Source organism: Lissotriton helveticus, chromosome 1_1, assembly GCF_964261635.1.
Source record: "Lissotriton helveticus chromosome 1_1, aLisHel1.1, whole genome shotgun sequence".
Lineage (NCBI taxonomy): Eukaryota > Metazoa > Chordata > Amphibia > Caudata > Salamandridae > Lissotriton > Lissotriton helveticus.
Genome location: NC_136057.1, coordinates 2,102,685,402 through 2,102,757,490, shown reverse-complemented (window position 1 = coordinate 2,102,757,490; position 72,089 = coordinate 2,102,685,402).

Sequence of the window (72,089 nt, the reverse complement as noted above, 5' to 3'; positions counted from 1 at the left end):
GTTGCTGAAAAAGTGCTGTTATTTTGTCCTTAAACGCTTTGTTTGCTGGCATTGTTTCGGGCTCACTGGGATCGTCAGAAAATGTATCAAAGTTGATGAAATAGCCAGAGGCAGTTCTGTCAATTGTTGGTATTGCATCCAGATTACTTGAAATCGCTGGAGCTACTGGATCTCTTGCCATATTAGTATAGTCTGAGGCTACATCATTGTAAACAGGAGTGTCTTGATGAACTGTTGTTTGGGTTTCAAGAGGCACAAGTTTCATTGCTTTGTTGCATAGTCCTTCTTTTCTTACTACTGATTCTTCAAAGGTGATAAGTCTCTCAGTTTGAACCTCTTGGATAGTAGCCAGATTTGGTCTTCTGCTACATATTTGGAGTACACTGGGCCTACTAGTTATTATCGGCCACATGGTGTGGTTTTACCAGGCCAATTGATATGAAACGGTTCTCCTTTCTTCCAGCAAGGGGCAGCAGTAACACTGTTCTTGATTCGTGGATTGCTAGCTCAGGTACTGGTTTTCTATATAAAGGCCCAAATTCCTTCTTATCCGCGATTTTTTCAATGACTAGATCCCCAATCTTTGGAATCCAGACAGGCCTTGCTGGGACAGGTGTTTTTTCTTCAGTGATCGCTGGCTTCTGTAATGTATTGCTTAGGCTTCTTCTTGTTTCATTTAAGTCTTGCAAAACAGCCAAACGGTCTTTTATATCAAAGGGTTTTTGTTCTACCTCTGAAGTATGACGATTGAGGTCTTCGACAATCATTCTAGTACCAAAAATTATTTCATATGGAGTGATTCCACCAAGAGAATTTTTTGGCAGATTGTTAAGACTACGTTGGACACTTATTAGATGTTTGACCCACCCTTCACCCGAGCCTAGTACCTTAGCTGTTATAGATTGTTTTATGTCATGGTTTTTTCTTTCCACAACCTAATTGCCCTCAGGATGGAATGGACTTGAGTACCGCAATGCAACGCCCAGATTGGCCATGGCCTCTTTGTAAGCTCGAGAGCTAAACGCAGGACCCTGGTCAGAATGTAGCGTGTCGATTGCGTATGTGCGGATAAAGACTCGCAAATCTTTTATAACAGTTCGGGTGTCAGCCGAGCGCTGAGGCCACATCTAAATTAATCTTGAGCATCAATCCACCGCGACCATGATATATTTATAGTTGCCATCCCTCTGTAAGGGACCACAGTGGTCCAGATAAAAACATGCTAATGGTTTATCTGAAATTAGAAGGGGTGTCGAAAACTTCATTTTTTGGCAGATTTCACATTCCAAAACATAGTTTCTGGTCTGTTTCCTCATGAGCGGCCACCAGTATCTTTGTTTTAATAAGGACATTGTGGCAGAAACACCTGCGAGTGCAGAGGCAAGCCCTTCATGTGCTGCTAAAATTAGTCCTAATCTGTGTTCCATATTTGGAATTACACTATCCCCCCTGCAGGGATTAGAGCAAAAGGAACATTATTTGCATCAGTTACATAGGAGTACTTGAGTGGAAATCCTTTTGGTAATGTTTTACCGCTGTCTTTATTGGAAGCGGCGACAACCTGCATTATTTCGCTGGCTATTTTTGTTTTTGAACGAGTGATTGCAGCTACGGAAGCCGTTTGCACAGCTGCCTTTGCAGCTTCATCAGCCAATGAATTCCCTTCAACATGAACGCCATCATGCTTATGACTCAGTTTATGGACCACGTGAGTCTTTTGTAGTTCTTTCTGGAATTGAACTGCTTGTTCCCAAAGCAACTTATGCTTGATTGTGCCACGTTTTGCATCTTTGAAACCGTTTTGAACCCAGTTCTGCAAGTATTCATTGTAAGATTGGACGCAGTAATACAAATCGCACACTATGGGTGTGGGGAATTTGTGATCGGTATTTTCCAGCGCCATCTTGAAAGTCTGTAGATTAGCTCGCTGAGCTGTACAGTCTCCGAGAGATTGAGTTTTTGTGACCATAGGTCGGAATTTACCATCGCGCCAGCGACCTTCAACAATCGCGCACGTAGCACTATAAGCTTGTTTGCCCCCAATTGTGGGCTGTGCTGGTCCGTCTGTATAAATTATACATTCATACTGTTTTAGAGGGATAATTTCAGTCGGCAGAGGACATTCTTGTTCATATTTTTTTAAATTCTTGAATTTTCAAGTAGGGGTCAGAAACGTATTCAACGTCTCTTGCAGTATGAAAGTTAACCAATTGTATCTATCTTCGATGTATAGCCTTTGTATTCAAAATGCTTGCTTTTGTCACTGCCTCTAAGGCAGGTATAGGAGTAACAACTTTTATGCGTTTCCCTGTGCGAGAGCTCTCTCTTTTGCTACAGCAGTTTGAACCGCTGTCAGAATTTTTTCTGTTGAAGTGAATTTCATTTCAGCTTGTGTGTACAAGTGTGACTTGTAAGCAATTGGTACTTTTCAACCTTCATTAAAGGTTAAGTACGTGAATCCGCATCTTCCTGGGATGATTCGGATTACAAGGTTGCGTACGTTTACAGGTGTCTGTAAATGTGTTGTTGCTAACATGTCTGTTTGCACTGAATGCAACATTTCTGTGTGTTTTTTAGTCCAATTAGTTGGTTTGAAATCTGGTTTGATTAATTCGTAGAGAGATTTAACCCTTTCTGCATAATTTAGAATGTAAGTTCTTCCGAAATTTAGGAAACCTAGAATTGACTGTAAGTTTTTCAGTATTTTTGGAGATTGGAGCAGCACACATTTCTCTAAAAATTTGCTGCCAGGCTTTTGCCTTCACTTGAAAGTTTGTATCCTAAGAATAGGACGTTGAGGCGGTCAATTCTTGATTTTTTAAAGTTGAATTTGTACCCTTCAGATGCGAAACCAAGTATTGTGGAGTTCCCCCTGTTCAAGTGCCTCTCCAAGTCATCATCGGTAAGATAGATGTCATCGACATAAGATAATGCCTCATCATCATACGTTTATAGTAACTCTGTTACTCTGGCTGAAAATAACCTTGGACTATTCTTGAATCCCTGGGGGAGACGACAGAAGTGATGCTGTGTCCCCATATTTGAGAAAGCGGTCAAGTACCTGCTTTCAGGTGTAATATTTTGACAGAAGAAACCGTTTGAATTATCTAATGTAGTTTTATACTTTTTGCGCACAATGTTATTCATCAGTGCTGCACTGTGTGCATTTTGTACTGCAAATGTTTTGCAACAAGAGTTTAAATGTCTATAATCCAAAACTAGACGATATATATTGGCTGGTTTTGAGACAGGAAACAAAGGATTGTTCATGCATGTTTCAATCACCCCTTGGTATTCAAGTTGATCTAAGATCTCCCTGACCTGCTTTTTAGCTTCTTACTTAACTGGATACTGCCTCTGAGCAGTTGGTTGATTTTTTAACTAGATTTTATGTTGAGGAGAATCCTCATCCCATCCCACATGATTGTTATAAAATGCTGGAGACTGGGCTACAGCCCATTTTCTGGCATAGCTGTATTTTAAATTAATTGGAATATGATTCGAGAAGGCTGGCATAATGATGTCTTTGCCGTGTGGGCACTCCCTGACAAATGTTGGTGGCCAGTCTATTTTAGCTAGAAGAATGTCATAACCCTTAGAGAGCTTCTCCCAAAAGAGTGCTCTTATTTTCTTAGTTATGTCCCCCTCCATCCGGAGTGTTACTTCATATAACTTATGGGGTACACTAACCCTGGTATCGGCAGTTTCAACTTGAATAAACTCATTCAATTCCACTGTCTCCAGATGATCCTTCAAGATCTTGCGAGCTATGGTGACTTCTGCTGCGCTGTCCAGCATTGTCTCTGCCCACTCCCCGTTCTTGAGTTGTGTCCTCAAGACCCTCTGCATGTCTGATTTTGAGACCTGCTACCTTCTTTTTGGTGAATTGGTGTGAGAAAGTGCCATCTTTCTTGAATTGGTATGCCCCCACTTTTTTCTGAACTGCTGATGTGCTTTGACTGAGTGTGCCCTGGGTTCCTGCCAACCAGGTACCCAGGGCCTGTGTTCTTTCCCTAAAACTATGCTGATACAAAAGACCCAATTGGCATCTCTGGCCACCTGTCAGCTCCTAGTAAATGGTACCCTAGGTACCCAGGGCATGGTGACCAGGGAAGACCCCTGAGGGCTGCAGCACTTATTGTGCCACCCTTAGGGGCCCTGTACCCTGGCACCCACACACTGCCTTTGCAGGCTGAGTGCTTAAGTACAGAACTAAAACAAGAGTCGACATGGCACACATCCCTGTGTGCCATGACCCCAAAACCCACTTCCCTGGCATACTTCAGTCACCCCTCTAGCTGGGTGCCCTATGCCAGGGGTGAGGACACAGGTACATGAGCCCTGTGCCCCTACAGTACCCAGGGCCATTCCTGGGCACTGTAAGTGCAGTGATGCCATTAGGAGTATATGGTGCTGGGAGGTTGTCATTACGAACTCCACAGCACCATATTGGCTACACTGAAGACTGAGAAGTTTGGTACCACACTTCTCAGCACATTAAACCCGCACTGATGCCAGTGTGGGATTTAATGTAAAATGCACCAGAGGGCATCTTAGAGATGCCCTCCAAAACCAGAACCTACAATCCACGTCTGGGCTGAGTGGCTGCAGAAGCTGCCACACAGCAGACATGTTGCTAGACCCCTGGGTGGAGAGCCCCCGCTCTCCTGGGCCTGCAACAATGCACATCCTGGGCGAGGTGCTATGTCACCTCCCCCAGGATGGACAGGGGGAAGCTTCAAAGGCATGCCGCCTCTGAGAGCTTCTCCAGACCATTTGCTGTACCCAGCAACTGCCCCCCACCAGTTCTGCCCCCACACTGGTGGGAAAAACTACATCCGGAAGGGGGGTGTGCCAACCTTTGCCAACTCCACCCCTCAGGTGGAGGAGACGAGGTGAAGCACGACAGCGGGCTCTGGCCATCTTGTAGATGGGGAGCCCTGCCCAATCCCAGCTAGGCTCCTGCCCCCTCCCACAGGAGAGGAGCAGGCTAGGGGGTGTATTCACCCCAGAACAGGGACCCATTGGTCCCTGCCCTTGCCCTACCTGTAACACCCCTACATTTAGTATTTAGGGGCTCCCTGAACCTTCCTTCCTCAGATCCCGATGCCAAAAAAAGAAAAAAGAAGATCAAGAAGAAGACCCCCGTTCAGCTGCTAATAATAGGACAACAACAACTGACTTGGCCCCAGCCCTAACGGCCTGTTGATCCTGGAACCTGCTCCTGCCTAAACCCTGCCACCCGCGTGGACAGCAACCTTGGGAGCCCCAGAGGACCTGCCTGCCTTGACCCTCTTGAAGATTGGGACTCCCATCAGCAGAGGCTATGCTACAACAACCCACCTGGTGCCCACCAGGAAGCTCCGGACCAGCCCACTCTTGCACTAGTCGAGCCCGGGCTGGGTCAACCCGAACCACAACCATGAGGACATCCCCCCGGTGACTGGGACCCGAAGTTCAGTGCCCAAAGACCCTCCTCAACGAACCAGCCGACGCCTGCAGACTCATAACCAGGGGCCACTCCTACCGCGACCAGCCGAGGGCAAGCTTTTCGGACACCCAAAGACACCCCTGCACCCGGCACCCTACAGCCCCCTGTGCCTCCCTTTGGGGTACCTACCTGTGCTCCAAGATCCCAACTTACCTCTCGAAGTGCTGGTCACCCCTGGAGAGTCTCCGTCCCCGAGCCTGCAGCCTTTGTTCCCTCTTCAAGATCCTTATTGGATAACATTGAGCGCCCGATGGCTCAAAAGCACCCTGCACCCAGCCGCCCGAGTGCCGCTGGCTGTGACCCCTTTGTCCTATACTACTTCCCCCCTTGCCCTGAGCAAGTGACCAGGAGCCCAGCTCCCAGAGCCGTGTGGCCTGCTAGCCAGCAGCCACCAACCGAAGGCCCCCTTTCCCTCATTGGATATCATTGGGCCTACCTACCTCTGCACCCGGCCACTCCTGTGCCGCTGGGACTGAACTAACTGTACTCACCTGACACTGGGGGACCCCTGAGTCTATACCCAGAACCTTAACTTCACCAACCAAGTACTCACCTGGAAACCGGTAACTCACTTACCTGCCATTGGATATCATTGACCCATTTTTGACTCGAAAATTTGTGTGAAGTTTTGAAAACTGAAAATATTCCTATAAAATCAGCCAAAGTTCAAATTCCAAAGTACTCACCTGCGATCAGGGGAGAAGCCAATACTGTACCTTTCAGCCCAGTACTGAACCGCAAAAGTAATCCCTAGCGGGTTTACTAGTAATCTGTATTTTCTCCATAGGAACCCATTCTCTGCTTTTCTATGAAATTTCTTCTGTCTACTTTTGAAAACTGCAAATATTCTTTAAAAATCGTACGAAATACTGAAGCGCAATTACCTACCTGTTTTGAGTTAAGCCCCCAGTGCTGGCCCTAGGAGACCAGCGCTGGGTTACAAAAGTAACGCGATCATACTTTACCTGCAACCTGAATTTCTTCCCATTGAATAACATTGTCAGATTTACATTGAAAAGTTTCTAAGTGTGAACTTTTAAAACAGCTTTATATTCATGGGAATTCATCACAGTAACTAAAACATTTTTGCTAATCTGGTTTCAGCTTAGACCCCAGGACTGAATCTACGGTCTGGTCCTGGAACTACCAAAGTAATCCATAAAGTAATCAACTGTCCTTATCTGTGAAAAACCCATTGAGCTCAATGCTAGAGTGTGTTTCAGAACTGTGCTGCTCACTATCTATCCTGTAATTATTGTGTGCACAAACTTAATTGCTCCTTTGCAAAGTATTTACATGAGAGTACTCATAACTTGAAAAGTACATTTTTATAACTGTTGGTTCTAAAAATAAAACAACTAGATCTGAGGATATAACAACAATTGTCGTGGAGTTCAGTTATTGAGTGTGTGAAACCTTTTTCGGACTGAGTGTGTACAACAAATGCTTTACACTGTCCTCTGGTACTGCCTTACTGCTCGACCAAGCTACCACTTTGGAGAGTAAGGTCAGTTCTGACTTTAACCTCTGTTATACCTCTGGGGTTGGTGGACTCTAAACTAAGGGTGGGCGTAGTGGGCGTAGTGGGGCTTCGTGAAGCTACGCAAAGTGGGCAAAACACTACGCCCACCCACGCACTTCGCGTAGCCCCACTACGCGCCACTGGCCTCCCTCCCGCCCTCCCTAAATGCTTACAATAATTTATGAAATAATTATAAAACCACTTACCTTGTCCTGCCGCGTCCCCAGGGCTCCCGCTCGTCATTGCGCCGCAGGCGCGCGCATCCTGGATGCTAATGCGCATGCGCGGGCGGCCGCGCATGTGCATTTCTCACGAGAAATGCCCATGCGCGGGCGGCCGCGCATGCGCATTAGCATCCAGGACGCGCGCGCCGGCGGCGCAATGACGAGCGGGAGCCCCGGGGACGCGGCAGGACAAGGTAAGTGGTTTTATAGTTATTTCATAAATTATTGTAAGCATTTAGGTAGGGCGGAGGGAGGCGGGTGGCGGGCAACTTCGCTACGCCCACAAAGTGGGCGTAGTGTTGCCTGCTTCACCTACTTTGCAAAGGGCGAAGTAGGCAACACTACGCCCACTTCGTGGGCGTAGCAAAGTTGCCCGCCCACCCTTACTCTAAACACACTGTACTTCATTCTAGTCCAGTATATATAGAGCCACTTTCTCACATTTGTGGATCAGTGGTGGGATACGAACTTGCATTTGTTGGACTACTTGGTTACCATCTGATCACATGACAGAACTCATAAATTGCCTTTAGAATTCTGAAATTGGTCTTTTCCAAAAATACTAAAAGTCTGATAGGGCCTTGCTTAGTCCCATTAGAATTTGTGAAAAATAGAAATCACTGCAAGCTAGGGTAGAGGGTTAGAACTATCAGGTTAAAATGTCTCAAAAGAACCCAGCTAGTAGTGAAGATAATATAAACATGGTGGAGGAACTCGACCTCACACCTTACTTGCACTTGGACTTCAATGAATTGAGGGCCCTATGCAAAGTTAAGAAAATAACTGTAGGTCTGCATCAAACCAAAAAGGGCTCCAGGAGCTCCTGGCTGAGTATGCAAAAGACCACCCCTCTGAGCAGGGTGACACCCTGCCAGAGGGAGAAGGAGTGGATGAGGAGGATAATACTGATGACCCCCCCCCCCATCATTCCTAGGGAAGAAAGGGTCTCTGTACCCTTGACTTCAAGAGTCAGCCTTTGGGAGTCTGGGAATCACACAGGTAGACTGGGCCCCAGGGAATACATTGGGGAGAACCCCAATGAAGAGGACAACTTGGCTGACAGCTGGTGAGACAGGCCGCTGAGGCTCTGTGCATGTATTATTTTTAATTTTAAAATATCGCTCTGTGTTTTACACTGTGTGCTGCTTCTTAGCGCATCGCGCATGTATCTGAACGCCGCTCCTCGGCGCAACGTTCTTTCCTTTCGCTCCAGGCACCGATCCGCCACGGCTTGTGCCGTTTGCAGCGGCGGGGCCACACGAGCGCTATTTCCTCCATCCGGCCTCACATCCTCACTTCCGCCCTGCCAGTCAATTGGCAGGTTAGCGGGCTAGTGAGTAGAATAGGTGTGGCTACTTAAAGACCAGCGTAGCCTTCAGTCGGGGCTGACAGCTGGTGAGACAGGCCGCTGAGGCTCTGTGCATGTATTATTTTTAATTTTAAAATATCGCTCTGTGTTTTACACTGTGTGCTGCTTCTTAGCGCATCGCGCAGTTTTGTATAAATTGTTGATTTTAAAAACAAATACACCTGTATCTGAACGCCGCTCCTCGGCGCAACGTTCTTTCCTTTCGCTCCAGGCACCGATCCGCCACGGCTTGTGCCGTTTGCAGCGGCGGGGCCACACGAGCGCTATTTCCTCCATCCGGCCTCACATCCTCACTTCCGCCCTGCCAGTCAATTGGCAGGTTAGCGGGCTAGTGAGTTTCTCTCCTCTGGGTATTTAATGACGCAATGTCGGAAGCGCAGCGGACGAGCGCAGCGGGAGCGCCGACTTTGCGCCGAAGTCATGCCAAAGTCCTGCCCGTCTACGCCCGTCCGCGCCAGGACGGGACCAGGGGCCATTCCCTCTGCCCCTGGTCGCATAACATACTCCCGCTCTACTTTATTGAGTTTACAGCCGCCTCCCTGTACTTTTTCCCCTACCTTCAGTTGTCATGATGCGCCGGTGAAATGTTTTAAATGTGCTCTCACGCTAGACTCTGTCACCCCGGTTATATGTACCACCTCATCCACTTTCTGGGATACCCCCTCTGTTATTCATTATTCTCCCTCTATTTCGCCCAAAGCATGTCCTGATTGGGGCTTTATTAGCATAAATTGCCGATCTCTCTCTAAACATAAGAGAGACATCTTCGATCTTCTTGAGTCATCTAGACCAGCAGCCATGTTCGTAACGGAAACATGGCTAAATGAGAGTTCCGGGCCAGACATTGCCATGGCTCTCCCCAGCGATTACACCTTTGTGGGGAGAAACCGTGTACTCAAGGACGGCGGAGGTATCGCTGTAATCTTTAAAAGAGAATTCTCTTGCAAATGGGAAGATCTGACTTTCCCAGTTGCGAAGCTGGTCTCTTCAAACTCCTACTCTCTCCCAACTTTACTCTGACTGGAACCCTTATCTACCGTCCCCCTGGCTCGGCCTGTGCATGGGCTTCCTCTTTCCCAGAGCACATTGCCCCTCTGATATTACAATCCACTAATTTTTTAATAGTGGGAGACTTAAATATTCACTTTAATCATGCATCTTGCCCCGTTTGTACGCGCCTACTACAGGATTTAGCCGCCTTAGATCTTCACCTGCATAACTCTGACCCAACCCATAAAGCTGGTAATCTACTAGATCCCATTATCTCCAATCTTAATTGCATCACCTGCCACTCGTCTTCACCTGTTATTTGGTCCGATCACTTTATCATTGATTTTTCAATCAATATTTCTGATCACCACAACTCCTCTACTAGCTTACATCCTCATAAAGTCAGCAGGAACTGGAAACGATTAGATAATGGCAAACTGAATTTTTGCCTTGAGAATTCTAAACCTATGCTTTCCACCATCACTACTAAGGAGGTGTCTGCTGTCAACTCTTGGCTGATATCAGCCTTAGATTCTTGTCTCCCAACCCAGAGAAATAAGCCCCATATTCATCATCCACCGGCTCCCTGGTTTAATGACTCACTTCGCCAGGAAAAATCTCGTTGCAAGAAACTGGAAGGCCTCTGGCGCTCCAACTACTGCATGGATAAGAAAAAAAGGTATAAGGCTGCCCTTCTTGCATACCATTCTGCCTGTGATACTGCCAGAGCTAATCATGCTAATAGTACCATACTTAATGCCCAAAATCGACCTAAGGCCTTGTTCAAAGTTGTAAAAGATCTTGCAGGCATGTCTTCTGTACCTAAAGACCCCTGCTTGGACACAAAACAATGTAACGCTCTGGCAAACTTCTTCCTGGAGAAAATAGATAAATTCTATGCTAATTGTAGCGCTCCTTCTGTTTACTCCCCCATCCCTGATTCTCAATTGCCCAGTCCCTGCTCTGTCGATACATTTAGTCTGACTCCCACGGCTCCCCAACTCCACTCCTGGGAGTCAATTTCGCCTTTTCTTTTTCAAAAATACCGTCACGAAATAAAATCTGGTTCCCCCCTTGATCCCATGCCTCCACAAATACCGTGCAACCTTGATCCATCTATTCTTCAGATTATCCTTGATCTCCTGAATGCTTCATTGGTTGAAGCCACGGTTCCCAAAGAATGGAAACATGCGATGGTGGTCCCATTGATAAAGAAGGCTAATGCGGACCCAAATAATCCCTCCAACTTTCGTCCCATCTCTTTGCTTTCATGCTACTCTAAAATTCTTGAAAAGCACGTTAATTCTCTTCTTACCTCTTATGTTGAATCTTTTAATTTTCTTCACTGCTCTCAATCGGGGTTCAGAGCTGGCTTATCCACTGAGACCACGCTTCTTGGTGTGACTGAGACCATCAGAAGACAAGTGGACAACGGGGAGACAGTGGCACTCATTCTGTTAGACTTGAGTGCCGCATTTGACACCGTCTCCCATTCCATCCTGTTGTCCACTCTGAAATCTGTGGGTATAGACGGCCCTGCCCTGGCCTGGATTGCTAGTTTTCTTTCTAACCGCACTTTTCAAGTCTTTTCTTCTACCTCTGTCTCCTCTATCTTCACTTCCCCTCATGGTGTTCCCGAAGGTTCCATTCTTAGTCCTTTTTTCTTTAATCTTTATGTGAGTCCTCTAGCTTTTTTGGCGGAGCAAGCGGGTCTCACGATCTATTCTTACGCTGACGATACACAAATCGTCTACTCTTTGTCCACAAATAAACACCTCCCCACGTCTTCTCTGCAGTCTGGTCTGGAACAAATTTCCAACTGGATGCATAGTCATAAATTACAACTCAATGGTGACAAAACGGAGTTGCTTCTGTTTGGACCAAATTCATCGCTCTGGGGCCCCCAACATTGGCCTCATCAGATGGGCCCTATCCCCACCCCCTCAGTCACAGCCCGTAACCTCGGGGTCCTTCTTGACAACCAGCTGTCAATGAAGCAACATGTTGTAAAAGTCTCAGCCACCTGCATTACCATCGTAAGGTGGCTGAGAAAAATTACGTGGATGCTTCCAGCTGACACCCTGAGGACTGTAGTTCAGGCCCTTGTCACCTCACGGATGGACTACGGGAACATTCTGCTTCTGGGTGCCTGTAAGGAGGTTATAAAGAAATTGCAGGTGGTTCAGAACATGGCAGTCCGCCTTATCTGTAACTTGCCTGCCAGGTCATCGGCCGCTGTCCATCTGCGTAAGCTGCACTGGTTGCGCATTGAGAGCCGAGTGAAGTTTAAAGCTCTCTGCATTATGCACCATATTAAAACTGGTAAAGCCCCGAAATACGTGTCCTCTTTAGTGCAGCACTATGTTCCCTCGCGCACTCTGAGATCCTCCACGCAAAACAAGTTTCAGACCCCTCGTTTCAACAAAGCTAGAATGGGCGGTCGCTCGTTTGCACTACTTGCACCTTCCCTATGGAACTCCATGCCCCAATCCCTGCGATCTGAAACGTGCTATCTGAAATTCCGCAAAGGAATTAAGACCTGGCTTTTTAATTTTTAAATATACATGCTCATTCCTTTTATACTTAGCTCACTTTTGTTTGCCTTTAGCCCCGGGAAACCTTCGGGTAGCTGTGCGCTCAATAAATGCAATTATAATAATAATATAATAATAACTTCTTAGCAAAGTTGGCCAAGAGATTAGACCTAGAGACCAGACTCCTGGCTCTAGAAAAAGAAAGAAAAGAGATGGGCTTAGCCCCAATCTCTGGTGGCAGCAATACCAATAACAAGGACAGAGAGCAATCTTATAATCCTAAAATCCCCAAAGGGATTGTCCCTAAATTTGAGAAAGGTGATGATATCACCAAGTGGTTCACAGCCTTTGAGAGGGCTTGTGATATCAGACAACTAAAGAGACCTCCCTGGGGGGACCTTCTCTGGGAACTGTTCTCTGGTAATTGCAGAGACAGACTTCTGACCCTCTCTGGGCCAGATGCAGGGTCCTATGACTTCATGAAGAAAGCTCTGATTGACGATTTGGACTCACTACTGAGGAGTATAGAATTAGGTTCAGGGGGCTCCCAGAACCCAGACCCAATCCTGGATAGATTTTGTAGACTACTCAATAAAGACTCTGGATGGTTGGTTAACTGGACACAATGTGCATGATTTTACTGGACTGTATAATTTGTTTATGAAGAAACACATTTTGAGTAATTGCACAAATGAAAAGTTGCATCAGCATTTGGTAGATCTAGGTCTAATTTCTCCCCAAGAATTGGGAAAGAAGGCAGACCACTGGGTCAAGACCAGGATGACAAGGACAGCCACTGGGGGTGACCAAAAGAAGGTGGTCACAAAACCTCCTCAGGGGAAAAGTGGTGAGAATCCCCAAGATAAAAAGTCTGAGTCTTCCAAAGGCCCCCAAAAACCTGTGCAGGTGGGTGGGCATTATCACCCAACGCCCTATGGCTATGGTGACATTGAATTGGGGGGAGATTACTGGCCTGAAACTAGTAGTGGTCTCTCCACAACTTCCAGCTGACTGTCTGCTTGGAAATGATCTGGAAACCTCAGCCTGGGCTGAGGTTGAGCAAGCAACCCATGCAGCCATGCTGGGTATCCCTAGACTGGTGGGTGTGCAAACCAGAGCACAGAGCAAAAAGCAGGGTGAACAAGTAGGTTTGGAGCCTGAAAATATGGCCCAACCAACCAAGAGAAAAAGCAAGAAGACTGGGGAAGCAGCTTCTTCACAGCAAACCTCCCAGGACCCCTCTCCTCAGGGAGAAGACTTGGGAACCCTAGAGGGACCAGAGCCCATGGAGCTTGAGTCTTACCAGGTTGGACTCCTGGGCACAGGGGGGCCCACTAGGGAAGAGCTGTGCCAGGACCAGCGAGAATGCCCTACTCTTGAGAGCCTGAGGCAGCAAGCTGTTTTAGAAGCCAAGGGAGATGTCAGTGGTACCCACAGAGCCTATTGGGAAGATGGATTACTGTATGCTGAGGCAAGAGACCCCAAACCTGGAGCTACCAGGAGGGTGGTAGTGCCACAGAAGTACAGGGAGTTCCTCCTAACTTTAGCTCATGACATCCCCCTAGCTGGACCTCTGGGGCAGACCAAGACTTGGGAAAGGTTAGTTAGTCATTTCTACTGGCCCAGGATGAACCAAAAAGTAAAGGAGTTTGTGAGCTCCTGTGTTACCTGTCAGGCCAGTGGCAAGACAGGTGGCAAGCCAAAGGCCCCCCTGATACCACAACCAGTGGTGGGGGTACCCTTTGAGAGGGTAGGTGTGGACATTGTGGGTCCACTGGAACCTCCCACAGCCTCAGGGAACAAATTAATTCTAGTAGTAGTGGAGCATGCTACTGGGTACCCTGAAGCAATTCCCCTTAGGGTTACTACAGCCCCTGCAGTAGCCAAGGTCCTCCTAGGTGTCTTCACCAGGGTAGGGATTCCTAAGGAGGTGGTTTCAGACAGAGGTACCAACTTCATGTCTGCTTACCTGAAACACATGTGGAAGGAGTGTGGGGTGCAGTACAAGTTCACTACCCCATACCACCCACAAACCAATGTTCTTGTGGAAAGGTTCAACAAGACATTAAAAGGTATGATCTTGGGGCTCCCTGAAAAACTCAAAAGGAGATGGGATGTCCTGTTGCCATGCCTGCTTTTCGCTTATAGGGAAGTGCCACAGAAGGGAGTGGGGTTTTCACCCTTTGAACTTCTGTTTGGTCATCCTGTAAGGGGACCACTTTGTCTTGTAAAGGAGGATTGGGAGAGGCCTCTCCAAGAACCCAAACAGGACATTGTGGACTATGTGCTTGGCCTAAGGTCCAGAATGACTGAGTACATGGATAAGGCATCCAAGAATCTTGAGGCCAGCCAGGAGCTGCAGAAACACTGGTATGACCAAAAAGCTGCCATGGTTGTATTCCAACCTGGGCAACAGGTGTGGGTTTTGGAGCCAGTGGCACCAAGGGCTCTCCTAGACAGATGGAGTGGCCCTTACCCTATCCTGGAGAAAAAGAGTGAGGTCACTTACTGAGTGGACCTGGGCACCAGCAGGACACCCATGAGGTTTATCCATTTGAACCGCCTGAAACTCTACAATGACAGGGCTGACCTCACCATGCTGATGGTGACTGATGAGGAACAGGAAGCAGAGAGTGAACCTCTCCCTGATCTCCTCTCTTCCAGCCCAACAGAAGGGTCAGTAGATGGAGTTGTCTTTTCAGACACCCTCTCTCCCCAACAGCAGACTGACTGCAAGCAAGTCTTGCAACAGTTTGCTAGCATCTTTTCCTTGACCCCTGGTCTCACCAGCTGTATGGGCGGATCTAGCGGATCTCGCGTACGCGAACTTGCGGATTTACGGATTCGCAATCCGCGAAGATCCGCGAACTCTAGCAGATTTGCGGATTTTTCCGTTTTTTGTGATAGCGCGTGTTCGCACCGATTTTGGGACAAGTTCGCAATTGCGAACTTACTTTTCGGCTCGCAACGGCCGCGACTATGTTGTTTCTACGTCTGGTTTATCCACAGCACCCTCTGTTTCACCACTGCCACCCTCTGGGACACCCATGCCACCCTCTGGTACATCCTCACTGGCACCTATTAGGTTTATTTATCACTGTAGATTATGGTGGTTGAAAAAAGCAAGCACACCTGCCCTTCTTCAACTGCCATCAATTAATTTGTGTTTCATTAATGTGTCAGTAATTTTGAAAGTTCCAGTCTGGCTGGCACCTGCTTCCTTCCTTATCTGTAATTTGCTTTTTGTTGCAGTGAAATTTTTTTTTCACAGGACCTTTATGGTCTACTTGTAGCTATTCTATGAGCCTGCTGTTTGGGTCATAGCAGGGTCATAGAATAGTTGCAAACTCTGGAGGGGCCCATCAGGAAGCACTACCTTGAATGTTACTAATGTTAAGTTTGAACTTTTGCACCTGCTCATTGCTTTCAGTTTAGCTAAAATCGTTTTTTCTGCAATTTCGCGCGTTTTTTGGGGCGCGAATCCGTGCGAGATCGATTTTGGAAGCCGCGAATACGTGCGAATACAAAATTGTTTTTTTTGCGACGTGTATGTTCGCGTGATCTTGCGCGTGTTCGCGAGGCGCTTCTAGCTATACGTTTGCCAAGTTACCCTATCGGTCGTACACGGGCGCGGCCATCTTGTTGGCGTGACGTAATTCCGTTTCCGCCCGCTATGTGTAATCTCGCAAAGTGTGCTGCTCGCTAGTACAATTTCGCGCGTACTCGCAAGGAAAATCTCGCGCGAACTTACCCACGCGGTCGTGAACGGGCGCGGCCATCTTGTTTCTCATTCATTGCTATGGTTCTGGGCATGCTTTCTCTATCCTCTCTCAATCTCTGCCATCCTTTGCTTGTTTGAAGTTTTTTTGATCTAATTTTACTTATTATCTATCCCTCTATTTTTCTACCTCTATATTTTTGGGTTTTCTGCAGCTTTTAGTTACTTTTAAACTACTTTTTTAAACTCTTTTCTTTTCTTCTTCACTATTCTATTTCTTCTTTATCATTTAAGTTTATTTCTGCCCAGACCATGGTAAAGGGAGCCGGGAAGCACCCTGAGAAGGGGAAGGGTCCCGCACCCCGTGCCCGGCTCCCGTGCGGGCGTTTAAGGGGGGAGCAAGTGGTCCCGAGGGAGATCTTCAGCGTGGAGGAAGTGGCGGCACTGATCTTCCACGTCCAGCGCCGCCTCCCCAAGACGATCCTGGGAGGCGGCAAGATCGCGACCGGCTATGGCATCCGGGAGCGTCGCAAGCGGTGGGAGAAGGTGTGCCGGGCCATGTACAAGATCTCTGGGGTCCGGCGCACATATAACCAGGCCACCCACCGCTGGACCGATGTCATGGACCGGGAGCGGGACTTGCTGGACGCGCTCGGCGTAGAGGTCCCCGGGCTTGGTGAGTAGTAGTAGTAGTACATTTACTACTCTGTTTTATCCTGCTCTGTTATTTGCAAATCTTTGTTCTTTACCAAGAGCAATAATGCTGCCGATTACATTGAGGTAAATTATATTTCAAAATCTTCTATGCATTTCAGGTGCACTGCTCTCCTTCTCAGTAGCCTTGCTTGCTACTATGCTTCTTTGTTTTGTATGTTGTGTTCAGAAGCATTTCATTGGCCTGAGAAATTATGTATGAGTGTACTGTAAAGAAAAGAACTGCGTAATGCTAGACAGTAAGGGTCATATTTTCAATTACCGGCGCATCCCTGCAAAGTAGCAGGGATGCGGCAGTAATTGTGTGCCATGCCACCACCACCCATTGGCCCAAAACGTCACAGAAGCCTTACGCATCTGTGCCGTAAAGGCAGCGCATTGCTGGAGTTGCGTGCCAACGATGGCGCAGCTCCAGCAATGCTCTGGGGTACCCTATCTCCCCAATGCTGCATCAAGCCGTACGTCGGCTTCAAGCGCGCAGGGTTTGAGTCATGCATCATTGTCCTAAAAGTGACTGATTGACATCTTGTAGATTTCCCTCAGCCACTTTTAGGATTCGTTCCTGCGCAGGTACGCCCTCCCTTGCGCCGGAACGCCCCCTGATGGCGCAGGGCTTTACAACGTGATGCATCGCCCATATGCCCATATGTGTTTTTTTTTTAATATATACGCCGCACCAACACCATGGCGAGTCTTTTGTTCTGCCGCTGCGTCAGAAAAGGCACGCAACAATGGAGGAAAATGAGCCTCAACTTCCGCAAGGGACTTCTAAATCAGCCCCAACAGACTGAAGTCCAGTCCTTCCTTTAGACACATGGCTATAAGAAGAAATAGTGGCGGTGGTGGCGGGTGGATTGATAGTTTGAGTATTCACTGATCTGCAAGCAGGATGGACTTTGTCTGTCACGTGTTGCGCACTGCTGCCTGCAGTGCCAGGCCTAGGCAAACCTCTTTAGTAGTCTGTTTATTGAGTTACATAGGAACTTTCTAAGTCAACGTTCCGCAAATCAGGCAATACGAATAACGTAGTATACCACATGAGATAGATCCCGTGGAATAGTTGTCTATCTATTTGCTATTTTTCCAAAATATGTTGTTATTGTTCTTTTGAAATGTTTGATTTGGTTGAAAAATCTCATCCATGTTTTCTGGTTTTTCTTTCTTTCATGTTGTACATCAGCTCCCCCCAAGGGCAAGAGGACACAGGAGGAGGGTGCTGAGGATGCAGGCCAGGATCGGGCAGGCGAGGGCTCCTTTGCTGGCCCCAGTAAGTTTACATTTTAATAAACAGTACCTATTTTTTCCTAGCGTTCCTCATTCGATTTTTTCTAAATCGTCTTTGATCTTCTTGTAGACTGGATATAAATTCTTATCCTGCCTCGAATATGACTCCCTGTGGTATTATTAGACTATTCTTATTAGTCTGTCTGTGTAGCTAACTAAGATTGGACATTTGGCAATTCCATTGGACTCCCATTATATTCAGCAATACCTCTATGCACTGTCTCCTTACTGACTAGATAGTGTGGCAGAGTCATTCAGCTCCCGAAGTCACCGATTATAGATCCCCAATGATCTCTAGATTATCGTACGCAGGACAAGAGAGTAGTACGGAGTCACAGCACAGTCAAGAAGTGTCAGAGGCACTCATGCTTGCAAAAATTCCAAAACCTTTAGCTCATCCACTCTAGTCTAGAGGAACAAAAACCACAGAGTCTATTTAAGTTTAAAAGCTTTATTAAAAGTAAACACATTTATTAAAATCTACTTTGTCATAAAACTATTTAACTGTAAACGGAAAAGTGGTTAGTGCTGACGATTAATTGGACACATTTCTTGTGGTCGAGCCGAACTCTCACCTGGTTTGAACTTGATCCTGGTCGTGTTCTTAGGACTCAGGAGTCAAGCTTCTGTCTGTTAGGAGAAAAAGTGGTGCGTGTTAAAAATCAAAAGCAAGCATTCATCAGTTGTGCATAAAAGTGCAGCAAGACAACAGCCTTCCCTGGAAAATGGGACATTTTTACTATGGAGTAGACAGTCACAAATTATTACATTGTATTCTGTTTTTTTAACATTTCTCCTAGACCAAATATTATATAGTAGTGAGTGGTGTATTCTAACATTCTTAAATGTACTTTGTAGGTGTAACATCTGGTGACGGGGCCAGCGTGGAGGTGGCTGTGTTGGACCAGGACTCGGAGGCCTCTGGGGAGGAGGCGGCGGTAGAAGAGCTGGCGGACGTTCCTGTGGGGGATCAAACGGTGGTGGCGGAAACAGGTAAGCTATATATTCCTTACTTATTGAGATTGAAGACTGCATAGTGTGCTTTCTGCACGGGTGTATTACAATTACAAATCAACCAGGTAGTAGCCTCCTCGAAATGTACTTCGACTTAGCTGTGAAGTTTTTGGTGAGAAGAATCCCAATAAGTTCTTAGACGAACGTGATGGATGGGATGAACGAAAAGCGAAAGAAGGGTGTAAGTAAGTGGGACGCGAACTTGTATGATGGCTGGCAAAGAAGAACGATATGTGTTTGCTTGGCCCCCGAGGTGGCTGGGAAGGAAAGAATATGGTATGGTGCATGGCTGGGTCAATGATGAAGCAAGGATGGGTGGAAGGACAGCAGCCTGGGTGGGTGAAACAGAAACTGTATGTGTGCGTATACTTTGACTGAATGGATGCCTGGAGCATGGTATTCTCTGACTCTTAGATAGCACATGTGTATCTAGAGAGAGTAGATGGTCGCCAGGTGAAGTAAGTGTTACCTTGAAGAGCATGTACCACCGCACCCGCACGTCCGTTCCAGTGCAGGGAAGGCAAGGAAAAGAAATTGTAAATGTGTCCAATACTATCATGAATAGTAGCAGTACTTTGTATTGCGTTTGCATTCACAGCATATATCTGGTTATTACGGTGGACACTCCGTACCTCTCTTAATAACTTTAGTTTACTTGTAGTACGTCATTCATGTGTGGGTGTATCACTGTTCACTCAATATTAAGCAAAGCACCTAAAGTCATCTCATCTGTCATTAAATACGTCCCATGTGAAGTGATAGATAATCAAATTAGTTAGCTTCTTCATTTTCCTTTTCTAGTACTCATTTGCACTGTAGGGTGAAAGGTAAATTAATTAAGCAGTAGCCCTTGTAACAGAGTATTCTCAGTGCCACCCGTAATAGAAAAGTAATAGCTTCACCACCTGCATGTACTGGACCGGTACAGTAACGCAAGTCTGTCTCACTCATCATGGTGTGCAACTTTTTTTCTCGGGTGCAAGTTCACTGTGCTGTGTCCATGTCATTCTGCCGGCTTGCATAAGATAACGTACCCATTTCCCTAAACAAGAGAGAAGAAGAAGAATAAGACTGGTGTACTGTCATAGTCGACTGTAATGGAAGTCCATAGTGGTCGTAGAATTAGTTCATTAAACTACCACTACTGTTAGAGCAAGGATGCAGAAGTGGGAGGTTACATACATACTGTCCTCAATAGTTATGTACTGTGCTTTCAATTTGCTACTTGTACTCTGTGACCCAACTTTCGGCTCAATCACTTTGTGTTATTAATAAGGAGCATTGGTTACAGACTATGTCTTTCTTTCTTCATATAGTTGCTCCTTCCAAATCAACAACAAGGAGGGAGCAGGCTAGATTGGCCCGGCAACGGAGGCTGGAGGCCACAGTCGCCGAATATCGGCGGCTGGTGGCCCTGGAGGAGGAGGAGGACACGCAGTCGAGCGGGGCAACATCCTCGACTGTGACCACTGCATCCTCCTCCGTGACTAAGCCAGCGGGACCGAGCCGGGCTAAGAAAGACGACCGCCACCGCCAAGCAACCGAAATACCAGCTGCCCCCCACAGGAGCTGCAAGGAACGCCAACGCCGCCTACGAGTCCGCATGTCCAACCTGGAGCAGGAGGTCCTGAGGTATAAGAACTTGGTTAAGGGCCTCCGCTCCGAGCTTGCCACCCTCCGCAAGGAGTATGATGCCCATGCCGCATCATGCACCAGCACCAGCACCCTCCAGTAGTGGAGTGTCCCTTGCCCTTTTTTTATAGACTTTTGGGGGGTGGGATTTGGGAGTTGGGATCGTTTTGGGACGTTTCAGAGACAATCGTTGGGGTTAGGGTGGGTGAGGGAGATTATTTTGTTAGGGCTAAATAAATATATTTTTCAACTTTATCTGACCATACCTGTTTTTTACTGCTTTTCAGTCTGGTGGGTGGGGGGCGGGGGTGTAACAGTAACTTTGTTTTCCTGAACAGTCGTAGGACTTTAGTAGTACAACCGTCAATCTCTTGTCTACTCCGAAATAATACTCCATTATACTACCTCCCACCAAACGCTTATCTTACCTGTAATTTGTGTTAGAAATTAGGGCTAGGCCCAGGGCTGGCTCCAGGTGAAATGGGGATTAACGTTGTCAATCCTGGGCGGGTGACATTTCCTCATTGCGGTGGTACTAGTGGTGTGACACAGTGGCAGTTGCATGCCTATGGAAAAAAAGAAAACGAAACCTTGTTTGTCCTCCTTACTGTAGCATTACAACGGTTACGGTACGATCGAGAAAATAGCAGGTGACAGTACACTAGAACAGTGCCATAATGTAGCCTAACAAATGGTAAAGTATTTGCTTGCAAGTATAACTAGTACTTGCGTTGAATTTATTTGACATTGGCTACTACTACTAGAAGATATAGTACTGAAGCTGAGTAAGTCTAGAAGATATCCTCGTATTCCTTCACCAGCCTGTTGCTGCTATGACCTTATCCTCCCCAGCAAGTGTGTGGAATTATTGATGTCATTTTAGTCAGACATCAAGCAAAACAACACAGCCCGGGGGAAGAGGGTTAGGGTTTGTAAAATGGATGGGAATGGGGGTTTCTTTTTGGGTAGGTTTTGTTGAGAGAAGAAAAAAAAAGCAGAGCATGGACAAACAATAATTGAAGATACAGACAATCTTTGGTTACAAACTAAAGGTAAGCACATGCAGTCACACTCATAGAATAAAAGACAACAATGGATACTGTATCTGTATTGCATATGTTGTTGGAGTTGTCCTGTTGAATTTGGTAAGTAATAAGCATGCAGCAAACAATTCCTCTTATTGGCGGCACTCCTCCATTCCAGCTGACGCTTCGTCCATCAATGTGGTGACCACTGACAGAAGACACCCTGTCCACTGCCTGCCTGGCGGATGTTGACTGAAACCCGGCCTGTAATTATTGAACGGAAAACAGGAAGTGCTATTACAATACCACTGATAAATAAATAAAAGGTATGTACGCTGTGTGGTGCAAAAAGTCACACTTTGATTTCCCTAATAGACAGTACAATATTTTAGAAATTGCGTGCTCTGTCTGAGTCACCTTTTTAAGGATCAATAAGTATGGCCAAAATATTATAGCGGATCTTTCCCCTCAAGGTAGGTGTACTACTGTGTTTTAGAACAAAATTTGACCTTGAAAAAAAAGGCTGTTCCTTATGGATTTTGTCCAAAACACTTCTATCCGGTATTAGACCTTCCCAGGAATGCCCCAGGCAAGACCCGCCGGCGCCAACCCACCCGCAAAAAACCACCCGACAACACCCCCAAACAGCGAAAAAGCTAAATCTCATACTTACAATATCTCTCGGCCTTCGGTCCAAATGCGGCGCTGTTCAGCTAGGTCATCATCATCATCAATCATCATATCTCCTGTTTTCCACCACGGATTTCCTGAAAAGCAAATGCAATCAAGATTAGACTGTCGCAGCAGTGCTTCGACAGAGACCCCGGCCGCAACCCACCCACGAACAGCAGGAAGCCCCCCAAAACGCTACATTGAGCAAGATGTCAGAAGAAATAGCAAAAAAAAGGCTGTTCCTTATGGATTTTGTCCAAAACACTTCTATCCGGTATTAGACCTTCCCAGGAATGCCCCAGGCAAGACCCGCCAACCCACCCGCAAAAAAACAACCGACAACACCCCCAAACAGCGAAAAAGCTAAATCTCATACTTACAATATCTCTCGGCCTTCGGTCCAAATGCGGCGCTGTTCAGCTAGGTCATCATCATCATCAATCATCATAACTCCTGTTTTCCACCACGGATTTCCTGAAAAGCAAATGCAATCAAGATTAGACTGTCGCAGCAGTGCTTCGACAGAGACCCCGGCCGCAACCCACCCACGAACCGCAGGAAGCCCCCCAAAACGCTACATTGAGCAAGATGTCAGATGAAATAGCAAAAAAAAGGCTGTTCCTTATGGATTTTGTCCAAAACACTTCTATCCGGTATTAGACCTTCCCAGGAATGCCCCAGGCAAGACCCGCCGGCGCCAACCCACCCGCAAAAAACCACCCGACAACACCCCCAAACAGCGAAAAAGCTAAATCTCATACTTACAATATCTCTCGGCCTTCGGTCCAAATGCGGCGCTGTTCAGCTAGGTCATCATCATCATCAATCATCATAACTCCTGTTTTCCACCACGGATTTCCTGAAAAGCAAATGCAATCAAGATTAGACTGTCGCAGCAGTGCTTCGACAGACACCAAAAATTACCCACAAACCCCCGGAACCCCGCCAAAGAGCACCTCAAAGGCAAGCAAGTCAGCAAAAACGGCAAGAAATTTCCACCTCATATTTGGTCCAAAACACTTTTGTCCATTATTAGAGCTTCACAGCAATGGGCCCAAATCCGTCAACTCACCCGCAAAGAAGTACAACACCCCCACAAGTGCTGAGTCTTTCTTCATTGGGCGTAATACAGCACTCTGCTTGGAGGGAAATCGCAGTCTGGAGGAGGAGGATAGAGGAGCATGTTCTTCGGAACTTGTGAACCTGAGGAATGTAGACTGCGGCACCTTCAAAGCAATAAGCAAACAAGTGAAGACAGTTCTGATGATGGTCTTGTTTTTGGGATTAGGTGATTAAAGTTTGAATTAAATTAACTGTGCAAAACAAAGAAAGAGAGACACAAAGCACACAGGAATAAAAGGGAATAAGGACGAAAAAGAAAGTTCTTGATTGATTGTCTCATTTTCAGTGCTCGGTGTCAGGGAATAAGAACAAGATTTCGTCATCATACTCTGCGAATTCAGGCTGGATGAGGTCAGTGCCACCGAACAGAGAAAAAATCCCCTCATCTACGTTGCCGTCCTCCTCGTCTTCATGCGGCGTGCTTTCTCGTACTTTGTAATCAGGTGGTATGAGGTGCTGATTCATCTTGATCATTGTCAGCCGCTCCACATTTTTGGGCGAGAGGCGGCTCCGTTTGGGAGTTACAATGCCACCAGCAGCACTGAAAACACGTTCAGAAGACACACTTGCGAGTGGGCAAGACAAATAGTTTATAGCCAGGTTGTAGAGCTGTGGCCACAATTGTTTTTTGCCATGCCAATACTGCAATGGCTCCTCATTAAGAAAGACCACTGTTGAGTCATTCATATAGTCCTGCACCATCGACTCAAGGTCATCAACGGTTCCTCCACTTTGCTTACTTTTTGCTGTGGCTGTGACATTTTTTCGAGAACCATACCCCATCAAACTTAGCCAATCCTCCTCCGCAGCCACTGTTAGTGTTGTCATTGTGTGTGGTGCAGATGATCCAGTTGCCGGTGTCTTTAACGGCTGAGAGGTCACTTGTGCCCCAGCCACAGGTGCAGAAGTGGATTCTTGTGACTGGGGATGGCCTGCTGATGCTGATGCTGATGTACTGGCTTCTCCTTCAATAACCTGCCGTTCTTTTTCAAACCTATTGGCTGACCAGGCTAACCAATGTTTGTACTTTTGAACATCTGCATCATCAAAAGGAAAGAATGCTTCGTCTGCCAGCGCCTTTTTGTAGCGTGGATCCAGAATAGTAGCACAAATGTAATGCTGATCGGACTTGATCTTTTGAAGACGTTCATCACCACGTAGGCGCTCTAATAATTTCTCTGACAAAATGAAATGTTTTTTTTTTTCTTCATCTTCTTTTTCAAACTCAGAAGACACCGCCATCAGTTGGTGCTCCAGCATGCACAACAATGGGATAGCTTTTCCCAAATTACAGTCCTCCTGGCTGACTGCACGCGTGAAGAACTCAAAAGGACGAAGCATGTCTGTCAGGCTTTTAACTATGTCCCATTGCGCCGCAGTCATCCGCAGGTCCTCCTTCTGAGATTTACCCTCTGTGAAGAAATAGTGATCGAGTACCGTATACTGCTCATACAGACGCTCAAGCATGTAGAAGGTTGAGTTCCAACGTGTTGCCACCTCCTGGATGAGTGCTTTCACTGGCATTCTACGTTGAAGTAGCAGTCTCCGCAGATGCTTCCGGGCCTTAAAAGAATGGCTGAAATGGTTGGACATTTTGCGGCAGGTGGCCATTACCGCGAACGCTGCACTGTCTCTATCACTCAAGAATTTTTGAACTACCAGGTTGAGACAGTGCGCCAAACATGGCACTCTGAAATAGCCACCCTCCGACATGGCCTTAACTACATTGGAGCCATTATCCGTGGAAACATAACCAATCTTGCGTTTTAGGGGGGATAGCATTGTCAAGACCTTTTTGTTAAACTCTTGCAAAAGGTTTTCTGCTGTGTGACTTTTCTCCAAGCCAAACATGGCTAGTGTTGCATGTTTCCGAGCAGCTTTGAAAACTTTGTCCGGGTCAACACCTGCGTTTAGCTTTGCTTTAACACCTGAAAAAGAGACCCAGTGTGCAGTGATGCACATGTAATCATGGCCTGGGCCACTGGTCCACATGTCTGTTGTCAGATGTATTGTGTGAACAGCACTCTTCTGCAAAGCTGCCCCAATCGCCTGCAGCACATCTTCATGTAGTGCTGGAACCGCAACTCTGGCAAAATAGAACCGGCTCGGAACTTTCCATTTAGGGCAGAGCGTTGCCACTAATTCAAGAAAACCTACCGCTTCTACAAAAGAAAAAGGTAGAAGGTCCACAGCTAGCATTTTAGCCAGCTTAGTGTTATACAGACGCGTCAGTGGGTGGTTGCGTTCATATGGCACGTCTGAAGTAAGCATTGTTCTAATGTTGCCCTGGACCAAGCATTTATGGGCTGATAATGACTTCGTTGACCCAATTTTGCTCGCTGGTGAACTTTTGTGCGTTGGTGTCTCACTCGCTCCAACACTCTTAGTGTGCCTCACATTGGGTGTGCTGCTGACAGGGGTACTGGGTGTAAGGGAAGTGTTTGACACGTCTTCTTCCTGCTCGTCATCATCAGATGAAACATCAACGTTTCCTTCAATTTGGCCTTTCTTGATCGCATCTAGGTGCGCAAACCATTTGACAGTGTGCTGTCTCCTAAGATGACCTCTCTGGCCTCCGGTACCATAGTTGGTACCTGGCTTACCACGACTAACTGCTTGCTTACAAATGGTACAAATGGCAAACTTTGGATTTTTTGGACAAACAGTAAAGAAGTCCCAAACTGGGGACTTGAAGTGTCTGTGGGACATGGAGGAGGCGGCAATACTGGTGGTGGTGGTCATGAAGCTAATGCCAGATGAAGTGGAGGATGTGGATTGCCCAACTTTTGTACGTTTTGCACTTTCACCGCCACTAATTAAGGTCGAGGTTGACGGAGGTCTCTTCTTGCCAGAAAGAAATATGGAAGCGGGACGAGTTGGTGTACTACTTAACTCCAATGATTGTGGTGTTTCCACTGCCTCCTCATCGACAACATCATCATCACGCTCAGCAGCTCTTCGGGCTAGGGTCAAAATGTCTGTTTGCTGCATGCCCGCTGGGGCTGCAGTGACCTTTATGATGACTGGGTCGTCGTTGGCAGAGTCTTCATCAGCAGCAGTATCCGCCACTTCTTGTTGAGACTCATCACACTCCATAACTCTGAGACTTTGGACGAGCTTCCTTTTACGCTTAACTACCTTTGTTTGTTCCCAAGTTTGATCCGTATCATCAGAAGGAGGTGTGCTTGAAGAGGATGTAGACACCACCCTTGATCTCTTCCTTGCTAGGGGTGTGGAAGACAATGAAGGATCATCAGGAGGAGTGGCTTCCTCAAATGATACCTCGCCTTGATTGTCGATTTCCTGATGTGCCCCTACTTCGGGAGGAACAACTATTGTGGGCACTTGTTGTGACCCTCCATGCACCTCTGCTTGCGCATCTCCTTGCGCTGCCTCTCCTTCCACATGTACTTGGGCTTGTACTTGCACATGTGATTGTTGTTGCGGCTGTGGTTGTTCAACACTCGTCAGATGAGCTACAACAACCTGTGTTGATTGAGGGACATTGCTGCTGCTTTCTTGCAATGAGCCAACATCACTGGTCGATGGTGGTTGAAGAAGTATACTGGCTGCCTCTGCAGCACTCAAGGGCTTGGACTTAAGTTGGCGTGGTGGTGGCACTGAGCCCAATGGAGCGGGGGTGCTGCTGCCAGCTTGGTCCCCAGCAGATCCCGCTGCAGCTGCTGCAGGCATACTTTTTTTTTTACTCCCAAAAAAAGGGGTGGGCGGCACACCAGTGTCCTTGGTAACTTGCTTCTTCTGCTCCTTACTGGCACCTTTCTTGCTAGAGGAGCTACGGGTTACTTTTTTTGGGGCCATCTTCTTCAGAGCAGGTCAGCAGGCAGCAGTTGCACGAGTTGCAGAGGGTTCTGTGTCCAGACGTGACGTCGCGTGACGTTATGCTGCACACACCGCTGCAGGACTTCTTCCTGGCACTGGTGGTTCTATTGAGTCTTCTTGTGCACCTAAAAGCAATGGAAGACAGAGGAACATCAGTTCAGTTATACACCCTAAAAAATCGACAAAACACAGAAAAATGAGCACAATCCCATGCCATCCATGATGTTTACATTGAAGACACCCCACAGAAAGACTAGGGACATGCAAGTATGCAACACTCACTACCCCTGGGCATAAGGGATGAAAAGTAGGCAAAATAAGTGCAGGCCTCAGACACTGCCTCTCCTCAAAATGGCCCCCTTACACCCCAAGCACATGTTGCCTGTACCAGCCAGCACTCAAGATGGACACCGCCACCACCCACATGGCCAGTCCACATCAACAGTACACCCCCAAAAACCAGAAAAACAGCCAGAAACCACCACAATCCAATGCCATCCATGATGTTTACATCAAAGAGAGTGAGACCACACCACAGGCACACTCAGTCCATGCACCACCACCACCCCTGGGCAAGCAAAAGGCCACACCAGCAGCCCCCCAAAAACGACAAAAAACAATAAAATCTGCACAATCCCAGCCCATCCATGGCCTCAATGGTGTTTAAATTCAAGAAGACACCCCACAGAAAGACTAGGCCCATGCAACACTCACCACCCCTGGGCAAAGGGCCACACCAGCAGGCCCAAAAAAACGACAAAAAACAATAAAATCTGCACAATCCCAGCCCATCCATGGCCTCAATGGTGTTTAAATTCAAGAAGACACCCCTCAGAAACACTAGGCCCATGCAACACTCACTACCCCTGGGCATAAGGGATGAAAAGTAGGCAAAATAAGTGCAGGCCTCAGACACTGCCTCTCCTCAAAATGGCCCCCTTACACCCCAAGCACATGTTGCCTGTACCAGCCAGCACTCAAGATGGACACCACCACCACCCACATGGCCAGTCCACATCAACAGTACACCCCCCAAAAACAGAAAAACAGCCAGAAATCACCACAATCCAATGCCATCCATGATGTTTACATCAAAGAGAGTGAGACCACACCACAGGCACACTCAGTCCATGCACCAGCACCACCCCTGGGCAAGGAAAAGGCCACACCAGCAGCCCCCAAAAACGACAAAAAACAATAAAATCTGCACAATCCCAGCCCATCCATGGCCTCAATGGTGTTTAAATTCAAGAAGACACCCCACAGAAAGACTAGGCCCATGCAACACTCACCACCCCTGGGCAAAGGGCCACACCAGCAGGCCCAAAAAAACGACAAAAAACAATAAAATCTGCACAATCCCAGCCCATCCATGGCCTCAATGGTGTTTAAATTCAAGAAGACACCCCTCAGAAACACTAGGCCCATGCAAGACTCACTACCCCTGGGCATAAGGGATGAAAAGTAGGCAAAATAAGTGCAGGCCTCAGACACTGCCTCTCCTCAAAATGGCCCCCTTACACCCCAAGCACATGTTGCCTGTACCAGCCAGCACTCAAGATGGACACCACCACCACCCACATGGCCAGTCCACATCAACAGTACACCCCCAAAAAACAGAAAAACAGCCAGAAATCACCACAATCCAATGCCATCCATGATGTTTACATCAAAGAGAGTGAGACCACACCACAGGCACACTCAGTCCATGCACCACCACCACCCCTGGGCAAGCAAAAGGCCACACCAGCAGCCCCCCAAAAACGACAAAAAACAATAAAATCTGCACAATCCCAGCCCATCCATGGCCTCAATGGTGTTTAAATTCAAGAAGACACCCCACAGAAAGACTAGGCCCATGCAACACTCACCACCCCTGGGCAAAGGGCCACACCAGCAGGCCCAAAAAAACGACAAAAAACAATAAAATCTGCACAATCCCAGCCCATCCATGGCCTCAATGGTGTTTAAATTCAAGAAGACACCCCTCAGAAACACTAGGCCCATGCAACACTCACTACCCCTGGGCATAAGGGATGAAAAGTAGGCAAAATAAGTGCAGGCCTCAGACACTGCCTCTCCTCAAAATGGCCCCCTTACACCCCAAGCACATGTTGCCTGTACCAGCCAGCACTCAAGATGGACACCACCACCACCCACATGGCCAGTCCACATCAACAGTACACCCCCAAAAAACAGAAAAACAGCCAGAAATCACCACAATCCAATGCCATCCATGATGTTTACATCAAAGAGAGTGAGACCACACCACAGGCACACTCAGTCCATGCACCAGCACCACCCCTGGGCAAGGAAAAGGCCACACCAGCAGCCCCCCAAAAACGACAAAAAACAATAAAATCTGCACAATCCCAGCCCATCCATGGCCTCAATGGTGTTTAAATTCAAGAAGACACCCCACAGAAAGACTAGGCCCATGCAACACTCACCACCCCTGGGCAAAGGGCCACACCAGCAGGCCCAAAAAAACGACAAAAAACAATAAAATCTGCACAATCCCAGCCCATCCATGGCCTCAATGGTGTTTAAATTCAACAAAACAGTTGTATCATGCACCCATAACCAACCCTGGTCCTACTGGATACTGTGGCTACCCACAATATAATTTATTTAATTTTCTGAAAAAGTTCCAAAATTGTACTTGCAGCAACTGTAATGCCCCAAACAAACTTACTTGTGAAAGTTGATTTCTAATCCAAAATTGATCCAAAGACAGTCAAAAAGGCCTCAAATCCAAATATCCAGCAGCACCCACAAAAAGTAATCCTTCCAGCTCCAGATCCAAATGAAAGTGACCAGGAGATGGACAAAGCACTGGGAGGAGCCTGCTGGACAGGAACAGGAAGTTGGAGACTGTGGGGCACTTCCTTCCTCCCCCCCCCCCAAAATGGACTCCTTGCAAAAAAAAAGGCCATGCAAATGTCAACCTGAGGAGTGATTCTGATAAAAATCATAATTTTCTGAAGGTTTATCCTGTTTGCTGGTGATTTTCTTGTGCGAAATTGCAAAATCTCTATTTCGCAAGTGCGAGATTGTTCCTTTCCGCCGCAACTACGTGTTCGCAATTGCGAACTCTCGCGAGGTGTGCTGTGCAAGGTGGCAAGCCGCGAGTACGTATTCGCGGGCGACAAACTCCCGCGGGAACACGCAGCAAGATCTAAAATGGCGCGTCACTCGCAAAGAAAAACAACTCGGCAAACGCTAAAATGACGGAAAGTGAACGCCGTGCACCACGCCGCGCGCCGCAACCAAGCAAAAAATCCGCCGCGAGCGGATTCACGGATTTTCGACAAATTCGCGAGCGTTCGCGGATTGCGAATTTGCCGAAAATCCGAAAAATCCGCGAGCGGAGCGGATTTTACGCCCATGCTTACCCATGATGTGGACACTGGGGACAGTAACTCTGTCAAAAACAAAATCTATCGACAATCAGACCAAGTCAAGGAAAGCATCAAAGCTGAAGTCAGCAACATGCTGGAGCTAGGCGTGATTGAACGCTCTGAGACCCCCTGGGCTAGCCCAGTGGTTCTGGTCCCCAAACCTCATCAACATGGTGGAAATAGAGAGATGAGGTTCTGTGTGGACTATAGAGGGCTCACCTCTGTCACCAAGACAGATGCTCACCCCATTCCAAGACCAGATTAGTTGATAGACAAACTAGGGGCAGCCAAATTCCTAAGCACCTTTGACTTAACTACAGGGTACTGGCAAATTGGCATGGCCCCAGGAGCCATAGCGAAAACAGCATTCTCCACCCCTGATGGGCACTATCAGTTTACTGTGATGCCTTTTTGATTTAAGAATACCCCTGCCACCTTAAATAGAGGTTGGTGAATCAAGTCCTGACTGGTTTGGAATCCTTCAGTGCAGCCTATCTGGATGATATTGCTGTCTTTAGCTTCACCTGGCAGGATCACCTGATCCACCTTGGGAAGGTTTTACAAGGCCTGCAATCTGCAGGACTGACTATCAAGGCATCCAAATGCCAGATAGGGCACGGCACTGTGGTGTATTTGGGCCACCTTGTGGGTGGAGGCCGGGTCCAACCCTTACAGCCCAAGATCCAGAGCCTCCTGGACTGGGCAGCTCCAACCACCCAGACCCAAGTCAGGGCATTCCTTGGCTTGATTGGGTACTACAGAAAGTTTGTGAAGGGCTATGGGTCCATTGTGACTCCGCTCACAGAACTCAGATCCAATAAAATGCCCAAGAAAGTTAACTGGACTGTTAGCTGCGAAAAGGCTTTTGACACCCTGAAAGAAGCAATGTGCTCAGCATCCATTCTAAAAGCACGAGACTACTCCAAGCAGTTTATAGAGCAGACTGATGCCTCAGAGCTGGGGATAGGAGCGGTCCTCTCCCAGGTCAATGAGGAAGGCCAAGACCAACCTGTTGCTTTTATAAGCAGAAGGCTACTCCCCAGAGAGCAGCGTTGGAGTGCCATTGAGAGGGAGGCCTTTGCTGTGGTTTGGTCCCTGAAGAAGTTGAGTCCCTACCTATTTGGAACTCACTTCCTGGTTCAAACTGACCACAGACCTCTCAGATGGCTAATGCGGATGAAAGGGGAAAATCCTAAACTACTGAGATGGTCCATCTCCCTACAGGGAATGGACTTTGAAGTAGAACACCGACCAGGAACTGCCCATGCCAATGCAGATGGACTTTCCAGGTTCTTCCACTTAGACAATGAAGACTCCCTAGGGCAAGGTTAGTCTCATCACCTTTCGTTTGGGGGGCGGGGAGGGGTTGTGTGAGAAAGTGCCATCTTTCTTGCATTGGTATGCCCACACTTTTTTCTGAACTGCTGATGTGCTTTGACTGAGTGTGCCCTGGGTTCCTGCCAACCAGGTACCCAGGGCCTGTGTTCCTTCCCTAAAACTATACTGAAACAAAAGACCCAATTGGCATCTCTGGCCACCTGTCAGCCCCTAGTAAATGGTACCCTAGGTACCCAGGGCATGGAGACCAGGGAAGACCCCTGAGGGCTGCAGCACTAATTGTGCCACCCTTAGGGGCCCTGTACCATGGCACCCACACACTTCCGTTGCAGGCTGAGTGCCTAGGTACAGAACTAAGAGATTCAAAAGGGGATGATGGACGGAGCGTTTGAGCAAATCAAACACTCACCCCCAGTCAACTGATATGGGTTTAATCCATCACCATTCTTTAGCTCACTCAGCCACCCCAGTTCAGACATGGCCATATGCAAATCAGTCTGACCCGGTGCCTCATGGGAACAGTCCAGCCCGAACTGCCAAGCCATGTCTTCCCTGGACCGGAAACAAGCATCCTGGGACCGGTTTCGGATTCATAATCCTCATCAGCCAGGCTATCTTGAATCCAGTGGCCAAGTGAGCAAGGGACTCATGTCTGAGCATACCCTGCCAACTTAGGGCGAACAAAGCAATACAAAAGGGGATGATGGACGGAGCGTTTGAGCAAATCAAACACTCACCCCAGTCAACTGATCTGGGTTTAATCCATCACCATTCTTTAACTCACTCAGCCACCCCAGTTCAGACATGGCCATATGCAAATCAGTCTGACCCCGTGCCTCATGGGAACAGTCCAGCCCAAACTGCCAAGCCATGTCTTCCCTGGACCGGAAACAAGCATCCTGGGACCGGTTTCGGATTCATAATCCTCATCAGCCAGGCTATCTTGAATCCAGTGGCCAAGTGAGCAAGGGACTCATGTCTGAGCATACCCTGCCAACTTAGGGCGAACAAAGCAATACAAAAGGGGATGATGGAGGAGCGTTTGAGCAAATCAAACACTCACCCCAGTCAACTGATCTGGGTTTAATCCATCACCATTCTTTAACTCACTCAGCCACCCCAGTTCAGACATGGCCATATGCAAATCAGTCTGACCCCGTGCCTCATGGGAACAGTCCAGCCCAAACTGCCAAGCCATGTCTTCCCTGGACCGGAAACAAGCATCCTGGGACCGGTTTCGGATTCATAATCCTCATCAGCCAGGCTATCTTGAATCCAGTGGCCAAGTGAGCAAGGGACTCACGTCTGAGCATATCCTGCCAACTTAGGGCGAACAAAGCGATATAAAAGTGGATGATGGACGGAGTGTTTGAGCAAATCAAACACTCACCCCCAGTCAACTGATCTGGGTTTAATCCATCACCATTCTTTAGCTCACTCAGCCACCCCAGTTCAGACATGGCCATATGCAAATCAGTCAGACCCTGTGCCTCATGGGAACAGTCCAGCCCGAACTGCCAAGCCATGTCTTCCCTGGACCGGAAACAAGCATCCTGGGACCGGTTTCGGATTCATAATCCTCATCAGCCAGGCTATCTTGAATCCAGTGGCCAAGTGAGCAAGGGACTCACGTCTGAGCATACCCTGCCAACCTAGGGTGAACAAAGCGATACAAAAGGGGATGATGGACGGAGCGTTTGAGCAAATCAAACACTCACCCCCAGTCAACTGATCTGGGTTTAATCCATCACCATTCTTTAGCTCACTCAGCCACACCAGTTCAGACATGGCCATATGCAAATCAGTCTGACCCTGTGCCTCATGGGAACGGTCCAGCCCAAACTGTCAAGCCATGTCTTCCCTGGACCGTAAACAAGTATCCTGGGACCGGTTTCGGATTCATAATCCTCATCAGCCAGGCTATGCTGAATCCAGTGGCCAAGTGAGCAAGGGACTCACGTCTGAGCATACCATGCCAACTTAGGGCGTAAGTCCCTTGCTCACTTTGCCACTGGATTCAAGCAAACCGGGCTGAAGACGGCTGAAATGCCAGAAACCGGTCCTCGGAAGCTTGTTTCCGGTCCAGGGAAAGCATGGCTTGGCAGTTCGGGCTGGACTGTTCCCATGAGGCACAGGGTCAGACTGATTTGCTTATGGCCATGTCTGAACTGGAGTGAGCTAAAGAACGGTGATGGATTAAACCCAGATCTGTTGACTGGGTGTGAGTGTCTGATTGGTTCAGATGTTCCGTCCATCACCACCCCCTTTTGTACCACTAGGTACAGAACTAAAACAAGAGTCGACATGGAACACATCCCTGTGTGCCATGCCCCCAGAATCCACTGCCCTGGCATACTTCAGTCACCCCTCAAGCTGGGTGCCCTATGTCAGAGGTGAGGGCACAGGTGCCTGAGCCCTGTGCCCCTACAGTACCCAGGGCCATTCCTGTGCACTGTAAGTGCAGTGATGCCATTAACAGTATATGGTGCTGGGAAGTTGTCATTACGAACTCCACAGCACCATAATGGCTACAATGAAGACTGACAAGTTTGCTACCAAACTTCCCAGCACATTAAACCAGCACTGATGCCAGTGTGGGATTTAATGTAAAATGCACCCGAGGGCATCTTAGAGATGCCCTCCAAAACCCGAACCTACAATCCACGTCTGGGCTGAGTGGCTGCAGAGGCTGCCACAAAGTAGACATGTTGCTGGACCTCTGGGTGGAGAGCCCCCCGCTCTCCTGGGCCTGCAACAATGCACATCCTGGGCGAGGTGCTATGTCTCCTCCCCCAGGATGGACAGGGGGAAGCTTCAAAGGCATGTCGCCTCTGAGAGCTTCCCCAGACCATTTGCTGTACCCAGCAACTGGCCCCCACCAGTTCTGCCCCAACACTGGCGGGAAGACTGGCAGGAAAAACTACAGAGTGGTGTGGCTCACTGGTTAGAGGCGGCAGACCCGTAAGCAGAGAACGGCCCGGGACCAGGGTTCAATTCCCGACATGGCAGGGTCGTGCACCAGGGTCGAAACAGACTCGATAATTCTCGCCTCGGTGCCTACTCTAACCAGGGAACACACTCAGCAACTCTGGGCATTAAGCTTGCCTCATCTCTACAACGGCCCCCCACAGACGCCAGGGATGCCTGGTTTCACCTTGGAGATACCCAGAAAGGGACCATCTCACAGGGAAAACCAGGACGGGTTCCCCAGCGGTCTTCAGCGCCAGGATACTCCATGGAGTCGCAGTGCGCTTTACAAGTACACCCTCATTTACATTTACATTTACGTCAGTAAGGGGGGTGTGCCAACCTTTGCCAACTCCACCCCTCAGGTGGAGGAGATGAGGTGAAGCACGACCCCGGGCTCCGGCCATCTTGTAGATGGGGAGCCCTGCCTAATCCCAGCTAGGCTCCTGTCCCCCTCCCACAGGAGAGGAGCAGGCTTGGGGGTATACTCACCCCAGGATAGGGACCCATTGGTCCCTGCCCTTGCCCTACCTGTAACACCTCTAAATTTAGTATTTAGGGGCTCCCTGAACCTTCCTTCCTCAGATCCTGATACAAAAATAGAAGAAAGAAGATCAAGAAGAAGAACACCCGCTGTGCAGCTGCTAACAACAGGACAACAACAACTGACTTGGCCCCAGCCCTACCTGCCTGTTGATCCTGGAACCTGCTCCTGCCTAAACTCGGTGACCCCCGCGAACATCAACCTTGGGACCCCCAGAGGACCTGCCTACCTTGACCCTCTTGAAGATTGGGACTCCCATCAGCAGAGGCTCTGCTGCAACAACCCATCTGGTGCCCACTAGGAAGCTCCCGACCAGCCCAATCTGCACCAGCCGAGCCCGGGCTGGGCCAACCCGAACCAAGACCACGAGGACGTCCCCCCGGCGACTGGGACCCAAAGTCCAGTGCCCAAAGACCCTCCTCGATGAACCAGCCGACGCCTGCAGACTCAGAACCAGGGGACACCCCTACCGCGACCAGCCGAGGGTAAGCTTTTCTGACACCCAAAGACACCCCTGCACCCGGTGCCCTACAGCCCCCTGTGCCTCCCTTTGGGGTACCTACCTGTGCTCCAAGATCCCAACTTACCTCTCGAAGTGCTGGTCGACCCTGGAGAGTCTCCGTTCCCGAGCCTGCAGCCTTTGTTCCCCCTTCAAGATCCTCATTGGATAACATTGAGCACCCGATGGATCAAAAGCACCCTGCACCCAGCCGCCCGAGTGCCGCTGGCTGTGACCCCTTTGTCCTATCCTGCTTCCCCCCTTGCCCTGAGCAAGTGACCCGGAGCCCAGCTCCCAGAGCCACGTGGCCTGCTAGCCAGCAGCCACCAACCGAAGGCCCCCTTTCCCTCATTGGATATCATTGGGCCTACCTACCTCTGCACCCGGCCGCCCCTGGGCCACTGGGGCTGAACTAACTGTACTCACCTGACCCTGGGGGACCCCTGAGTCTATACCCATAACCTTAACTTCACCAACCAAGTACTCACCTGGAAACCGGTAACTCACTTACCTGCCATTGGATATCATTGACCCATTTTTGACTCGAAAATTTGTGTGAAGTTTTGAAAACTGAAAATATTCCTATAAAATCAGCCAAAGTTCAAATTCCAAAGTACTCACCTGCGATCAGGGGAGAAGCCAATACTGTACCTTTCAGCCCAGTACTGAACCGCAAAAGTAATTCCTAGCGGGTTTACTAGTAATCTGTATTTTCTCCATAGGAACCCATTGTCTGCTTTTCTATGACATTTCTTCTGTCTCCTTTTGAAAACAGCAAATATTCTTTAAAAATCGTACGAAATACTGAAACGCAATTACCTACCTGTTTTGAGTTAAGCCTCCAGTGCTGCCCTAGGAGACCAACGCTGGGTTTCAAAAGTAACGCAATCGTACTTTACCTGCAACATGAATTTCTTCCCATTGAATAACATTGTCAGATTTACATTGAAAAGTTTCTAAGTGTGAACTGTTAAAACAGCTTTATATTCATCTTAATTCATCACAGTAACTAAAACGTTTTGGCTAATCTGGTTTCAGCTTAGACCCCAGGACTGAATCCAAGGTCTGGCCCTGAACTACCAAAGTAATCCATAAAGTTTAAGTAATCAACTGTCCTTATCTGTGAAAAATCCATTGCGCTCAATGCTATAGTGTGTTTCAGAACTGTGTTGCTCACTATCTATCCTGTAATTATTGTGTGCACAAACTTAATTGCTCCTTTGCAAAGTATTTACATGAGAGTACTCATAACTTGAAAAGTATATTTTTATAACTGTTGGTTCTAAAAATAAAACAACTATATCTGAGGATATAACAACAATTGGCCTGGAGTTCAGTTCTTGAGTGTGTGAAACCTTTTGCTGACTGAGTGTGTACAAGAAATGCTTTACACTGTCCTCTGGTATTGCCTTAGTGATCGAGCAAGCTACCACTTTGGAGAGTAAGGTCAGTTCTGACTTTAACCTCTGTTATACCTCTGGGGTTGGTGGACTCTATACACACTGTACTTCATTGTAGTCCAGTATATATAGAGCCACTTTCTCACAATTGGGTTTTCTTATTTTTTGGAATGTGTTGATCGTCTTTGGACTTCACGCGTTCTTCCTTGTGTTCTGACCGTCCTCTTCTTTCCGATTTCTGTGAAGAACTCTGAAAGGTACGAGAGGAACGTGTATCAGTATCTTGATATCTATCAGGTTTTCTCAAATTATCCCTATTCCTGAGGTTATACCTCTTTTCAGAGGGCTCCCTTTGAGGAGACCTACCTCTGGACTGAGAACGCTTCTCTTTAGGAAGTGTCTGTCTAGTATTTTCCCACTTCTTTTTAGGAGTAGTGATAGTGTTTTTAATAAAAACTTTTTCAGGATTTTCTGTTCATTGGGGCTTTACTGGTTTTCCACCCAAACTATCTCTACCTAGTTCTTCATAGGATTTTTCAATTATTCTTGCTAATTCATATGGTTGCTCAGTTACATCAATTTCTTTTCATTTTTGGCGGATCGCCACGGATGCTGCTTCACCTTTAATATTAGCTAACATTATAGCTGAGACCTGTTTGAAATCTTTAAGTAATTTCATACCTAGATTCAAAGCAGGCTCTGGCCCGTATTCATTTTGAATCTGTTTCAGGATGTCTGGTATTACCGCCATAGACGGAACACCATGAGTTTTTGTGTAGATTGCAGCAAAGACTGTACCCCAAGTGTCGCAGTCCTCCAGATGTGGTGCGAACCCCATTGGTAAACAGATTGTTAAAATTCTGTGTTTCTCATGAGGTGTACTGTCAGGAAATACTTCCTCGATTTGAGTGATTTTTTGAGCTAACCAGTATGGAATTTGTTCCCGTTTTGTGGGCAATCTACCAACGACTGATTGTATGGTCTGTGGTGTAATTTTATTTGTGTTCTCCTGATGAGGGTTTTGCTGTGGAATCGTGATAGCAGGTTGGACTGTTAGAGTCCGCATGACATATTGAACCAATTGTCTATGTATTTTGATCAATTATTTTAGTTGAACTAATAGTTCTTCACTTGACATTTCTTCAATATCAGGATGTGGTGTATAGCTGGCTAGTACCGGCCATGTTGCTCCTGGTCTACCTAGTGGACCGAGCCTGGTAATGTGATTTTGATGTTGTAGGGCACCTTTAAACCAGAGCTGATGCTCTTGGTAAGTTAGTGGAATTTCAATGTCCTCGAAAGGAACGTATTCTGTTGGAGGTTCCTCTACTTTGTAGAAGTGGAACACATGTTCCCGTGGGGTATTTGTTGCGCTTAATAAATTCTATACACATACATACATACATATACATGTGTTACTGGATTTGCTTCAAGGAAGGCAATCCATGAATAGAATACCTCTGAATGCCGATATTCATGTGCCTCTATGACAAAAATTACCCTACCACCTCTTGATGATAGGCCATTTGTTATTAGCTTTAGAGTGATGGCTTTCCTTAAGTTTCTGGGATCATTATAGCATCCGGGTCATTTTGTTGGAAAACTGTAACGTCTAAACCCGGTCGGGTTGTAGACGCTGCAGTTCCACTGGCCCCAGGATTATCCTCGTTGGCCATTTTGTTGACTGAAAGTTTTGCAGAGCAAGTTTCAAGGAGACAAAGATAAGGTGCACAATATGTTGGAACACTGTATCCTTCAACGTTGAATCAAACCAAAAACTAATACATAGGATTTTCGTCCTACACAGTTATGGTGGATATTTTATCCTTTTACCCCCTCCAGACGTCTATTGGAGTATTTTATGGGAAAAAGGGGTCTCTGTGAAAAGCACGACTGAGTTACTCTAGTATCTAGCATTAAATTACCAAATGTGGGCGGCATGTAGTGTAGTTCCTATATTCCCAATAGGCTCTGCGCTTTGGAATAATATATCCTATAGATGTGATGTAGGACTTAAGTCGACTAGGTCTCTATCAAATATATTAGACTTAATTGTGAGTGCCAGCTAGCTCAGAGGTCACTAAAAAGTTTCTCGAATACACAAGAAGGGATTAGTTTCTGACAACCGCATAAACATGACAACTTTGTTTCCCCAAGAATAAAACTGATCTTCAGAGTCGTGGAAACAATAGATAGATATTTTACTCAGTCAATCGTGCATGCTTCGTTTCACCAGAGGTGCAGCGAAATAGAGAGTCCGGCGTTTTCAATAAAAGTATTTATTGAACAGTCTTCTTTTTCATGCAGAAGAAATGAACTGCTATAATCGTAATACTGGCTGTAAAGTAAAATGCGTACAGCAAGAAGAGTATTATGAAATAATACTGTAAAAGCATGGTATGGTTTTTAAGCCATAACAAAAATACATAAATAACAAAGACTAAAAGTAATCAACTGGTGTTTCTAAAATACGCCTACCCCGATGTACCTAGACCTGTGTCTAGTACGAGGGAAGAAGTAAGTAAGGTGTAGCATAGGTTTAGTTTTCTATGCCAAGATTTCTCTTAGGGTCTAATCAGCTCTGTACCTTGGTTTAGAATGAAGGAGGTCTGGTATCTCTGTCTCCGGACTCGATTACCCAACACCCCGCAAGGGGAGCTTGGAAACACTGGAGCTGGATTCTCAGCAAGAGAAAGGCAGCCTCTCTGTCAGTGCGTCAGCTGGAGGGTTGGCTTCTTTCGATACTTGCTCTAGCGAGCTGCGTCGAGCAAGTAGAGAGTCAAATTGCTCCACACCACCGTGTGTTTGCTAGGGCAAGTGTAGGCATATTTATACGTTGAAGGTGCCTGGATTGACGTAAGGTCGAACATAATAATGTCACAAAAGAATGGTAGTTCTTTGAAAACGCCATGATTTCTAGGACAAATCAATATTCAAGAAAGGGGATGTCCCTGACTGCTGAAGCCGAGTTTTCCAAGAAATCGTTGTGGCTTTTTGGAACTAGTGGAAGTAGCCATGCCTGTATTAGGACTGCAGGAGCTATGTCTAAATATGGGTATGATTTCTATGCCTATATAAGATCAAGGTGATTTGTACCTATATAAGGGCATGAATCGGGAAAATTACACTAGGGTCCTAAAATGCTATACAGCAGTTGTGTAATATATTGTTGCAGATTCCATATACTTTGTTAAATTACATTTTAGATAATGCGGTGTTGTCTAGACTGCTTGTATTTTGGCTATATATATATGGATACTGCCTACTAGTTAATGTTCACAGCGCTGGCTTCTCTGGCCTCTTGTTTGTTTGTTGACAACATGTGTCCTCCTTGGACTTGTTTTATTGATTATGGGTTACTATTGTTATACCTGGACTTTAATATTATGAGAACTGTTTAACTTAGGTAAACTATAATAAACTCACCAATTTCTCCTAATTCACTATTCGGGTAATTGCAATTGTGAGACTTTTTCCTCTTGCCTTGCCTTTTAAATAGATAGACTTGGACCCTACTATTATTGAAATATGTATTTACGATGCAAGGGACAACTCTATCAGCACCTTTTTTCTAGATAACAGTTACGCGGTGCTGTATAACAAATTTTTGAAGACTGACTATATCTTTGTTATAGTTAAGGAAACTGCTTATTAGTTACTGTGTATAGCGCTGGCCTTTCTTGTAATGTTGTTCTCTTGGAAAAATTTGAATGGTACGTTCCGGGCAGAACGCTTCGCTCCTCTGGAAGCAAGTTAATAAAAGTCCCACGTTTTAAAAAAGTTAGAGCTGGTGATAGATCATTTGGGGTGGCTGCGGCCAGGCTGTGGAACACTCTACCTACTGAACTGAGACAACACAAGGATCTTCTTGCGTTCAGAAATAACCTTAAAACTTGGTTATTCCCTAAGAACTAGGCCTGTGCTTTAGCCCCCTTCTGTGTTGACATAGTCTTTGAGTTACTAGCGCCAAGATGCCTGTCAGGTGATAGTGCACTTTAGAAATTGTATAAATAAATTGTTGACAACACCGGTCCCCTGTTTATTTATTGTTTGTGGGGACGTGTATTATTGACTACGGGGTCCTACTGATAAACCTGGGTTATTGTATTACGTTAGCCTTTTAACATAGGAAGACTGGAATAAACTTACTAGCTTTTCCTTATTTATTATTTGGCAGAGACTATTTTCTGTTGCTGTTTATAATGAATTCAACTAATACGAAGGTCACAATGAGATATTGAACACTTCGAATAACTAGTAGTAAATGTATCTCTTCTACTCAGTGATTAGGTTATAGTTTTTCTACGGTCCTTTAAGATTTAATGGTTAATTGAATTAACATTAATTCAATTTTGTGGATCAGATTTTAGGACTAGGCCATTCTTTTTGGGATAACATCAATATTGATGCTTGGCTAATTTATGGTCACCGTGCATTTTGACTCGTCGCTGGACACTTGAGTTTTTTTGGTGAGCTACTTTTGGTCTATGTAATATTCATAATTTTACTTTCTTGCTGGTTTTTGAAGTGCTTGGATACATTAGATAATTTCATTTCTTTGGTTTTGATATTTCCTTTTCCCTTGGTTCCTATATATTTCTGCTTGTAATTGGACTATTATTTGCGGTGCTTTATAGTGTTGAGGTCCGTTTTTTGGACTAAAGTTTAATCTACAATGGTGTCTATAACAGCTTGTGTTTGCCTTATTTCTCACATGGTGTTTTTCTGCTTTTGGTCACGTTTTTTATTGGTGATAGTTTCTGTTTGTGGCACTTATGCCCACTAGTAACTTGTGTATTTGTCTGTAGTAGCCCTGATGAAGTCTGAGGTTATGCGCCTAGACGAAACATGTGTTAGCTCAACCTGTGGCTACTTGTTACATTGATGGAGTGAAGCACATTGCATTTGAACATACCTGAAAACTGAATAAATCGTCATGAAAAAGGACTAAGAAGATCATTATTTGTATTGACTTCGTTGTTCTGTGAGTGTGGCTCAGGATTTGATTTCTGTATGTGTCAGAACTGATTGTCAGTAAAACCAAAGCTAAGAGTGTGATGAAATCCAAGAAATAATTGGTTAAGAACCAAGAGTTAATAAAAAAAGGTGATTTTGAAGTGTTACCGTTGTGATAGTGCATCACATTTAGCATCTAGCAAATCCTGTCCTGCTCTTAAGCAACGGTGTTCCAATTGTGGGGTGGTTGGTCACTTTGCTAAAATATGTAGGAAGAAGGGGGGCAGGAGAGTGAAATGTGTGGATGATGCTGAAGATAGTTCAAGTGATGAGGAGTCCAATATAAAAAAACTTTCCTTAAGAGACTGTGGTAATGGGAAAGAAAATCCTGTTTGTAAAGAAATGTTCATTTGGAACATTAGTGGCAATGGAGATACACACAGGAAAAAACCTTTAATTTCTTTGTCAATTGGTGGGGTTGTTGTGCAAATGTATGCAGACTCCGGGTCTCCTTATACTATTGTGGATGAAGAGACCTGGAAGACCCTATTTGTCAAATGGTTAGGTGATAAATTATTGAAAGCTGATATCCACCAAGAAGGATGTTCTGGTGAAAAGATTGACATGGTTGGCTATAGGTCATTAGTTTTCAAATTCAAAGATAGAAAGTCGGTTGGTAAGTTGTATGTTGCGAAAATAGGACCTGCAATTTTAGGCTGGAAGGATCAGGGAAATTTATACATTATTTTAAATCCTAACAGTCCAGATCCTGGTATGGTTTTAAAGGACAACGAGTTGCTTTGCAGTGAGATTTTGAAGAAGTTTCCTAAAGTCTTTAGTGGAAAAATTGGAAATCTTATTAACTGTGATCATCGTATTGTGTTAAAACCTGATGCATGTCCCAAAATACATAAAGTAAGACATATTCCTGTTTTATTAAGGAAGGACATAGTTGAGCCTATTGAGTCCGCTGAAGGGATTTCTCTGATCGGTGTGGCCAGACGTAGTAATGACAAACTCAGGTTGTGCATAGATTTGAGACATTTAAATAACAACATTCTTGTGGACAAGTTTCCCCTTCCCAAAATAATAGAAATGTTGTCCCTTGTCAAAGATGCCAAATGGTACTCGTCCAGCGACCTGTCTGCTGCATACCACCAGATTTCCTTCTGTGAGGAAAGCAAACCATACACAGTATTTATTACACCATTTGGATGTTTCAAATATAAGAGGTTACCATTTGGGTTAGCTTCTGGTGCTGTAATTTTTCAGAGACTCATGTACCAATTATTTGGTAAATGTGAACAAGTAAGGTGTTTCTAGGATGACATTTTAATGTTCATGTAAGAATAGACAAGAACATGATAAGATTTTAGAGGAAGTTTTAAGAATCCTGGAAGGAAAGGGATTGACAGTAGAAGATTTTAAATGTATGTTTGCTGTAAAATCCATCACTTATTTAGGTCACGTACTTTGTGGTGATGGAGTTTCCTGCAATCCCTCGTTACTAGATGCCATCCAGAATGCACCTAGTTCAAAGAATAAGGATGAAGTAAGATCATTCCTTGATTGGTGGAATTCTACTCTAAATTTGTTAAGGATTTTTCTAAAAACGTTTTTTGCATTAGACAATTACTTAAGAACAATGTCAGATGTTCTTGGAGCAAAGAGTGCCCTCAAGAATTTGAAGATATTAAGAGAGCTATTTTTCAAGCTCTTGCTCATATAGGATTTGATCTTGAGTTGGATAACATCGTTGCTGTTGATGCCAATAACAAGGGGCTGGGCGGTGTTTTATATCAAATTAATGTTGATGGTAAGGAGACTAATAATAGCATATGCTTTGCATGCTTTGTCTCCTACTGAAGAGAAATTATCAGTCATTGAGAAACAAACCTTAGCATGTATTTGGACTTTAGAACATTTTCGCTCTCTTGTGTGGGTCAAATCTTGCAAAGTGCGTAGTGACCACAAACCATTGGTAAAGCTTCTATTGGAGGTCTTTTCATTGCATCTGCAAGGATGTCTATGCGGTTGCAAGACTTCATTTACAAATGTATATATGATCCTGGAAAGAAAAACGTTATTGCTGATTTTTTTGTCACGCATGCCTATTGATTTGCAAGAATGTTCTAGTCACGATTAGGATGACATGCAAGTCGCATTAGTACATGATTTTGGTTTGCGTAATATCAATGAGGAAGAGTGGAAGAAACAATATGTTTTAGATCAAAATTTACAAGCTCTGTTAGAGTTTGTAACTCTTGGTTGGCCCAATAATTCAGATTCATAATGCCTTGGGACCCTTTTGGGAAATACGTCATGAACTCAGTGCAATCAAGGGTTTTGTTCTTAGGGGTGACATAAGAGTGCCTCCTGATTCCTTGAAAGGTGATATTATGAAGTTGTGTCATGATGAACATTGTGGTATTGTTAAGACTAAGCAAAGAGCTAAACAATGGTTTTGGTGGCCTGGTATGGATGTGTACATTGAGAGGATTGTCAGAGACTGTATGTGGTGTGCGAATTCGGACAAGTCGTTAGTCACCTTTAGGCCTAATATGTGTGAACCTATAATTCCCACTAAGCCATGGATAACCGTGGCAGTGGCTATTATGGGACCTATCGGAGAAGAAGCTAAATATGTACTAGCTCTTATTGATGTGTTTTACAGGTGGCCTGTATTGGAAATTGTGAACAAGATAACTTATGAAGTGATTTTGAAATTCCTTGCTAGAGTGTTTATTGAACAAAGATTACCAGTAAAAACCATATCTGATAATGAAATTCAATTTATGTCTAATGTTGCCAAATAATATTTTGAAAGAGTAGGTACTAAGCACAGGACTACATCTTTGTGCAATCCAAGCGGAAATAGTTTGATTGAAAGATTCAATAGAGTACTCAAGACTGCTATACAAATGGCTGTCAAGAACGGTGGTAATTGGGAAGTTCAGACTTCCCGAACATTATGGATGTACAGGACTAAACCTCATGAAGCTTTGGAGGTGCCTCGTTTGTAGTCATGAGATATTGTGGTATGAGAACAAAATGTAATCCTGAGTGGATGTTGGAGGCTGCTACCAGCACGGTCCCTGTGGAGGTTGTTAGATCCAGAATAATTAATAAACATGAGAAATCTAAGGAAGCATTTGATCTTAAGCATGGTTCTAAAGGAACGTCAATCAAAAGTGAATGTTGGGTTAAGGTAAAAAAACATGGAAGGTTAAAAAAGGTGAAAGTAAACTTTTTGAACCTTTGAAAGTGACAAAGGTGCGGAGAAATGCTGTTCAGTTAAGTGATGGGAAGGTTTGGAATTTGAGACGTGTGGCTATTTTCCACAAAAGGTTTGATTCTGTTGGGAATAATAGCAACAGATCGATAGATTTTGATTTGGATGATTGTGTAGATAGCTCTAGTAATGGTTCTGTAAATGGTTCAAGTAATAGCACCAGCGTGCTTGCTGATGTTGCTGTTTGTCCTGGCAGTGTTAGCAATTGAGAAGTGGGGAAGGATTTTGCCATTGAAGATTGTTCTGAGAGTGTGGGTGTTGAGGAAGACTGGTGTAAGGAAGATTGTCAAGCAGGGAAAGATCCTGCTGTTGATGGTTATTCAGGTAGTGTAAGTGTTGAGGAGGACAGGTGTGAGGAAGGTCACAACATACGTCTGCGTGTTAAACCCAAATGGATGTCTGATTTTATTTGTGATGACGTAGATTTGGATGTTAGATTTTATTTGCGATGACATGTAGATTTAAAACGTTTTTTTGAAAAGAAATGTTTTTATTTGTTGTACGAGGAGAAGATGTGTTGGGTTTACTTCATTGTATTCTGGTTCCACGTTCCATGCATGCGGTCTAGCTCCTGATCTACGTTGGTGATTCGATTCTGGAATTCGGTAATGAATGTTAGAGCTGGACTAGTGCAGAAGGGTTTTCTTTCTCTCTGCTGTATACTGCTTACCAGTGTTTCATGAATAAAGGAGTTACTTACAAATGCGTGCCCTACTCAACTTTACACCCTGCTTTGTGCAACGATCGCCTTATATTACTTTGAGGGGCACGGAAGTATTTGTCCACACTGATAGCAGACTAAAACTTGTCTGTGTCTAGTTGATAAAGTATTCCCCATGAGGCATACTCAAGCAGGTAGCAGGCTACACAGGGTCGGTGTGTAACTGGAAGAGTGTTGTTTTTGCTTTAAGCCTATGTTGGAAGTGTTTCTTTATTGTAGTGTGGTTATCATGTTATAGGATGCATCTTAGAGGTGTGATGAATGAGGAAGTGTGAGAGATAGACACACATTTTTTTTAAATATTCTAGCAGCTCTGCAGGTCCATTCATTGTGTTGATAGTTTATCCTCTATTTTCTTGATAAGACTTCACATCCTGGCTGTGGCAGAAGGTCATCCACTCTGTGATCTTATATATCTTCAAGCATTGATAGGGAAAGCTGCCTATATAGACTGCATTACAGTCCTCCTTTATATATTTGTAATGTCAATTGAAATGATTTGCCATGTACTGTGTTATTGTCATTCTTTTTGTCATTATATGATGCCAATGCTCAGAGTATGAGACTGTTTGGGACCTGCAGGGTGTATTAAGTTAGAGTTCTCTTTTTACCAATAGTGTATGGCTGATCTGTTTAGTTTCAGTGGGCATGCCTAGTCAGCATACAGTGGTTAGTTAAGTGTGCTGGTATAGCTTGTATCTATGAATTTATGTGTATTGCACACACCAATATTATACTAAAGATTGACGTTGCTGTACTGTTAAATTATCAGTAACTGTTGTAACTGTTAACGTGCTGTTCAGGGTAGTGTAGCTGTCTGGCACACTGCGACTGATATATCTGTATTGCAAGTAACTTGTTACTTTACAACCTGAACGCACAGCTCTAAGAATTTATCAAGAATATGTTTCTAGATTTTAATCATTCAAATTACATTTTTTAATGAAATAATTAATGTGCAATATACCACTGCTACTGTACATTCTTTTTCAATTTTTGATACTGATGTATTCGGCAATATGCTCAAAGTACACTCCAATAATACAAAAAATTTGCCAATTTAACAAAATTACAAAAGACAAAAGTAAACAGTAATCTATGATGATTTCCGTTGCCCAGTGCATTCCGGGATGTCTGTCCCTTCTTCAGTGGGCACTGTAACAAATGTAAATACAATGAAATAAGGGAGGGAAATATCACACAATACAGTGCAAGTACTCAGACCAAGCAGCTTATAGCATAATTGTGCATGAAGGTTTGAAAATAGTATTGAGTGACAGACCATACACCAATTCTAAGAAATACAAACTCAAACTGTGTGCCTGCGAGATCAGAAATGAAGAAAACCATCACCACAAAGAATGAGATACACAGCCTTGTGTGACTGTGTGTCTTAAGAAAACATGAAGGCCAAAACAGAAATCGTGTTATCTATTAGAACCGCATTGAATAAATACCCTAATGGACTGATGATCCCCTATGAAAGAACTAGTTCTCACAGCTCAAGGGGGCTTATTACCACGATAATTATCGCTATTGCTTGGTTAGAGACAAAATTTTACCGCTGAGCTGCGGCGATTTTTATCGCAGATAAGCCTTGGTATTACCAAGGTTTATCGCAAATGCGATAAAAAACGGCCGCAATGCATGAATATCGCTGAAAAGTCAGCGATATTCATGCATTACCGAGCTAATGCTCTTAGCCATGTTATCCACCTCCCATTGGATAACATGGCTAAGAACTGCTCAGGGCAGGTGTTAGCTTTTGGAGATATTCGCGCTTAGCACGAATATCTCCAAAAGTTGGTAATAGGAGATAGCGATGTTAGCGACTGTTTCCAGTCGCTAACATCTTGGCACGCCCACTTTGCATGTCATTAGTGATAAATATCACTGACATGCAAAGTGGGGCAAAAGATGGTCGCTATCTCCTACTAGCTGTCGCTAACTGGTGTTAGCGACAGCTAGGTAATAGGGAGATAATTTTATCTCCGCTTTCTTGGCTTTTAAAGCCAAAAAAGCGGAGATAAACCCCCTTGATAATATGCCCCAAGATTCCTAAGCTGTGCGTCTTCGTGCGAAGTGTGACAATGAAATTCCTACTGTTCAGATTCTAAAAAGAAGTAAACCAACCGTCAAAGTTGAAGAAGAGAATACCAGTGTGAGTAAAATCACCTGTGTGTTCATACCTTTAAATGAATCAACAGAAGAGTGACAGTAAGAAAGGAACAAGGTGATTCATAACATTATGAGAAAAACCTTACAATAGGTTCCAAACATTCAGACGGATTCATGTGGCATGCACAAAGTGAAGAAAAAGAACCCTCAGGCACCAACAAGACAGTTGGTTGCCATTTGTCTTCATTGGGTTCTGTATTCTTTCAGAAAAAAGTGAGTAGGTGAATTAAAAGAAGTGTGGGTTACTCCTTGAAAACATTACTTTATTAGGAGCAACTCTAACTCCATTAAAACCAGTGAAAGAGTCGGGCAGATCGGTGATTATGCGAATTTGAACCACCCTGTCCTATAAATATGAAAAATAAAAGGTCGACATGTTTCTGCTATCGGGAGCACAATTTGGCTCAGCATTCATCAGGACCGATGCAATTACGACACATGTGTAAAGCACGCTAAGGCTCTACTGTCATATGTAGTAAAGAAAATGTTTCTAAAGAAAGGAATACGACCTTATTTGTATCCCGAAGCACTGGAATTTTCTAGCGCTTCATCCCCTTTGTATAAGGAAAAGTGTCTGTGAAAATACAATAAAACAAAACATACCAAAAACGTATGAAATAAAAAACATTCAAGTATTAGTTTTTGTGCAATTTAGATTATGTTAGAAGTGCAAAACATCCACATTTAATTCGCAATGCGTCGATTACGCAATCTTTTCTTTCTTCAGAATCATATCCATTATTCAGCAAACGGAAAATGCACACAAAATGTTCGTGATACAAAATGTTGCTAAAGAGTGCCAATTTTCACTTCTGAATTCATTTTTAGATTGTTTTATATTTATTTCACCAGAGAGAAAGAAAAATATTTCCTTAAACCCTATTTATTGAGCATACTAAATTCCAAAATTTAGAGGAAATAGCGCTTTTCAAAAAACTTTCTTAAATCTCATTGTTACCATTTGTCCTTTGTTAAAACAATACGACAAACTGTGTTGCCGCAACTTTAAAATACACCTTAAGTCTGACCAAATAACCAGAGAGGACACGAACACACTAGCACTGATACTCACACAATTGTCTCGTGAGACGTGTGCCATGAGCTCGCGGCAGGGGAAATCTTCACGCTGAGTATTCTCTGAGATTAGAAAAACGGGGGAAACAGTCTTATTAAGGAGTCCGGTTAAAGACAGAGTACAGGCACGACAAAGATAGCGAACCGTCTCACCCCGAGCCATCAGATTGATGGCCCGAGGGGTCAGCGCACAACCATCCCGCCGCACCCCTCCCCGCTTACCAGAATCCCGGCGGCTCTCCGCCTTTCAACCTACAGGTTACCACATCCGCGGCCCGGAAACATTAGGACCGCAGTCGCAAGACGTTTTAAGTTTTTCTTGGCGCATGCGAATGACACGTCTGAGTTTCCGATCACGTGTCATGCATTCGCGGCAATTCTTAAAGGGGCCACGTTCACAAATGTGAAAGGCAACAAACATTCCGTCAAATCAACAAATATCCATTAGGTACCTCATAATACAAGTCAGAGGTCGCCTATTATCCTAGGAAAGGCGAGAATTGTTTAACAAATATTTTCACTAGTATTTCTGTAAATCATAATTACAAACTCACTGTCACCTAATCTATAAATCTCATCTAAAAGTCCTGTACCGAACTGAACAAGAGAGAGATATAGTCAAGAAAAAGGGGTAATAATTATAACCTAGTTCATAATTACATGACTTGGTAAGTGACTGATATCAGCGCTTCATTATCGACCCCCATGGTATAGCATCATTTAAACCAATGAGGTGGGTCGACAGACGATACACCCACCTCTGTTCCTTTTCAAATAAACCTTTCTCATCAGAGTGGCTAAGTTGTTCAATAACCGTCCACCTGAGATCATTGGGGCAATGTCCATTTTCTAAGCAATGTGCTGTGAGTTTTGTTGTACTTTTGCGGCACCTCACGTTACTGCGGTGCTCGCCGATACGCACTTTTACTTTTCTCGTGGTCATCCCCACATAGCGGAGACCACAGGGACAGGTCACAAGATAAATTACATTGCACGAATTACAGTTCGTGTGTCCTCTTAGTTGCCAGACTTTGCCAGCTTCCAGAGTCAAAGTTTTCGTCGGTGTTGTAAGATGGCACACGCTACATCTGCCACATGGGTAATGCCCGGTAACTGGGGGCAGACCCCATGTGTTGAGAACGCCGCCATCCTGGATGGTATCAGCTTGCCTTGGTCGAGTGTGGACCAATGCATCCTTTAGACTCTTCTCTCGTTTATAAGAGAAAGGTGGTTTTTGCCAGTTGTGGCCATTACTGGTCAAGATTCGCCAATGCCTGCTCACACTTCGACTTACTGCATTGGAGATATTACTGTAGGTTGTGACACATGTAAGGGGTGTCTCTGCATCGTTGTTCCTTATGCAGTCCTCTAAAAGAGCCTCTCGATTCTGGTTTTTAGCTCTCCTGCGGCTCTTTTTCAAGATACCTACTGGGTAACCTCTTGTAAGCAATTTGCTCGTCAGGTCCTCCGCTTGTGACCTAAAATCAGTCAGATTGCTACAATTCCTACGAATCCGTAGGAATTGGCCAAAAGGTAAATTCTCACGCAGTGGGCGTGGATGAAAACTCGTAAAGTGAAGTAAGTTGTTTTTACTTGTAGGTTTATAGTAAGTCTTTGTTACTAGATGGTGTTCTTCCCTGGAAATTGTCACATCTAAAAAGACAATGGAACTTGGATGGTAATGGTGGGTGAATTTTAAATGGGGGTCACAAGTATTAACCCAGTCAAAAAAGGCCAGGAGACTGTCCTCAGAACCTTGCCAGATTAAAAGCACATCATCAATGTACCTCTGCCACAGGATTACATTGAGAGTGTAAGGGTTGGTTTCAGCCAGAATGTGTGTCCTTTCAAAACTGTGAACGTATAGCCCCGCAATACTTGGGGCAAAAGTGCTGCCCATTGATGTGCCCGTCTTCTGTAAATACAGATTATCCTCATACCTTTAAGCAGGCATCAACCATGCCAATTCTCCACCACTTTCGAGAGTGTTTTGTAGAGGCCACTATGAAAGTGGTGGAGTTTCGTTGTAGATAAAGCTGTTGGTGCATCAAGTTCCCTGGGTCTTATGTCTGTAGGCCAGTGTTTGTGCCATTATCCATAGGCCATGATCTTGGTTTTTGCTATCTTAAGCTTTAGGTGGTTATTTATTATTCATGCATATAATGCACAAAGAACATATAGAGGTCATTTGGGACATCAATTTTTAGACTGATTTGCCTTTTATTAAATTAGCTCTAACATTTAATGTTGAATGATCTGATCAGGTCAGGTAAGGAGGTTATGTAGATGTTGATTAGGAGAGAAGAGGTGATTGACCACCTGGGAGATGCCACAATCTTTGGTAGGAGTGGCAGCTATGAAAGGTGGTATGAAAACCAAACTTTATTTCACTTTGAGATATTGAGGACGTCTTTCTTCTAGCTCTATAATATGGATAAAACAGAAGTCTGTCTTTGTGGTCTATAAGATGAACCCTACAGCACAATAAACATCAAGGAAATTAAGGTGTATAATTATGGTCTGAAGGGATTGATAGGATGAATTTCGCAATGTGTATTGTAAATAAGGATATTAAATTATGATTATTACATAAAATTGAAAACGTTCTTCCCTTTCCAAGATTGATTACAGTGACAGGACAGTGAATAACATTTAACAACGATATATTTCAATATTAAATATTCTCATGAATTTGTAGTTCTTATGAAATATTTACCACTAATTTACAAAACTAATATTTGAATTTCCTGAATGTTTGTTTGAGGAACTTTAACTCTTTATCTCCATTATGCCTTCACTGATTGTTTTTTCCTAATCTTCAGTTTAAATATGAGGCAATTTAAAACATGTTTGTGAACATGACCCCGGCATGATTAAATGCTTCGCCTCCTCTTGATTTTACATAGTAATAAACTAGCAAAACCACTACGGGTTTGACCTTTCACTTTTGCAACTCATCTACCGCTGTGTGAGACTACATAATTATCATTAATTTATTTTAAATTACAACATCCTGGCAGATAGTCAGGCCTTCTGTGGAGATTCTAGCAAGATTACTGTATTACACATCTACTGTGAAGGGTTGCCAAAAGGGGTAACCATACTAACATATTTCCCTACAAAGGTAATCTGTGAGATTTCATGTAGCAAAATACCTGCCTGTAGGCTTTAACACAGTGCACAGCAAATGCACCTTTAAAGGCCTATTGAATTTAACATTTGCTACACAGTAAATAAATCAGACTACATTCTTTTGTGTTCCTTTTCTTAATAAACAGATCTGACATATGGCACCTGAAATAGTTTTCCTAGTGAACACACCGGCCCTATAGCTGTTATTAGTGGCTTATCACTATAACCAGCTGAAGCCTGAAGTATTGACCTAAAGCTTTCCCACAAGGTAAACTACAGTCAAAAGATAAAAAAAGGTATACAAAATTACAGTTGGCTAAGCAAAATACTACCTCTTCTAAGAGGGCCCAACAAAGATCCTCGCAGAACAAATCTACTATGGCTTGTCACATGGAGTAACCAACATCAAAACCCTTACCTACTACAGTAATCTGCAAAATGTAATGTAACAAATCCCTTCTCTGCAGGCTTTCATACAGAGTAAAAAAATGCACACTTAACCACTTCAGTGTGGAGGACAGGTCCAAGTTATACTCTGCAGCTGTCCTTGTGTGCTGAGGTCCAGGCCATCCTCGCATCCGAGGCAGGAAGTCGTTCTGGGGCAGGTACCAGAGGAATTTCCTTTAATTTAAAATAGCCTCTGGAGATGGGGAAGAGCCTCCCTAGCTCCCGAGGCTATTTCATTTTTTTTCTCTGAAATGACGATCGGCATGTGGCGCGTTGACATCATTTCTGAGAAAGTGAAATGAGCTTATCGGCTCATTTCACTTTCACTGCTTTGGAGCTCGGGGGCATATCTCAGCCCCCAAGCACCGAGGGACACATGGGAAAGATATTGTTGAAAAAGGAGAGAATCTTCCATTTCCAATGGTACCTTTCTCTAGTGGTTCCCTGCTTGGGGTTCGCCACAGGACGGCGATCCCCAAGCACGGGTCCATTCCACTAGACCCCAGGGACTCTTTTTTAAGGGGGCTGCCCCCTCACAATGGGATCATTTCCCCCCCCTTCCTCAGCCCTTAAAGTCTTTCTGCCCCATCTGGGGCAGGTTGGAGGTTATAACCTCAGGTGGCAGAAAGCCCACTAGACACCAGTTTTCTTTTTAAAGGGGCATAAACGGGTGGGGGCAGCCCACCCAAGCTTTGGGCATAGTCCCCACTCTTTTAAAAAAAAAAGCCTGGTAGTCTTTCTGCCCTGGTGGGGGCAAATCAGGGGTGTCTTCCTTCAATCTGTGCCTGTCTGGGGCACAAAGCCCACTAGACCACCAGGGACTATATTTGGAAGGTGGGAGCATCCCCCGGCTATGGGCTAGGCTCCCCCTGGGGGCAGAAAGGAGGGAAGCACACTAAATACTAGGGCTTCATTTTTAAAGGTAGAATGGGTGAGACGGCACTCCCAGGTATCAAGCCTAGCCACCACCCACCCATATAACCCCCAGCAGTCTTTTTGACCCCCTCAGGGACAGGTAGGAGGTATTTTCCTCCAATCTGCCCCAGGCAGGAGGGAAGAAAGCTCACTAGACTACCAGAGATTATATTTGGAGGGGGAAGTGCCCCCCCCCCCGGGCAATAGGCTAAAGCGGCCTACACTCTCAGGTCCAAAATGTCTTTCTGCACCCCCTGAGGGCATAATGGAGGTTCTTACCTTCAATCTGATCTGGGGAGGGGGGGCGAAACAACACTAGACATCAAGGGTGATTTTATTTATGGAGAAATGGGTATGACCGTTGAGGTATTGGGCCTAACTCCACCCCTCAAATGACCTAAAACAGTCTTTCTAACATCCCCCTGGGGCACAAAAGAGGTCATTGGTAGGAGAGGCAGAAGGTTTACTAGATACCAGGGAGTTTTTTTTATTGCTATAAGGTGTGGGGGGGCTGCCCACTTGCCCACAATTTGATCCTAGCCTTCATCTCCATGTGACCCAAACATCAATTCTGCCTCTCTGGGGACTAACGCATCCCCATCTTTTTTTTTTTAAGTGAAATTTTGATATTGGATGCTTTTTTATGCATATGTATAGCAAAGTTGGGCTAAGTCCAATATCCTAATACTTCTATGCTGAATCGCTGCACTGTTCAGGTCGGGTCAGCTGCCACCTGGGGACACCTACCAAATCCAGACATTTCTGAAAATTAGACATCCTGGGGAGTCCAGGGTGGTATGCTTTATGTGTATACCATAAAGCTGTCTTACCTGCAATGCCCTGCAAACCTCAAATTTGCATGAAATTTCACATTTACCTTGAATTTCTGTGATGTAAACTTCTGGAATCCATAAATTTCCTTCCACCCAGTGTTCCCTCACTTGTCCCGATAAAAATGCTATTAACTTGCCTAGTGCCGCCAATAGGCACATATCAAACCAGGGTCAATGAGAGTCGCTTCTTGAGACTCCCATTGACCTTTATTTGATGCTTGCCTGTCGGGTCCACTAGGCCCAGCCACACATGTGGGGTAGCATTTTTATAGGTACAATACAGGGAATGGTAGGAAATGTGTGTCTCCCTGTAGATTCCATCACAGAAATGTAAGGAAGATGTGTTTTTTTGGACAAAGTTGGCAATTTACAAAGGATTCTGGGTAAAGCAACCTGGTGAGAGCCACGCAAGTCACCCAATCTTGGGTTCCCCTAGGTGTATATTTTCAAAAATGTACTGCGTTTCTAGGTTTCCCAAGGTGTTGGCTGAGCTGGGGCCAAAATCCCCACCTACCCACTTTCCCAAAAACAGGTCAGTTTTGAGTGGAAAAATGTGATGTATCTATGTTACATTCTGGGCCGTTTCCTGTCAGGGGCACTTGGCCTACCTGCACAAGTCAGGTACCATTCTTATCAGAAGACTTAGGGGAATGCTGGGTAGAAGAAGGTTTGTGGCTTCCCCCAGATTCCAGAACGTTCCATCACAGAAATATGAAGAAATGTGTTTATTTAGTCAAAGTTTGAGGTTTGCATTAGATTCTGGGAAAAACAACCTTGTGAGTGCCATGCTTGTCACTCCATCCTGAATTCCCATGGGTGTCTATTTTTAAATAATGCACAAGTTTACTAGGTTTCCCTGGTAGCCGGATGAGCTCGGGCCCAACATCTGGGTGCATATGGTTCTTGAAGAACCTACATACCCTATATATCCCCATTACAAAAAGGGTCTAGCAAACGTAATGGTACATTGCTTTTGTAAAGCGGACTTGGAGGGAGCGCAGGGAGCGGATTAGCAATGGGTTTTGAGTTTAGATTGTAAAGTGCAACTATGCGAACTCCGCCCAGGGTTAATATTGAGTAGTAGTGGGGGCTACCAAGGGAACAGGTGATGTAGCAATGGGCTCATGTGATGGGTTCTTACAGGCAAATAGATCCTGTCCAACTGTTCCTTCTTGAGCAGTAGACCCTGGCTCTATTCTGGGCCTAGCATTGATGCTGCTCGTGTTGGACTATGAGTAGCTTCTGGGAGATCAGGTGCCATTCTGCCTGGATTATCAAGCTGTGTTTCTAGTACTTTGTGACACAGCATCTCATTTTTTATGCATACTATTGCAAGTCAGGTAGAATAATATGTGCTCTTGGCTGGGCATTAGGTCCTGGGTCTAAGATAAAGTATAGCAGTTTAGCTGTAGTAGCGTTTCTTAAAAATACACTTTATTATTTCAGTCTCTGGTTCTTATTTGAATTCATTTCCAACTGATGCCCCACTTGGGGTTTGAGAGTGAGGGAGAGAAAAAGTGTGAGAGCGGGTGAGAGAGAGATAGATTGTGTGCAAGGGAGAGAGTTTGAGAGCGGTTGAGTAAGAGAAAAAGTGCAGGTTGACAGTGAGAAAGTCAGAGAGAATGAAGTGAGAAAGTTAGAGAGTGTGATAAAGATTGTGAGAGTCTGAAATTTTGGTTTTTTGTGTTTGAGAGAATGTGGATGGGAGAGAGCGAAACAGTGAGGAGAGAGTGTGTGTGTGTGTGCATATTAGTTATTTGTATGTATGCTGGTAGCTGATGGGAAAACAGTGAAATGCACCCTTCATTGTACATTTCGAAAAAACATGCTTGACCATGGATTAAAAAGTTCATCCAAAATGATGGCCTAATAGAATGCCAAAGATGTTTAAAACTCTCAAGGTTAATCTACTGGGAAAGGGCAAAATAATAGTGTGTAATGCATTACTCACATATGCTAAATGTTGCCACATAATGTATAAAATATTCTTGGCATGTTCTACTAATGATTCAGGAGTTAAGTAATCCCCGTGGAGCATGCAGCCAATTCATTTCATCCCCTCTTTAAAGCACTCACAGGCACAGTAAACTGGAGTTAACAAAGGCAGCGTGCTTCCATTGGTTTCGGTAGCATTCAGCGAACTAAATTGCTTTAGAAGCTTTTTTTCCGCTTTCGACATTATTTCCACCTTAAAAATCTTTACCTGTCCGTGATCTGTTGTTCCATTACTGGAGGGCAAAAATGGGAGGGATTGTCTAGGCTAAATTGCAATTAGGCAGCCCTCAGTGAGGCTGGCACCAGTTAACTTGGGATATTGGAGTGAAAAGGCCCGTAATCAGCCTTCGGTCATGTAGAACAATGCATAAAATTAAATTGACATTAATGAATAATTGTGTAATGAAAATGGAAGAGGAGAGTTAATTGCATGTTACAGTGAGTGTAATGCCTAGATAACCTTGCATTTAATGCTATTCTTAGCCCTGCTGCCAAGACTTCTCCAGAGCTCTCTCAGCAGGAAGTCATTAGAGCTGTGAGTAGATAATGCAGGCTCAGTGAAACCTAAGTGGCAACAACATAAAAAGAGTTTCTTTCAAACCTCGGCGTTTTCAGGGAAAAAGGGCATGTTGGGGTAATTTGTGAGAGAGCGCAAACTGATATAAATATATGAGTACATCACACTTACCTATAGAGAGCATAATTCATGAAGAGAAATGCCATGAGTGCTAATAGTATTTGAAATTATATTCTAAATGTATAGCTAATATAGAGATTTAAGTAGAAGTGGAATTAATACAGAAATGTGTGACATTATATGATTTTATTAGACGTGATTATTTTGAATCTATGTCGTGTAGCTGTTAACATATAAGATGGTCTGTGGTAAAACGCAGAACGTGGTAGGCCTCAGGGCCAGAGCTGGAGCTAAAAGGGAAGGTGTTTCTTTTCACGACACAGATTGTTTAACGTTTTTGGTCATTGCATTAATGGGCCATGATTTAGAGTAATGTTTTCTAAATAATAGAATAAGAGTTTTAACATGCTTTAATTAAATGAAGAAATTGAATGCTATAATCATAATGTGAAATATTGTAGGCCTGAAATGTTTTAGCATTGATTTACACGTACATGTCTGGGCTGAGAAATGTTGCAAGCCTTTTTAGAAGTCTATGAGAGTTGGGTTCTTGGCGGCAGATATCTGTCTGCAACAGGAAAGGGGGGATCCAATTATAAGTGAATGAATAGAGGCCTGTTCAGTAGACGGCCCAGACATGGAGGAGGGTTCTGGAATGTTTAAGGGGTATCAGCGGGCCGGAGAAGAGACTGAGAAGCAAGGTCAACTCTAACGTCTGAGGCCCAATACAAAGCATCATGGAAAAAGCCTGAAGTTGCACCACGTGAGAGGCGTTTCGCAAGGGGCGTCTCAAATGTTGTTGACTATTTTGTATTAGGGACAGCACCCCTGGGTGGAGTTAGAGCAGAGACCTGAGGACCCTTTAGAGAGCGGATGGGTAGGCAGTGAGGGGTCATGACTGGAGAACTTTAGGTTTTCACCAAGAGACTTAGAGTGGGTGACTTCCCTTGGGGGTCATTCATTGCTGACACCTTTGTTAGGTTGGGATTTGGTTAAGTAGGGATACCATCTAGAACAGGGTAGGGACGCCTAACCTGTGTTTGTTTTCCTCCAACCTAAATGAAGGAGAGATATGCGTCTATGCTGATAGCTTTGCTATTTTTAGAACTTGTGTTAGTGATTTCTGTTGCTCGTCTGAGGGCTTTTCGAGAGCACATGTATGTAATTGGACCTGTGTATCTCGTGAATCTCATTCTGAGATGCTTGTATTTGCAGCTCATTATATCTTTACAATAAACTTTTGAAACCTAGAAGTTGTCCGTGATCTTTGAGAGCAGAGTCCTTTCTTGGGTGAACTAATTTGCAGATAGGTGTACTGTTTCCTTCCAAGACAGGCAATAAAGGTTCAGTCGACCAGATCGAGGTTTGGATCAATAGAGATAAGTTATCGATCAAAATCTCGCCCTTTCAGTTGGTAGCTATAGAGGATGGTTGCCTTCTTGAGGACGGTGACCTAGGCCAGGTTAGCTTACCCCAAGGCCCCTAGAAATCGATGATCGGAAGAACAGCCCGCAGATGAAGATCCGGATGACGTGAGACAGAAAAAGCAGCAGTATCGGTCGAGAGTGAGTATAAAGGGTTATGCGTGTTAGATTGCGGTGTTTTTGTATTGTATCTATGTTGTAATGTCTGGCGGAGTTGAATGTCTGTAGAGTGACTGTGGAACAGGTTGTGAGCGCGCGCAACCGGTGGAAATCTTAAGTTCAAAGAGAGCTTAAGTGGTTCGGGTGTATCGGACACCCAGAGTAATTGTCAACTAGTGTGAAGGGGGTCATGAGGTACCATTGATCACCCGAGAGACCGAGATAGGGGGAACGTAAGAGTGAGTGCGTGAGTAACGGACGCTGGTCGGAAGTTACTGTGTGTGTAAGTAACCTATCAGAGAGACGATAGACATCTCGTCAGTTGTGTTGACAATTACAGATAGACTGTGGACGTACAGTCGAGAGAAGTGACCGCTTGGTCGGAAGTAGTCATTTTTTCAGTGTATGAATGGGACGCATGCATAACCGGGAGACGAGTTGAGAAAGGAGGGGTGCTGCTGCGAAGCGGAGAAAAGAGACGTCAGGTGGTGTCGCGCAGTGATTGGCTGACAGGAGAAAGACCGCGCTGTGATAGGCCAGCTAGCGAACACGTCATACAGGGTCGCGACGTGATTGGCCAACAGGAGAAAGACCGCGCTGTGATAGGCCAAGCTAGCAAAGCCGCGACAGGATTGGTGGATTGTCATCAGGAAGTAAACAGAGTAGCGAGGCTGAATTTTGTGCGCATAATTATGAAGTGTTTTAAATGGTTGAAAGCGCTGTTTAAGAAAGAGAGGAGAGGATCGTATGAAGGGGAAGAAGCCCCGCCGGAGGGTACGCCAGCTCGTTATATGGCAGTAAATGTTGGGTTGCATACGATCCTTTGGATATCAGAGTGGAGTAAGATTACTGAAGGAAACGAGGAACTGACGTTCCCGAAGTACGGGACGTTCAGATTAGAGGTGTTACATCGATTGAAATCAGTCATGACCTCAAAGAGACCCTTGCCTAGACCAACCCAGTTTGAAGCCCTTGAAGCATGGCTTAGGGCAGCGCATGAAAGGAATATGAACAGACGACAAGAAAGGGTGAAACGCTCGGTAAGGGCAGTACAGGATGCCAGGTGGGATGCGGATGCTAAAAGATGGAGAGTGCATAATTTGGAAATAAATAAACTGTACCCAGTGTTAGAGGCGCCAGTAAATAAAAGCCCCCTAGAAGAAGATGATGAGAGCGAAACAGAGGACAGCCTGATAAACAGATTACTGACAGACAGGCCACCCCCGTATAATAGAGCAGGGGGAGAGGTCGAGAATACTGAAGGAGAAAAGGGGGGCATTGCAGGAGAGCATAGACCGCTTCCCAGTTCACAGTGGGATCCTGAGCCAAAGAAAGAGTTGTTCCAGCCTAGTCAGGTGCAGCAGGTGGTCGGTAGGTTTGTGGTACAAAGAGCGCCGGAAACGGAAAGCGCCACATCCTACCCATTACCAGATGCACTACAGGTACCTGTTACCATAGGTCCTATAATATCGATATATGACCAAGAGAGAGCAAAAGGGGAAGAACGGAAGCGGAAAGACAGAGAAAGAGCAGAGCAGGCAAGGAGGAACGATACCATTAATTCCCCAAGTCAGATGCCGATACCCAGAGAGTGGAGTACCCCGATGCACACAGCAGGGGACCCAGGGGGAGATCCTGGGGGCCCCAGATGGCCAATGGATCTGAGGGGATCTGGACGAAAGTCCTTTCAAGAACTAAATGAGTACATGAAGCAGTGGGATGAGGCAGTGAAGGCTCAAAAGTGCATCAATGCTGCAGAAGCAGAAAGGGAAAGTCAGGACAGCAGAGCACGAACTCACTGCGGGGCTGGGGAGAGTAGCCCGGAGTGGGACTGTAGAGGGAGTAGGGGAGTCACCCATTGGGCCCGGAATGGAGGTAGAACAGACCTGGAAAACGGGGGCCCCGGGAGTGGAGGGGTGGCGTGCCCGATACTCAGTGAAGAGGAGAGGAGAGCACAAGAGTACAGAAACAGCTTTAAGTGTCCACACTGTGTGCCTGCCACCAGAGAACAGAATGGGAGTTGTGAGAGGTCGCACCATAGTCCCTGTGATGACAGAAATGAGCGCAGCCCAGGGAATATGGGGAACCAGGAAGGATCGTATCGGATACTGAGCGATACGAGGCAAAGGGAGTGTAGCGAACAGAGGGAAAATAACAGAGAGATGTGCGGTGAGAGGGGAGAAGAAGAGAGTGGGCAGAGAGAGAGTAGGGATAAAAGGCCCGTGTTCCATCACCTTCCAAGATCGGATGGCCGAGCATGGGACCTGGAGAGATGGGAGCAAGGGAGGCCACCCATTAATTCTCCTGAGCCCAAACGCAGAGCTAGAAGTTGGGATGGTAGGGAGACCAGTGAGCCCCCTTCAAAAGACATATTGCGAGCTGAGATAAAAGCCAAGAGACTTGATGTCTCCAGCTTAAGGTCAGATCTGGATGACATGGTAGATGGTACCCTGCCTTTAGAAAGAATGGAAATGTATGAACAGGATGAAATACTGTATATGGCAAAGGACATCACACGAAAGGCGAGAGCAGTCCATGAGAAGTTAGTCGAACTAGCAGGCAAATATATGGTGGACTTGTCAAGAACCAAAGCATTACAGGGTAACCACAGGCTACATTACTCAGATCGAGATCTAGATGAGAGGAGAACGATTGGGCTGAAAACACACATAAGGGAATTGATTACTGGAATAAGGACATGGAGGGCACTAGATAAATGGGAAGAGAGGTGGTCCAAGAAAGGGACCGGCAGAAGAAGCATGATTGGTATAACACCAGGACAGCAGGGAATAGAAGCTTACCCTTTGCGTGAAGTTGCCAATGGGAGCTATGTACATGTCCCTTGGAGTAGGGGAGATTTAGCTGCTTTTACCACATCTTTCCCCAAGTTACGAGAGAGCCCCGTGGAGTGGTACAAGCAAGTCGAGAGGTTTGTAAAGATCTCAAAAGTCCTATGGATAGATCTGAACACGCTGTTTGACATTGTAGTACCAGGAGATCTGTGGACAGCATGCAAGGTTAGCGCTGAGTGGCCCACAACGGAGCCAGAGAGAGATGCTAGGACTAATGGGCCGTCCGAGATCGTGATGGCAAAATTCGAGAGAGTGATGACTTGGCTGAAAGAAAAAGTGCCAATGCAAGACATAGATTGGGTCAGAATAGACAGAACGAGACAGGAACCCAAAGAGACAGTCCATGAATATTACGAGAGATTGCTGAAGGCGTTTAAACAGTATAGCGGCTTGGATGTAATGGATCCAAAGGACATAGGGCAATTCGTGTCCAAGTTCGTCCTGGGACTGAGACCGGATATTAGTTTAATGATTCAGCAACACTCGATTTGTTGGCAAAGTAGACCCCTAGATGAAATACTGAGATATGCCAGGTACTGCTGTGATGAGGTAGACTCCAAGGCTAAGAAACTAAAAGAGAAGCTGATGGTGGTACAATTGCAGACAGCAGGAAAGGGGGGACCGCAACAACAGCAGCAAGGGACAGGTACAGGGGGTAAGAAGCAGTACAGTCAGAACAAGGGTAATGAGGAGAGTACTACCTTTAGACCCAGAGTAGACATAGCTACCTTGAAGAAAACGACTAGGTGCCACCAGTGCAACGAGTTGGGGCATTGGAAACGCGAGTGCCCTTACAATGTGGAGATCGGAGAGCAAGAGATAGAGGAGGAAGAGGTTCAGAGCGCACCTATGAGAGGGGCGACGCCATACCAAGGAAAGGTGCTCAAAGGGGGGGGGGCTCCTCCCCGAGCCCAGTTCCCGCAACCTCCTCGAGTAGGGAGTATGGGTAAGACCTATAGACAAATGCCCCTGTTTGTGGAAGGTGAAGAATGCTATTATGTGGACCCATTAACCGGACAGAGAGTGGAAAGAGAAGACTGCACCCTCGGGGCAGCCTTAGAGGTAGATCAGAGGGGACCCTATGTGGAAGCAGAAGTAGCAGGGTGCCCTACGACATTTCTGGTGGACACAGGAGCCACTAGATCCACGATCAGATCAGCTGCAGTTCCAGACCTGCCCATGTCTGGAGAGACCATACAGGTGGTAGGGGTCGCAAACAGGAGAATAACCAGCCAATTGACAGAACCGGTACAGGTGAAAATAGGGAAGTACAGCGATGAGCACCAATTTGTGGTTTGCGATTCAAGCCCTGTGTGTCTGCTAGGAAGAGACCTGTTGTGCAAATTGAATTGTACTATATATTGTACACCCCAGGGAGTGGAGGTATTGACTAATGATGATGATGCAGATTTCAAAGTTGCAAACTCAAGAATATGTGTGGAGCTGTACCCTACTTTGACAGTAGACGAGCTTCCCTGGGATTTGAGAGAGACAGTGGCATCAGAGGTATGGGATTTCACTGGGGAAGAGATTGGATTAGTCAAAGGGGTGGACCCAGTGAAAATTGTAGTGAAACCGCATGCTGAGTTCCCAAGAACACCCCAGTATAAATTGACTCCAGAAACGATTGCAGGCATAAAACCCGTGATCGAGTCCATGATTAAACAGGGAATACTGAAAGAAATCGTGGGTAGTCCATGTAACTCCCCGATTATGGGTCTGCAGAAACCAAATGGGAAATTCCGGATAGTACAGGACCTTCGAAAGATTAATAACATAGTCGTTTCATGTTGTCCAGTGGTACCGAATCCATCAGTGATACTGTTTCAGATTCCATTCCAAGCTGAGTGGTTCACTGTGATAGATCTTTGTCAGGCTTTCTTTTCGATCCCTTTGGACGAAGATAGCCATTTTCTTTTCGCATTTAAGCTGGAAAATCGCGTCCTAACATGGTGTCGTATCCCTCAGGGGTATACAGAGAGTCCATCGATCTTTAACCAGCTTCTGAAGAAAAATCTTGAAAGTCTAGTGCTGCCCCAGAAGTCAGTTCTGGTCCAGTACATAGACGACCTCCTTGTGGCGTCAGACACAGAAGAAGCTTGCAGGGAAGACTCCATTGCTTTGTTAAATCACCTAGCTGCCAATGGGCATAAGGTATCCCCGGGAAAATTGCAGTACTGCCTGACAGAAGTGCAGTACTTGGGACACAGAATTGAGAAAGGCAAACGAAAGGTGTCACCAGACAGGATAGAGGCGATCATGAAAATGAACGCGCCTCAGACACAGAGAGAGGTCAGGATGTTCCTAGGGATGGTGGGTTATTGCCGACAGTGGATCGTGAACTTTTCACTGAAAGCAAAGCCCTTGCAAAAACTGACGCACAAAGAGGTGAGTGATCCGGTACCATGGGACAAAGACTGTTTGATGGCATTCTTACAGCTGAGAGAGGACCTGTGTCGTGCTCCGGCATTGGGAATGCCTGATTACAATAAACAATTCTTTCTTTACTGTTGTGAGAGAGAAGGTTGTGCGTTGTCTGTGTTGGTCCAAATCCATGGGAATGCCCGTAGACCAGTTGCTTATTTCTCGGCTACTTTAGACCCAGTAGCCGCAGCGTTGCCCGGATGTCTCAAATCCGTTGCTGCAACGGGTGTCAGCATTGAGAGATGTGAAAATATTGTTATGGGGCACCCGTTAGAGGTGTGCGTGCCACATTCTGTTGAACTGTTGATGACCAGGACCAAAACACAGCATCTGACCAATAGCAGGCTCACGCGCTATGAGCAAGTTATTCTTGCTGCAGAGAACGTGACCCTCAAGAGATGCTCTGTTTTGAACCCTGCTACCTTAATGCCACTTCCAAATGATATTGATGATGATGATGAATATACAGACCATGACTGTCTCGATGTGACTGAACTATGCACCAAACCCAGACCCGACATCGTAGATGAGCCACTGACGGACCCAGATGAAGTTTTCTTTGTCGATGGCTCATGTGTAAGAGACGAAGTTGGGCAGTTGAGAGCAGCTTATGCTGTTTGTACAATTGAAGGAGTTGTGGAAGCAGGGTGCCTGGAAGGAGTAAACTCCGCTCAGGTAGCCGAGATTGTTGCCCTAACACGTGCTTGCTTAGCAGGCAATCAAATTCGAGTCACCATCTACACCGACAGCCAATACGGGTTTGGGGTAGTTCATGATTACGGGCAGTTATGGTCTCAAAGAGGGTTCATGACTTCTTCAGGCTCTCCCATTCGCAATGGAGAGTTTGTGCGCTTGTTGTTAGAAGCATTGCAATGTCCAGCAAGTATCGCAGTTGTAAAGTGCATCGCACATACCAAAAATGAGGACTTTGTTTCAAAAGGCAATAGATATGCTGATGAAGTTGCGCGGTATTGCGCAGAACAAGGTTACTCTTTCACAGAGGTGGATGTGGGTGGAATAAATGTAAGAACTGAATTAGCCATGATACTGGAAACTGTTGATACTTGGGATGAATTGTCAACCATGCAAGAAAATGCTCCTGATTCTGAGAAAGAAACATGGGAAAAGGCAGGATGTGTAATGGGTGAGACTCATTTTTGGGTCTCAGCAGACGGCAGAGCAGTGTTGCCCAATGAGATGGTGAGTCCAATGGCTAGACTCATACATGGTCCCGTACACTTAGGGAGAGATGCTATGCTGAGAGTGTTTAGACAGACTTGGTACAATCCTAAGTTTAGAATAGCAGCAGAAGCAGTGTGCCAGCGTTGTGTGACCTGCCAGCAGCTGAATGTAGGGAAAAGAACACCAGTTGCACTAAGTCACATAGGAAGGTCTGGAGGTCCATTCAACAGAATGCAGATAGATTTCATTGAAATGCCAAGATGCAACCGCCTCCGCTATGTCCTGGTGGTTGTTTGTATGTTCTCCAGATGGGTTGAGGCATACCCTACACGTAGGTGCGACACCCTCACAGTGGCTAAGTTACTGCTTAGAGAACTTATCCCTCGTTTCGGGGTGCCGGCCTTTTTGGAATCAGATAGGGGAACACATTTTAACAGCGAGCTTGTGAAGATGATTTGTGTTGCACTGAATATAGACCAAAAGCTCCATTGCAGTTACCGACCAGAAGCCTCAGGAATTGTGGAACAAATTAATGGCACGATCAAGTCCAGAATAGCGAAAGTTTGCTCCTCAACGACCCTGAATTGGCCTGACGCCCTGCCATTAGTACTCATGAGCCTTCGTAGTACCCCAGACAGAAGAACAGGGTTGTCACCACATGAGGTGTTAATGGGGAGAGCAATGAGACTGCCATCTATTCCAGCTACTGCACTGTTAAATATTACAGATGATATGATCCTGGACTATTGTAAGGGGCTGTCTGACGCCATGCGTTCTGTGTCCCTTCAGGTGCAGGCTGCAGAGGTTCCAGCGTGCCAGGGCCCTTGCCATGACCTGTATCCTGGGGACTGGGTCCTGGTGAAGAAACATGTGAGAAGAAGCTGCTTGGATATTCGTTGGCGTGGGCCCTACCAGGTCATCCTGATCACAAGTACAGCTGTAAAGGTGGGAGGCCTGCCCAACTGGATACACGCGTCGCATACGAAAAGGGTTCCAGCACCTCTGGAAACAGCTCCTCTCTCGGATGGACGTCCAGCTGAGGACCAGGAAGCCATAGAGGGGGCTAGCCAAGCTGTAGAGGTGCCAGTGGAAGCAGGGAACGAGTCTGACCAAGCTGAGGACGGTCAGTACAACAGCGAAACAGAAGACGCTACAGAAGGAGAAGACAGCTGGGAGTACGAGTCTGACCCTGACAGGTCTGAAAGAGAGCGAGAACAGACCAGAAGGAGAAGGAGTAGAAGGGCACGTGGAGAAGCAAATTGGCCGCAAAGAAGAAGTTCTAGCCTGAGGTCAACTCCAGAAGCAACCCTTCCTCCGATATCAGAAGACTCAGACCCAGAAGAAGGTGCTCAGGGCGCTGAAGCACCAGACCGAAGAAGGTCAAGAAGAGTGCGTGTGCCTAACAGAAGATACTCCACACCTGAGTGGACATATCTGGCGACAAATGTCTGTGAAACCGGAGACAGGGAGGATCCGAGCGGTGGTGGTGTCCAGTTCTGAGCCCATTATCACCGTGGAAATACAACTGTTGGTACCCGGTGTCGAACAAGAAGGGTCACTAACATTCGTGCTCCCCCGACCTCCCCGCCTCAGCAAGTTAAAACACATGTTTCTTACAGAATTGAAATTCCCCGACTTTGGTACCACGATAACAGCACATGAAGAGCATACTCTTCGCATGGAAATATTGAACTATGCTATTGAAGCTGCAACCACAAATCTAATAGTCGATTGTTAAAGGACTTTGTAAATAAAGCAAGCAGAAGAAAAGAAGATTACCTAGCGCCCAGGAAGCAGAGAATTTTAGGGAACCCCTTGAGTGGATGGAGAAGGGCTAGGGTTGTCTTTTTGAACTGTGAAAGGACTTTTTGCGAAAAAGGCTGTCAGCCTCCAGCTGTGTGGATTCTAAAGACAAAAAAGGATTGAAAGAGACTGTAAAGGAACGAGAGGAAAAGAACTTTTTTTGCAAAGAGAAAGGGAAAAGCTAGATTGTCTGACGAAATGGAGGCCGGCACCCCGAACCGCAGAGCTAAATGTATAATAGGTACACTAATAGTAGGAGTGATAATATTAATAGCTTTAGTGGTAACAATTTCTTATGTAAAGGGACATGAGGAAGAGGTAAAGGTAACTGATGCGAATTCTGTAGTAACACTTACACCCACTGTTGCAGGTGAGAAAAGGGAAAACACTCAAGAGAAAGCGTTATTGGCTGCAGAAGCCCGCAGGTTACATGTAGACGAGTCCCAAGGAGACTTTAGGTCAAATGCTTATGCTAAACTTTTGTATGAATACGTGGATGCCATGGAGGTTAAGGATTGCTACGTCTGCATGCAGTTGCCTGCGTCTGTAGATGAAGGAATTCGATATCATCACCTCCCTCTGACATATGGCATTACATGTAGCTTATTGCTTAGTATATTTTATGAGAGAGATAGTTTTGAATACTATTTCTCCAATTATGATTCTGTGTTGCCAGAAGTCCCGAATTATAAGCAGATGAATAAATGGGATTACTGGAAGAGTGAAGACAGATTGGCCAAATTCTTCATTCCTTGGATTACCTTAGATACTTCACATGCCCGTAGAAATAACCTGACATGTAAGGTGTCCGAAGTCGAGAAAAAGTTCATAGGGCAGGTGGATGATCGTTACAGGAGACAAAAGATTTTGAAAAAATCAGGACAAGGGAAATTAGATTGGACCGAGGAAGAGAAGTCACATAAGAGAAAGGGTAGTAGTGGTCCAATAGCTTTAGATAAAGCGCAGAAAGGAAAGTTATGTCTTCACCGAGCCAAAACGTATTATGAAAATGTATACGTGGGTGAAGTTGACTGTGAACATGCTTTTAATTTAGAGTACTACACTAAGGATTTCCTGAAGGGAATGCAAGTGATTCCAAATGTGTATTTTGTATGTGGAAGAAATGCTTACGTGAGACTACCTGACAACTGGTATGGATCATGTTACTTGGCAATTGTCTTCCCCAAAATATATCATGCACAAGACTTATTGATCAATGAGGGCCAGATATCATCGAGGGGAAGGAGAGATTTAGGCGATGCAGAAATGGTTGGAGATGTCTTTGGAGCTATGTTCCCTCTTTTGGGAATAATCCTTAATGATGTTAAAATTAGACGACTGGCAACAGTTGTCGACAGGTTGTCTGCCAGCACTGCTCAGTCCTTAATGCTGGTAGAAGGAGAGATGCAATCGATAAGGGCTATGGTTCTTCAAAATCGGCTTGCATTAGATGTCTTATTAGCAAAAGAGGGCGGAGTCTGTAAGGCTTTGAAGGTTCAGGAATGTTGCACTTACATTCCAGACCTTTCAAAACCCCTTGAGAAAGTTATTAAGAACATAACTAATATACACAAAGAGATCGAAGACTTGAGTAGAGAAAATGTCTGGGAAAAGGTGGGCCATGGAATGAGTACAGTTGGAGGGTGGTTTTCCACCTTAGGCAAAAGCTTTATTTGGTATATCCTAAAGCCTATCATCATAATATTGATCTGTGGGATAGTATTGTGGGGATTGGTGAGGGTATTCAAATGGTACAGAGCAAGAAGGTCAGAAAGGGCCCAAAGAGAACAGTTGCAGAGATTGGCTGCCATACAAGATAATCAGTACAGGAGCCTGAGAGCTCTGGAAGCGCAGAGAATGCCAGCAATAACTGCAGTTTAAATGTTAGTGATGACCCCGAGAGGTCATCAAAGGGGGGAACTGAGAGAGCGCAAACTGATATAAATATATGAGTACATCACACTTACCTATAGAGAGCATAATTCATGAAGAGAAATGCCATGAGTGCTAATAGTATTTGAAATTATATTCTAAATGTATAGCTAATATAGAGATTTAAGTAGAAGTGGAATTAATACAGAAATGTGTGACATTATATGATTTTATTAGACGTGATTATTTTGAATCTATGTCGTGTAGCTGTTAACATATAAGATGGTCTGTGGTAAAACGCAGAACGTGGTAGGCCTCAGGGCCAGAGCTGGAGCTAAAAGGGAAGGTGTTTCTTTTCACGACACAGATTGTTTAACGTTTTTGGTCATTGCATTAATGGGCCATGATTTAGAGTAATGTTTTCTAAATAATAGAATAAGAGTTTTAACATGCTTTAATTAAATGAAGAAATTGAATGCTATAATCATAATGTGAAATATTGTAGGCCTGAAATGTTTTAGCATTGATTTACACGTACATGTCTGGGCTGAGAAATGTTGCAAGCCTTTTTAGAAGTCTATGAGAGTTGGGTTCTTGGCGGCAGATATCTGTCTGCAACAGGAAAGGGGGGATCCAATTATAAGTGAATGAATAGAGGCCTGTTCAGTAGACGGCCCAGACATGGAGGAGGGTTCTGGAATGTTTAAGGGGTATCAGCGGGCCGGAGAAGAGACTGAGAAGCAAGGTCAACTCTAACGTCTGAGGCCCAATACAAAGCATCATGGAAAAAGCCTGAAGTTGCACCACGTGAGAGGCGTTTCGCAAGGGGCGTCTCAAATGTTGTTGACTATTTTGTATTAGGGACAGCACCCCTGGGTGGAGTTAGAGCAGAGACCTGAGGACCCTTTAGAGAGCGGATGGGTAGGCAGTGAGGGGTCATGACTGGAGAACTTTAGGTTTTCACCAAGAGACTTAGAGTGGGTGACTTCCCTTGGGGGTCATTCATTGCTGACACCTTTGTTAGGTTGGGATTTGGTTAAGTAGGGATACCATCTAGAACAGGGTAGGGACGCCTAACCTGTGTTTGTTTTCCTCCAACCTAAATGAAGGAGAGATATGCGTCTATGCTGATAGCTTTGCTATTTTTAGAACTTGTGTTAGTGATTTCTGTTGCTCGTCTGAGGGCTTTTCGAGAGCACATGTATGTAATTGGACCTGTGTATCTCGTGAATCTCATTCTGAGATGCTTGTATTTGCAGCTCATTATATCTTTACAATAAACTTTTGAAACCTAGAAGTTGTCCGTGATCTTTGAGAGCAGAGTCCTTTCTTGGGTGAACTAATTTGCAGATAGGTGTACTGTTTCCTTCCAAGACAGGCAATAAAGGTTCAGTCGACCAGATCGAGGTTTGGATCAATAGAGATAAGTTATCGATCAAAATCTCGCCCTTTCATTTGTACATATCCGAATGAAAAGCGGAGGCTCGCCGCAATCATTGCTCAGCGTGTCCAGTCCCAGAGATTGTGCAACTATTATCAGCAGCAAGGTCACTCCTGATAATAAAAGAGAGGTCTGCACTTCCGGGCTCGCGAGGGGGCTGGCACCCAGCTGTCCACGGACAATGGCGCGCTTGTGCTAATCGTTTAGCGCAGAGAAGTACACGCACTTCTTGACCCCGTGCTTTAAACACTAAAGGAGGCGGCTGGCGCTCTATTGGAATACATCCATGCCTGCAAAATTGGCTTGAGCACCGCCTTCTACGTAGCCTGTTAGTCTGTGGAAAGTTTTTTTTTCTGCGAAGGTTGACTCTTGTTTTGCAGCTAAGACGCTTCTTCCATTTTAAACATGTTCTGAAACGTTATCATGGATTTACACCAAGTAGTGGACTCACAAACCACTTTTAAAGGGTGGTGTGTGTGTGTGTGTGTGTGTGCGTGCATGTGTGCTTTTTTAATCAGTCCCTTTCAAATTAACAGACCACCCTGGCACATCCTTATAATGTGTGGGATGACAACTTTCAGAAAGCAAACCACTGACTGAGCTATGAACGGTCGAATGTAAGTAAAGCAAGTAGATTATCTGTCCTTATTTTTCACACTGCTTTTGTTTGTGCTTATTTATGATGGGCAGGATTATACAGACACCGTTGATAGCCGGACCAAACAATGATCACTTCTGTTTTGGTCCAGTTTGCCTAAGGTAGGGACGGCACTTTCCAGCAGCCACAATGTCCTTAGACGTGATAAAGGAAAATGGAAAGGGGGGCTGGGGCGGGGGAGGTAGGGGGGGAAGGTGGCTTGATGTTACTGTAAAGCCATCAGGCAAAATGGCCACACCATAGTTCGGCTGTGCTGGCCAAGCCTTAATATTCATTAAAATACACGTCAACTGTGGACCCTTGGGATGGAAGACATACTGGGAGAAGTTTTGAACAGTGCAAGTGTGTGGTGTGTCTCTCCAGGATCCACTGGGTTATCACTGCTGAATTGAATCGAGATGGGCTGTGCGAGGTTGGGCCTATGTGCTGGGCCTAGAACTCACTCTGGTGGGAGGAGGATCCCGCTTGGACTTACCCCGCTTGTTGGACTTGGCCCTCTCTGTAGGGTCATCCCCAAACATTTTACCCTTACCAACCGATTTTCTTAAACTGTTTTTGTTGGCCTTTAGAACTCTGCCACTTTAGAACTGCTAACCAGTGCTAAAGTGCTTGTGGTCCCCCATTTGAGCATAGTAAAATTGGCTTACACCCAATTGGCACCTTTAATTTACCCTTAAGGGCCTAATACAGTGGTACACCCAATTGGCACCTTTAATTTACCCTTAAGGGCCTAATACAGTGGTACTCTATGTACCTAGGGTCTGTAAATTAAATGCAACTAGTGGATCTGCAGC